This window comes from Osmerus eperlanus, chromosome 9 (assembly GCF_963692335.1).
Source record: "Osmerus eperlanus chromosome 9, fOsmEpe2.1, whole genome shotgun sequence".
NCBI lineage: Eukaryota > Metazoa > Chordata > Actinopteri > Osmeriformes > Osmeridae > Osmerus > Osmerus eperlanus.
The window spans coordinates 5,763,675-5,819,068 of record NC_085026.1 but is presented as its reverse complement, the minus strand read 5'-3'; the positions used below and the strand labels follow the sequence as shown (position 1 = coordinate 5,819,068).

General features: G+C 46.8%; 6 protein-coding genes across 55 annotated transcripts; 4 read left to right on the top strand and 2 right to left on the bottom strand.

Annotated features, from left to right (window-relative positions):
• The first annotated feature begins 383 nt into the window (after positions 1-383).
• Positions 384-15,291, top strand: larp1b (La ribonucleoprotein 1B). Of its 40 annotated transcripts, none has more exons than XM_062470455.1 (22): positions 384-1,192; positions 2,192-2,253; positions 2,887-2,943; positions 3,094-3,268; positions 4,150-4,257; positions 4,829-4,937; positions 5,720-5,864; positions 6,414-6,591; positions 6,823-6,983; positions 7,306-7,356; positions 7,588-7,944; positions 9,039-9,156; positions 9,341-9,531; positions 9,825-9,931; positions 10,052-10,206; positions 10,336-10,480; positions 10,990-11,099; positions 11,205-11,332; positions 13,323-13,503; positions 13,654-13,683; positions 13,744-13,813; positions 13,862-15,291. In XM_062470455.1, the coding sequence occupies exons 1-22, from the start codon at positions 823-825 to the stop codon at positions 14,205-14,207; spliced, it is 3,354 nt and encodes a 1,117-aa protein (XP_062326439.1). In that variant the 5' UTR covers positions 384-822; the 3' UTR covers positions 14,208-15,291. The 40 variants fall into 40 exon arrangements, with proteins under 40 accessions (XP_062326439.1, XP_062326418.1, XP_062326441.1 ...); XM_062470457.1 differs by lacking the exon at positions 13,744-13,813 and having other exon boundaries at positions 385-1,192; positions 13,323-13,453; positions 13,484-13,503; positions 13,654-13,730; positions 13,839-15,291; XM_062470439.1 differs by adding an exon at positions 13,574-13,610 and having other exon boundaries at positions 385-1,192; positions 13,323-13,453; positions 13,484-13,543; positions 13,641-15,291.
• Positions 15,292-15,863: 572 nt separating this feature from the next.
• Positions 15,864-19,524, top strand: pgrmc2 (progesterone receptor membrane component 2). The gene is made up of 3 exons (XM_062469352.1): positions 15,864-16,230; positions 17,325-17,480; positions 17,576-19,524. The coding sequence occupies exons 1-3, from the start codon at positions 15,888-15,890 to the stop codon at positions 17,671-17,673; spliced, it is 597 nt and encodes a 198-aa protein (XP_062325336.1). The 5' UTR covers positions 15,864-15,887; the 3' UTR covers positions 17,674-19,524.
• A 301-nt stretch (positions 19,525-19,825) lies between these two features.
• Positions 19,826-25,467, top strand: asmt2 (acetylserotonin O-methyltransferase 2). Of its 2 annotated transcripts, none has more exons than XM_062470346.1 (9): positions 19,826-20,070; positions 20,427-20,557; positions 20,656-20,830; positions 21,190-21,319; positions 21,418-21,486; positions 23,345-23,463; positions 23,724-23,861; positions 23,998-24,120; positions 24,856-25,467. In XM_062470346.1, exons 2-9 carry the CDS (start codon positions 20,477-20,479, stop codon positions 25,065-25,067), a joined length of 1,047 nt encoding a protein of 348 aa, XP_062326330.1. In that variant the 5' UTR covers positions 19,826-20,070; positions 20,427-20,476; the 3' UTR covers positions 25,068-25,467. The 2 variants fall into 2 exon arrangements, with proteins under 2 accessions (XP_062326330.1, XP_062326329.1); XM_062470345.1 differs by having other exon boundaries at positions 20,466-20,557; positions 24,856-25,466.
• Positions 25,468-25,521: 54 nt separating this feature from the next.
• On the bottom strand, positions 25,522-29,866 carry LOC134027155 (zinc finger MYM-type protein 1-like). 3 transcript variants are annotated; one of them, XM_062470343.1, is made up of 3 exons: positions 28,709-29,866; positions 28,138-28,422; positions 25,522-27,891 (listed from the first exon to the last, which is right to left on the bottom strand). In XM_062470343.1, exon 3 carries the CDS (start codon positions 27,871-27,873, stop codon positions 26,617-26,619), a length of 1,257 nt encoding a protein of 418 aa, XP_062326327.1. In that variant the 5' UTR covers positions 27,874-27,891; positions 28,138-28,422; positions 28,709-29,866; the 3' UTR covers positions 25,522-26,616. The 3 variants fall into 3 exon arrangements, with proteins under 3 accessions (XP_062326327.1, XP_062326326.1, XP_062326328.1); XM_062470342.1 differs by having other exon boundaries at positions 25,522-27,911; positions 28,138-29,866; XM_062470344.1 differs by having other exon boundaries at positions 25,522-27,876; positions 28,138-29,866.
• jade1 (jade family PHD finger 1) lies at positions 29,290-40,986 on the top strand. Of its 7 annotated transcripts, none has more exons than XM_062470338.1 (12): positions 29,290-29,435; positions 30,396-30,485; positions 30,657-30,749; positions 30,946-31,016; positions 35,550-35,707; positions 36,041-36,225; positions 36,364-36,575; positions 36,708-36,875; positions 36,999-37,115; positions 37,281-37,847; positions 39,284-39,401; positions 39,513-40,986. In XM_062470338.1, the coding sequence occupies exons 2-12, from the start codon at positions 30,437-30,439 to the stop codon at positions 40,361-40,363; spliced, it is 2,589 nt and encodes an 862-aa protein (XP_062326322.1). In that variant the 5' UTR covers positions 29,290-29,435; positions 30,396-30,436; the 3' UTR covers positions 40,364-40,986. The 7 variants fall into 7 exon arrangements, with proteins under 7 accessions (XP_062326322.1, XP_062326324.1, XP_062326321.1 ...); XM_062470337.1 differs by having other exon boundaries at positions 29,296-29,439; XM_062470334.1 differs by lacking the exon at positions 29,290-29,435 and adding an exon at positions 30,163-30,234.
• Positions 40,987-42,427: 1,441 nt separating this feature from the next.
• On the bottom strand, positions 42,428-54,921 carry nsd2 (nuclear receptor binding SET domain protein 2). 2 transcript variants are annotated; one of them, XM_062470332.1, is made up of 22 exons: positions 54,737-54,921; positions 52,811-53,427; positions 52,482-52,626; positions 52,011-52,171; positions 50,723-51,112; positions 50,308-50,509; positions 50,086-50,186; positions 49,796-49,889; positions 49,578-49,684; positions 49,227-49,319; positions 48,700-48,910; positions 47,368-47,568; positions 46,554-46,733; positions 46,286-46,442; positions 45,964-46,166; positions 45,521-45,624; positions 45,144-45,413; positions 44,934-45,050; positions 44,205-44,346; positions 43,994-44,100; positions 43,706-43,904; positions 42,428-43,584 (listed from the first exon to the last, which is right to left on the bottom strand). In XM_062470332.1, the coding sequence occupies exons 1-22, from the start codon at positions 54,807-54,809 to the stop codon at positions 43,397-43,399; spliced, it is 4,062 nt and encodes a 1,353-aa protein (XP_062326316.1). In that variant the 5' UTR covers positions 54,810-54,921; the 3' UTR covers positions 42,428-43,396. The 2 variants fall into 2 exon arrangements, with proteins under 2 accessions (XP_062326316.1, XP_062326317.1); XM_062470333.1 differs by having other exon boundaries at positions 50,723-51,109.
• Positions 54,922-55,394: the final 473 nt, after the last annotated feature.

Sequence of the window (55,394 nt, the reverse complement as noted above, 5' to 3'; positions counted from 1 at the left end):
AGCAGTGAACTGCCTGAGTTTAAGGAAGAAATTTAAAGTAAAGTAGCCTTTTAATTTCCTACATCATCAAAAGGGTGTGTGACAGGCAGCACATGACAGCTTCAAAAAACATTTGACTGGTAGTGTACAGGTGAACCTCTAAAGAATTGGGTTTATTATGTCACAAACATGAATGATGCATGGGCTAATCATTGCGACTCCAGACACGATGACATCACACGACACATTATTTCATAACAGTGTCTTTTAGGGTTATTCGTCATAAAATCATAGGTCACAACGCGTAAAGTAATAAACAATGTCATAGTGGCACTTTGGCCACGTCAGTTATGCATTTGCTACGTTTCAGTCCAGTAATAGCACTGTTTGCCCGCATGGGGCAGCCTTAAGTTGTTGTTCGCTGAGACTGTACTAGTTGACCCAGCCTGCGAGTTGCTACTTTCTTTCTGTCAAGTAGCTAGCGTGGAAAGTTGAAATCAGAGGTTGTCAAGAGGTCGTCATATTTGTGTTGTTGTTTAAGTAGCTAGGAAGTAAACTATTTAATCTGATATGGTACATGATGGCTATAGAAAGTGAACTGTAAGTTGTATGTTGATATGAAACAACGGATAAGGGCAACAGAAGGTAACGTTAACGTTTATTGCTGGCTTGCTGACTACTGCATGGTAGCCATGCAGCTATGCTAGCTAGCTAGCCAGCAAGGGTTGTTTACAAGTTATCAGTCCCCAAATTAATTTCCGACCTTTGATTACATTTAAATGTGATAACCACATTGGCCTTTACGCCACACTGGATTGAAATAGTTGTTGATTAGAAACTGTCATGATGTCCGCCGAAGTTAAATGTGGTTCGAGTTTGACAGCGAACTGTTCAAGTAGGGGAGAGAACCAAAACAGCGAGCCGCAGCCACAGACATCAGATACAACGCTCCAGCACGAGGAGACCCATACCAGTCCAGGACTTGATCTTAATGCCAAACCAAACACCGAAGCCTCGAAGGTTCCGATGGATGTGCACGACACTTCTAAAGCTAATGATAAAGAAAACGAGAACGCCAACCACAACAATGTGGACTCAAGTGATACGGCGAAGAAGGTTGTTGAAGCACCACCGCCTAAAGTGAATCCATGGACTAAAAACAATACAGGTCGCGTATCAAACAACACAGTTGCCTCTAGTCCACAAGATAAAGGTACGTGTAAGTAGAGTATGGACACTGAACTCAAGCATGATGCAAGTTGTGCCAAACATATGGCGGCGAGAGTCGCTAGCTACGGTGCATGCTTTCTATTCACAGCAAGCAAAATTGCTTATCGAACGCGTAGCTATTGAGCTAGTTGCTAACTGAGTTAGCTGCAGAAGGGTGACGTCTAGTTGGAGTTCTCGCTCATTTGCAGGAACAGTCGTGTTTTCGCTGAGCCGATGGTGGCGCACCTTGCCCCTACCATCCCCCAGCCCAGCTCGAATTGCTCTGGAGCACGTGGAGTGCTGACAACTGCTACTTCTCTGTGCTTTAGTAACTGGAGTAATTAGCGCAAGCGTAAACCACACTTGTCGCTATTAAGCAGTTTCATTGAGGAACAATGCTAATACAAACATAATATTTAATAATATACCTAATCCAAATATAATAAATACAGGCAATATAAATATAATATAATACAGGTGTTTGCGTCAGTCATAACAAACAAAGTAGATGCTATAAACACATGAAGTGGTTTTTCTCTCCAGTTAAGCTTATTGTGTATTAGTTGGACATAGTATTTGGCATGTGGTGAAGTGTTGCTCTGGACGTTTTAGGTTACACCCTATGATAGGTTTGCGCTCTTATCCTGCAGATCGTCCTCTGGGCTGTGATAGGACGGGAGGCCCAGCCAATGGGCTGCTGCTTCACAGCTCTGCCACAGATTACTGACTCTTAAAGAACCACCTTAACAACGAGAAGGCTACATACACATGGCCAGCATTTCAGTCACATCATTTTATTTTATTTTAACGTCACCATGTGTAACTCAGTGACAGACCATTTGTCCGCTGATCAAGAGATTGGATTTAATATTATTACACCATAAATGTAGAGCACAATACTGCATATTTGGTTCAGATTGTAAAAGTTTATGGGGTTGGAAGCGATGCTTGACAGGGTACCTGTCCATTCACATTCTCAAACGTAATCACTTTATTTCCACAGAGCAACAAAACCCTATGAAAGTTATCCGTGCAAGCAAGCCTAGTACAAGGAAAACCAGCAAGGTAACACACTGGCCTGTTCACACACTGTTACTAACATTATTACACATTGGCCTGTTCACACACCGTTATTAACACTGTTACAATTCTGCAGACTTGGATAATTTATCTGACCATGGTAGTGGTGAAACCTTTACTTGCCCTTAAAGGTTTCATTAAAAGAGCCTTTTGTTTTACGTGTCCCCAACTTTGTCCAGATTTTAATTCACTAGTGCGTAGGTTGGTAGCATGGTGTGATACACAAGTGTTTCTGCATCTGTGTGTCAGACCTTGACCTGATATAGAAAATGTCAACATTTACACACGCAGTGCTGACTAGCCTGTGCAAATGTTTATCAGCAGAGTGGACGGCCATGTGGAGTTGGTGCATGCAGCGGTTGAGGTTACTTTTCGTTTTGAAAGACTGACCATAGTTTCTGTTCAGTAATTAAATGAATGCAGGTTATTTAGGATAGGGTTCTAGAAGTGTTGAATAGGATAGGATTCTAGAAGTGCTCAGTAGGAGAGGGTTCTATGTCTTAAGTAGGAGGGTTTTGAACAGCGGAACATGGAATGACATAGCTTCTAATAAACCCTAGTGTTTCTCAGCAGAGTGCATCTGTCATCATCACCTCCTCCTTTTCTCCTCTACTTCAGTCTAGTGATTTCAGTGACATTACCAACTGGCCCACTCCTGGAGAACTGGCTCAAGAGGTAGGACTCAAAGATGTATGAAAGACAATTAGCTAATGGCATCTAATTCAGCACATATTGTCCAGTTCCCAGGTGCTGTAGAGACGACTGTCGGTCAATATGTTGCCTCGTTTTAGTATCCATCAGCAACAGAATGTGGTTAATGCACAGGGGAGGAGAGAGGGTGGCTGGCGGAGGGAGAGGAGACGGGAGGAGCCAGAGAAGGTCCTGGATGGGAGCGAGAGCAAGGAGAACCATCAGGCTGAGCATGTGGCAGAGCCGGCCCGGGACAGGGGGGCAGAGCAGGGGGAAGACGCCCAGGCTGCTGCCCTGAAGAAGAGAGGAGGTGAGATGACAGGAATATGGAGCACCTTGTTTATCTTGACCAAAACATTAAGTTACCGATTCCTCACGGCCATGCTTAGAGGACGTGACCATGGAGCCGGTTCATCTCAACCATGAGTAGTGTCAACTTTAAAAAGCTCAGCTATGAGTATGTAATCTATCCCTTTCCAGAGTACAGACGTCCTAAGAGGTTTGAGCCCGTTGTTTTGCTCTGTTCATCGGTGTTCTATTAGGAGCCCCCCTCTCCATGCCCCACAGTGCCCCCATCCCAGCCGGGTGCTGTATCGGTTAGTATGTTTGTATCTGTGCATCGTTAGGTAACAAACATAAGTGGCTTCCCTTCCACTGGAAGAGCGTTTCCGGGGCGATGATGCAGAGGCAGCAAGCTCTGTGGAACATCCCTTGCCCCATGCGGCCCCAGCCACACCTTCAGCGGTAACCATAGTAACCCGGTACACGACGGCTACAGGAGGACGTCTCTTCTGTGTTCCTCTAGCTGGGTCACCTGCTTGGTGGCCTCCTTCCTGTGAGCGCGGGTGTGTGTGTGCTTCCTCCTTCCTCAGTGTGTGTTTGTTTGTGTGTGCGAGTGTGCTTCTGCCCTCCTAGGAGTGCGTGTGTGTGCTTCCTCCCTCCGAGGCGTGTGTGTGTTTCCTTCGTCCTTAGGGTGTGTGCTTTCTCTGCCCCATGTGACCGTCTCTTCCCTCCTATTCTAACCGAGTATATTCCCCCCTCATGCTGAATCAACGACGACCTTGAAAGCTTTGCTGAGAGCTCCAGGTGTAACTCTGCCCTAATGACGACTCCCCCTCTGACTGCCCCAAAGTGTCAGTACCTGCACAGGGCCACAGCCCTTTAATGTGTGTGTGCTGGTGCCTCCTCCAGGCTGGAGGAGAGAAGTGCGGGACAACGCCGACGACGGTGTCCGTGGCGACGGCGGCGGTCCGAGGGGCCGAGGCAGGGGGCGTGGCCGCGGGAGGGGGCGTGGCCGAGGTGCGTAGACGACAACCTTGTCAAGGTTAACCACAGCGACTGAAGGTTCTAGTTCATTTACATTTTATTCATTGAACAGACACTTGTGTTTTAAGTGACACAAATAGTGCATATAGAAAGCACAACAGATGATCAAAGACCAGAAGTGCATATGGTGGTCAAGTTGAAAAACAATTACCAGGCACAGTGCAGACTAATCACATCTCAGCTACCAGGCACAGTGTAAAGTAACCACATCTCAGCTACCAGGCACAGTGTAAAATAACCACATCTCAGCTACCAGGCACAGTGTAAAGTAACCACATCTCAGCTACCAGGCACAGTGTAAAATAACCACATCTCAGCTACCAGGCACAGTGTAAAGTAACCAAATCTCAGCTACCAGGCACAGTGTAAAATAACCACATCTCAGCTACCAGGCACAGTGTAAAGTAACCACATCTCAGCTACCAGGCACAGTGTAAAATAACTACATCTCAGCTACCAGGCACAGTGTAAAGTAACCACATCTCAGCTACCAGGTAAATAATATACTGTGTCACTACATTGCACATCCCTGCCCTCCCCGCAGGCCGCTACGAAGGCGGCTCCGGCGCTCCTGCCGGGTCCAACATGGTGTATTACTACGACCAGATGTGTGTGGATGAGAAGCTGCTCAAGGACTACATCAAACGGCAGATGTGAGAGCTTACCCAACACACCCAACACTGACCCTAGCCCAACACACCAACCGACCCTAACCCAACACACTGAACACGCCAAACACTGAACACACCTAGCCTACCTGAACTAGGGTTGCAAAGGGGCGTACAATTTCCGGTACATTTCCTGAAACTTTCCATGCGAAGTTAAGCTGGGGAATTTTGGAAATATTCAAAGTTGGAAACTTAATGGGAATTAATTGGAATTTTGGGGTCATTTATACAAACTATCATATACAATGTTTTGAACTACAATTTTTTTATTGAACAAAAAAATCACTAAAAGTGACACTGCCTTGTCAGTTGTGATGCAGTGCAGTTGTGCATAGGGCCAGCAGAGGGCAGAGTTCATGCCTCACTGTGAAGCCAGGCCGAGAATAGTGCTGATGAGGGCCGCGATTCTGACTAAATATAGCTCCAGTAGAGCGGGGGACAGGGAGGGGGGGGAGGAATCTGCAGTAGTATGTAAGAGAACAGGACTTAGTGGGTCTGTAGAAAGGGTTGTTCCTCCAGAGCTATTCAGCCTGTTCCCCCTGCTGAGACACAACCACTTACTTTATGCCCCAGGCTCACTTTCCCTACACCTCCCCTACACCTGCCTCACACCTACCCTACACCTGCCCCACTCACTTTCCCTACACCTACCCTACACCTATCCCACACCTCCCCTACACCTGCTTGTGGATGGGGTGGGTCTGATTCTGTATGGGGAAGTGGAGAGCATGTTCTATGTTACTGACAGTGGTCGTTTGTGGTTCCAGAGAGTATTACTTCAGCCTCCACAACCTGGAAAGAGACTTCTTCCTAAGGCGGAAGATGGACACCCAGGGCTTCCTGCCCATCTCCCTCATCGCTGGCTTCCACAGAGTCCAGGCGCTCACCACCGACCTCAGCCTCATCCTGCTGGTAACCATCTAGAACGTAGGATCTAGAACATATCAATAACCCACCATCTGGAACTGATCATCTTTAACCTGTCATTTAGAATGTAGAATTTAGAACCTATCATCTAGACCAGGGTTCTCCAATCCTGGTCCTCAAGTACCCCGTCCTGCATGTTTTAGATGTTTCCCTTTTCCAACACACCTGATTCAAATCAATGGGAATGAAGGCTGCTAACGACCATTCATTTGAATCAGGTGTGTTGGAATAGGGAAACATCTAAAACATGCAGGACAGAGGGTACTTGAGGACCAGGGTTGAGAACCACTGCCATATAGAACCGCCTTTCGCAACTGTGGTCCTCAGGGCCTGGACTTTCATGGCTGATAACGAACCATCCAGATACAGATATATCTGTGATGGGCTCATTTCGGCCTATGAAATTGGCCGGGCTTTACTGATCCCCCAGAGCCATCAGTGACAGGTGCACAGTCTGTGTTCATCTGCCTGGTGTTGTCCAGTAAGAGTGGGTCTTGCTAAGGACTGTGTGTGAGCATGGCTTTGTGTCCCCAGGCCCTGGAAAACAGCATGGAGGTGGAGGTCATCGATGAGAAGGTTCGCTGTAAGGTGGATCCAGAGCACTGGCCCATCCCCACGCCGGCCACGGTGGGATCTCCACGGACTGACTTCTCCCAGCTCATCCACTGTCCTGAGTTTGTCCCCGGAAAAGTCTTCATCCCTCTCAATACTGGTCAGTCCTGCTCATCCCTGCCCACACTCCATAACCCTGGGGAGGTTTGGGGGAGTACATATTCTAATACAGGAACAATAACAACAACAACGATACATTTAGCAGACTGTTCTATCCTCAGCGACATACAGTGGGATTCTCACCTGGAACCTCTTGATCTGCAGTGATATGGTCTACCACTGAGCTATACACCTCCCTCGTGTTCTGACTGTGGGATGGTTCTGCCTCTAGGTCCTTCCCCAGGAACCTCCCCCGTCGCAGAGGGCATCAGCCAGCCTGCCAGCCACCCAGCCAGCCAAGGTGCAGGGCTCTCTCCCAAAGCCAGCCAGCCAGACCCAGAGGCCTGGATCCAGGTGGAGAAGCGGCACCGCAACAGCTCAGGCAGGATCAAGGTAACCTTCCCCCGCAGGAGAGCCTTTTACAGCTCAGCTAGAACATGTTCATGGGGGGCCAGATGTGGTTGTGGGGGTGGCACATTTGTCAACATTGTTTTCATTGTGGAAAGTGTGTTCGACTGCTGGATGGGGGGATATTTGGAAAAACTCAATGTTCAGTGTGTGCTATGCCAGTGCTTTCTTACTGGAAAATCCACTCGTCACCTCCCCTCTTGTAGTCCTCAACACCTACCTCACCACCGCCTCTGATTTTCTGTTCTTCGTTTGGCCTCCTATCTGTTCTTTCCTTTCACTTCTCCTCCCCCCTGGTCATCGGCAACACGTTCAGGATGTGGAGTCTGCTAGCTCCTGCTCCACTGCTCCAGTCTCAGTTGAGTACCCTCCCCCTCCTGCCTCCCCCCCGTCATCCCCCCCTCCCCCTCACATCCTCTCGTTTACCTTGTCTCTCCTAAAACTACCACACACACGTGCTCCAGTTTTCATGTTCAAACTGTTGGTTCCAGCTGTAGTACTCCTCAGTCTTGCCTGAGGTAGGGAAATCTGTCTGTGTCACGATAGCTCTGTGTGGGTCCAGACGTGTGACGGTGGTTCTGTCCTGCAGAAGCGTAGCGGGTCTCCCCCAGACAGCAGCAGGGGCCCCCAGCAGGCCGACCAGGAGGAGCTCGACTTCCTGTTCGACGAGGAGATGGAGCAGCTGGCGCCGAGGAAGAACACCTTCACCGACTGGTCGGACGAGGACTCGGACTACGAGCTGGACGACAACGATGTCAACAAGATCCTCATCGTGACGCAGACGCCTCCCCACCTGCGCAAGCACCCCGGCGGGGACCGCACGGGCAGCCACGAGTCCCGGGCCAGGATCACGGCCGACCTGGCCAAGGCCATCAACGATGGGCTGTACTACTACGAGCAGGATCTGTGGACGGGGGAGGAGCCTGCGGAGAGTTCCGCCTCCAAGGTAAGTTCTCCTGTTGCCTTGCTGCAGCGCATGTTAACTGACCGTGGTGGGCTGAATTTGACTGCATTTAACATTTTCAAAATGGCAGAGGTTGTTTTTTTCCGTCCATGACTCCGTCCAGACTCTGAATTTGAGCAGCAGGTAGCCAATAGGATGCCAGCTCCTCCTCAGCTGGGTCCAAACTCGTAGACTGTCCTTCTCAGACACGTACACAGTCAGGCAGTGGCACACACTTCTTGAAATGGACGTCTTCCCAAAATAGACCACAATTTATCACCAACTATATCCAAGCGGAACATGGGACGTGCAAGCACACGCTCGCTACACATGCAAACACTCACGCACTACACATTCGTGCACAGAGAGCATTCCGTTTAGTCTGCATACAAAATTTGCTTGGTTTTCAGGCTTCCTTGTGTGTGTTTATGAAACAGGGGGAGAGCCAGTAGAAGAAAGGAGAGAAGGACAGGTTCAGAGAGAGAGAGAGAGAGAGAGAGAGAGAGAGAAAAGAGGGCCACCTGTTGAACAGCATCAGACACCTCCGCTGTCTTTTCTCAGCTCATAAACCAAGACATTAAAACAGAGAAACGCATGGTCAGATATGTGTGGTTTTCTTGAATGAAAGTAGGCTTTGTGATAGTATGGAACGCTACATCACTGTACGTAGGATGTAATCAGCAGAGCCGCAGCAAGGCTAGCTCTTCAGGTTACTGCCTATCCTAACCCTACCAGGTAGGTGAGAATGCACCAGCTGACACCAAGGTCACCTGTTCTTTTCTTCTTTTTCCGACGTTGGTAAAAGTTCAAAGTTCTGTCCGGATAACGCATGCAGAACTTCCCATCTGCTCAGCACATGTCTGCATCTCACCACTCCCTCTCATGACGCCCCTGGTTCCAGAGACCAGATCTTAACTATCTACAACCCAACTGACAATACATGTAAACCTTTATTTGATTTTCCCTTTGGATGAAAGTGTCTGCTAAATGAGTCAAATGTAGTGTCACAGTCTGGCAAGCTGTTGGGATACTTTGTGATGGACAGCGTGATATTGCTCCTCAGGGTTCATGCTCTGGACTTGATGTGCTTCTCTCAGCAGGAAGTGGAGACCTTCAAGAAGTTGAACGTTATTAGTAAAGATGAGTTTGACACTCTCACCCCAAAACTTCCTGTTGACCCGAACCAGGAAGTCCCGCCTCCTCCTCCGCCTGCAGGTGAGTAGAGTTGCACACTGCGTTGTCATGGTGGTCCACCAAAGCCCTTCTCATACCCAGTCCAGTCATACCTAGTAGAGGTACAGATGAACCTTAAAAAATATTCCTGTCTGGACTTGACTGGCACTGCACAGGGGCGTGTTTGCATGCAGTCCTGTTGACCTCTATCTCCTATCGCTTCCAGAGGAGATACTGGAGGAGTCCGAGAGCGTTGCCCCCTCTCTGCCCACCACGGTGCCAGCAGGCTCCCCCAGCGCCCACCAGCCCAGCACTCCCCGGACCCCCCGTACCCCCCGCACCCCCGGGCGCCAAGACCCCAACAAGACCCCCCGCTTCTACCCGGTCATCAAGGAGAGCGGCGAGGTCGATGTTCAGGTGAGGGTCCTCGAGAGGCCGGGGTTCTTCTGCTCCTCTGAAGGATGTCGGTTGGTTTTCTTGTTTGTTGCATGTCCAAAAATACAGACCGTTCCTAGACCCTAACCTTCAAAAACTGTTAGAACTACGCTGTTCTGATCCTTGATGATCTGCTCGACTTTCTATACGCACCGTTTGTGAAGTATGTTGCTTTGAATGAAAGTGTTAATTACATGGTATTAGCTGGTTTGAATATTTGCTTGAGTGAGTTGTGGTGATGTGTTGGGTTTCTCATACGAGTGTTGCTGTCTCAGACCCCCAGGAAGAAGAAGACCAGGCACAGCTCCAACCCCCCCCAGGAGAGCCACGTTGGCTGGGTGATGGACTCCCGGGAGCACAGGCCTCGTACATCCTCCATCAGGTCCTTGTCACCATACTGACACCACCACTACTAACACCACCTCCTACAGTGGGAACAGTCAGACGTGGCTCTCCGCGGTCGTTGTTGTAGTTATTCACCATTCCATGTTTTTTCCCGCAGCAGCTCCTCCCCCTCCGAGGGTGCCCCCCTGGCTGGGAACTATGGCTGCACCCCCCAGTCTCTGCCCAAGTTCTGGCACCCCTCCCATGAGCTGCTCAAGTCCAGCGGCTTCACCCAGCAGGGCTACCACAAGTACCGCCGGCGCTGCCTGAACGGTACCCCACTGACACGGCCCTCTCTCCTACTGGACACACATCCCTCTCTCTATGAAGCAGGCTGCTCAGAGGAGGAGGGCTGCCAGTAGTGTGCTTGTATCAAGTGTTCTGTCTCTGTGTTTTTCCTAGAGAGAAAGCGGTTGGGAGTAGGCCAGTCCCAGGAGATGAACACCTTGTTCCGCTTCTGGTCCTTCTTCCTGCGAGATAACTTCAACAGGAAGATGTATGAAGACTTCAAACTGTATGCTGTTGAAGACGCAAAGGAAAATTACAGGTAGTGTGAGAATCTGAAGCGGCCGGTGGTGTTTCAGTGGTTTAGTTGAGTGTTTCGTACGGAAGCTTGTTCATGGTGAAGTTTCTGGCAGTTGGAAGGTTCCGGGAGAGTGACTCTCAGTCCCAGAACATAGTTTTTGCCAGAGGCATGCAGAAGCACCTGCCAAGCAAACATTCTTGTCTAAATACAGTATGTAGGTTGAACAGCAGCACACCAGTTTGGGGGGGAAGATGTGCTAAGCCCGAGGGTGTGCCTGTGGAGCACAACCACTCTACGCCCTGCCCCAGAGCTGAATAACCGGTCTTCATAGTTCTGGATCAGTCAGATTAAAAGCACTGATGATGAGGATAAATGTCATTTCCATGCATACAAGCATACATACATCTTTCTTTCCCCATTTTTGTTAACTGAAAAACTGCTATAGCTAAGATGAACACATCAAGCAATATAGACAAACATGATATTCGAGGGAATTGCCCCTTTACCACTAGCTGTGCTTGTGTTCCCAGGTATGGGCTGGAGTGTTTGTTCAGGTACTACAGCTATGGGCTGGAGAGGAGGTTCAAGCAGGACTTGTTCAAAGACTTTCAGGAAGAGACCCTCAGGGACTGTGAGAAGGGTAAACGCTCTCTTTACTGATTTATCTCGTCCCCTCAGTCATTTATCACATTGCGTGCTACAATTACGTTCCTTTACAAACTATGTTGTTTGTTTTAATATGTAGGCCAACTGTATGGCTTGGAGAAGTTTTGGGCCTTCCTGAAGTACTCCAAGATAAAGAACCAGCCCATCGACCGAAAGCTTCAGGAATATCTAGGGAAATTCAAAAATCTGGAGGATTTCAGAGTTGATGTGAGTTTGATGATTAGTCTTTATGTTTATTTCCATTAGGAATGTCCTACAGTTAGGTCCATAAATATTTGGACATTGACACAATTGACACAATTTTCATCATTTTGGCTCTGTATACCACCACAATGGATTTGAAATGAAACAATCAAGATGTGCTTTAAGTGCAGACTTTCAGCTTTAATTTCAGGGTATTTACATCCAAATCAGGTGAACGGTGTAGGAATTACAATACATTTTATATGTGGCCCCCCCCTTTTTAAGGGACCAAAAGTAATTGGACAATTGGCTGCTCAGCTGTTCCATGGCCAGGTGTATGTTATTCCCTCATGGGAGTTCGTTATTTCATTGACAAGGAGCAGATAAAAGGTCTAGAGTTCATTTCAAGTATGGTATTTGTGTTTGGAATCTGTTGCTGTCAACTCTCAATATGAAGTCCAAAGAGCTGTCACCATCAGTGAAGCAAGCCATCGTTAGGCTGAAAAATCTAAACAAACCTATCAGAGAGATAGCAAAAACATTAGGTGTGGCCAAATCAACTGTTTGGTACATTCTTAAAAAGAAAGAACGCACTGGTGAGCTCAGCAACACCAAAAGACCCGGAAGACCACGGAAAACAACTGTGGTGGATGACAGAAGAATTCTTTCCCTGGTGAAGAAAAACCCCTTCACAACAGTTGGCCAGATCAAGAACACTCTTCAGGAGGTAGGCGTATCTGTGTCAAAGTCAAAAATTAAGAGAAGACTTCACCAGAGTAAATACAGAGGGTTCACCACAAGATGTAAACCATTGGTGAGTCTCAAAAACAGGAAGACCAGATTAGAGTTTGCCAAAAAAACATCTAAAAGACCCTGTACAGTTCTGGAACAACATCCTATGGACAGATGAGACCAAGATCAACTTGTACCAGAATGATGGGAAGAGAAGAGTATGGAGAAGGGAAGGAACTGCTCATGATCCAAAGCATACCACCTCATCAGTGAAGCATGGTGGAGGTAGTGTTATGGCATGGGCATGTATGGCTGCCAATGGCTGCCAATGGAACTGGTTCCCTTTATTTTATTTATCGATGATGTGACTGCTGACAAAAGCAGTAGGATGAATTCTGAAGTGTTTCTGGCAATATTATCTGCTCAGATTCAGCCAAATGCTTCAGAACTCATAGGACGGCGCTTCACAGTGCAGATGGACAATGACCCGAAGCATACTGCAAAAGCAACCAAAGAGTTTTTTAAGGCAAAGAAGTGGAATGTTCTGCAATGGCCAAGTCAATCACCTGACCTAAATACAATTGAGCATGCATTTCACTTGCTAAAGACAAAACTGAAGGGAAAATGCCCCAAGAACAAGCAGGAACTGAAGACAGTTGCAGTAGAGGCCTGGCAGAGCATCACCAGGGACGAAACCCAGCGTCTGGTGATGTCTATGGGTTCCAGACTTCAGGCTGTCATTGACTGCAAAGGATTTGCAACCAAGTAAATGCGTGCAGATGGAGTCAGATGGCTGAGTGGTTAGGGAATTGGGCTAGTAATCAGAAGGTTGCTAGTTCGATTCCCGGCTATGCCAACCAAATGACGTTGTGTCCTTGGGCAAGGCACTTCACCCTACTTGCCTCGGGGAGAATGTCCCTGTACTTACTGTAAGTTGCTCTGGATAAGAGCGTCTGCTAAATGACTAAATGTAAATGTAAGTATTAAAAGTGACAATTAGATTTATGATTATGTTAGTTTGTCCAATTATTTTTGGTCCCTTAAAAAGGGGGGGGCCACATATAAAATGTGTTGTAATTCCTACACCGTTCACCTGATTTGGATGTAAATACCCTGAAATTAAAGCTGAAAGTCTGCACTTAAAGCATATCTTGATTGTTTCATTTCAAATCCATTGTGGTGGTATACAGAGCCAAAATGATAAATTGTGTCAATGTCCAAATATTTATGGACCTAACTGTATATGTGCTCATTCTCAGGCTTTGTGTGTGTGTGTTTTTAGCCTCCCATGGGGGAGGAGGTAGGCAGAAGAAGAAGGGAGGCAGCAGAAGAAGGGAGGCGCAGAAGACATCTTCTGAACCTTCAATCCAAACCCTCCCAAACCTCCAACCCATCATCCAAACCCTCCCAGACCTCCAACCCTCCATCCAAACCTTCCCAAACCTCTAACCCATCATCCAAACCTTCCCAGGCCTCCAACCCTCAATCCAAACCCACCCAGGCCTCCAACCCTTCATCCAAACCCAACCAGGCCTCCAACCCTTCATCCAAACCCACCCAGACCTCCAACCTTCCATCCAAACCCACCCAGGCCTCCAACCCTTCATCCAAACCTTCCCAGACCTCCAACCCTCCATCCAAACCTTCCCAGGCCTCCAACCCTTCATCCAAACCCACCCAGACCTCCAACCTTCCATCCAAACCCACCCAGGCCTCCAACCCTTCATCCAAACCTTCCCAGACCTCCAACCCTCCATCCAAACCTTCCCAGACCTCCAAGCCTTCCCAGACCTCCAACCCTCCATCCAAACCTTCCCAGACCTCCAACCCTCCATCCAAACCCTCCCAGACCTCCAACCCTCCATCCAAACCCACCCAGACCTCCAACCCTCCATCCAAACCTTCCCAAACCTCCAACCCTCCATCCAAACCTTCCCAAACCTCCAACCCTCCATCCAAACCCACCCAGACCTCCAACCCTCCATCCAAACCCTCCCAGGCCTCCAACAAGTCATCATGTGCCAGTGATGTGGGATCACCACCACCAGGCAGTGGCCCCCGCATACCGAGAGCTCCCAGGGAGAAAACCAATACCCTCACTCCAGCTGAGGGGCGCAAGGGAGAAGCTGGCAGTACCAAAAAGGAAACTCTCGCTCCACACAAATGAATGTGTATGTATGCAGTCAGGCGGAATGAGAGAGCAGGGCCTGGGGGGAGAAAGCTGAGCAGGCCCCAAGAAGCTTTGACGCTGCATAGAAGGAATTTGATTTGATTATTGGAAGATCTGCATTTGATTGTTGAACACGCATAGATGGTTGGCTAAAAGTTATCATGGTTCTTGACAGCTCCAATGTTTACACAAATAATGCATTCCTGCATTGTATTTGCAGTGTTCATTTTCTAGGATGCCTTACATTTCAATACATGTATTTCACCATCTGAAGAGTAACAGTAACATCTGATAAAACTGTAAGGTTAAAGTTGAGTTAGCCATGATAGTGCTTTGGTGCGTGGTCTTGATTTGAAGACATTAGAATGCAACTATGTTCCTATTGCGAGTTTGAAGAAAAGTCTTCAACTTGTCAGTTTTGGAAATAGGTGCCACTTGCATACGTTGGATATAATGCAAGTTGGATTAATAAACCAAAATGCCTTTACAGACTTAATATCCAAATTATTTAGATACAAATTTAGTATTTAAGATGTACGAATTTTAATTTGTTGTGACTCTTAGCCTGCTCAATTTAAACAGATGAATATTTTGGATGAATTGCTTTTATTATGGCTTATTGAGCATACAAAACTCATATCTTGAAATATATTAGAAATAGGATAATTTATTGTTTTAACTGGTTAATTTGAACACGCCTAGTTAATCATTATAGATGTTTCATGCTTTTAATGCTTGATTATTAAACAGGAGGAAATGGGACAACCAAGTCTGTGTGTAAGCCAACAAATATGATTTCAATGCTCTTAACTTTATATCAACGTGTGTGCTGCGCTCATGTAACTTGATATTTACCCTCTCCCACCAGGAGGATGAAGCTGAAACTGTCACCTATTGATGAATGTACATACTATGCAATTCAGTGGAAATTCTTTGTTTTTGATTTGGATTTTATTAATTCATTTTTGTGTGCGAATGAGGCAGTGCTGGTTTGAGTCTTTTTGAGCAAATATGCATGTAAACGCCAGACATTCTTGTAATGAACTGTAAAAAGACATAAAGAAGTAATTGATTGTCGAAATGTGTTTGTGTGGTTTGTTGCCATAATGCATGTTTACCTTTTTGTTCCAGTAATATGAAGTGGTATTTCTGTTCTAAAACAGTTGCAAATGTTTAAGTTAAATTAAAGGATCAAAATGAACTCAAATGCTACTTTTATGAGCAAACTCTTATGAATGACTTTTGTTTGTTTAATGTAGTACGATCTTACGTAACGCACAAGACCAGTTAGCGTGGACTGACACTTCCAGTCAGACCGTGACTGGTAGAATGGCAAGGAAATAACATAAAACAGCCTATTGTTATTGCACATAATTGACAGTAATTTACCTATCAACTGAATTTCCATTTTTGATCAAACAAAATAAAAAATAAAAAAGTTTATACATGATTGCCATCATATAGCATCATATATATATAACACCAACAGATGTGTACACATCAAATGGCCTATTGTTTGGCAATCGTCGGATCCTGTTTTTGTCAGCAGGGCAGAGCCTATATAAAAACCACTGCTCCCAAGATGGAATGACAAATATATTGACGCAGGCCAATCATATTTGATAAGAAGCCCAGAGTAGGCGGGCTTATTCTTGTGGGTAGGTGCTTTCGTGCAGTATGGCGGACGATGGGGACAGTTCGAGTGGACCAGTTGACGCAAGTGGCGGGCAAGGGACAACAGATGAGTCGGAAGGACTCAGTCTTGGAGCGATGTTGTTGAATTTCAGTATTTTAGTTATAATAGTTGGGGTCTGTTATGTAGTTTATCGGCGATGGGGTAGACGAATCGGTGCTGACGCGGCCCAGGCAAGCGAGGCCTCTTCTCTTCCCAAGATGAGAAGACGTGATTTCACTTTAGAACAACTAAGTGAATACGATGGACTTCAGAACCCCCGAATCTTGATGGCAGTGAATATGAAAGTCTTTGATGTTACCACCGGCAAAAAGTTTTATGGACGAGGTAAGGGCGCGGTCGTAGGAGAGTGGATATATTTAAATTGTAGATGCAGCTGTCAACTACACGGAGACAATCGGGTATTTGGGCGCTATAAAAGCTTGCTAGCTGGCTGTAGCTAGAAGCTAAAGCGCGAGCTAAATGAGGCTATTCATGATGACATCCATTTCGAATTTATGGGCATGTCGCATCATGGTAGTACTAGTGGGTTTGTTGGTTGGATTAGCTACTTTGCTAGCACCACAGCTAGCTAGCTAGCACTAGCTACCAGCCTAACTTACCCATGTGAAATAAAACTGCTACTCTACGTGGCTTGCTGGAAACGGTGCTAGCTATGTGTCATCCGTATGACGAGATCCGCTGCTTGCTGCTTAATAGCTAGCTAACATTAGCTATTTCCGAAGTTCTCGTCTAAGGTTTAATCTTAAAATGAGGGAACCAGTTACAATATAATGCGATGTCTAGATCATTTTATCTCTTGGAAGAAACCTTGTCATCTAGGTGTACCGCCTACGTTATATAATTGTTCATACTACTAGCTAGCTAATTGTTGGCTAGCTACTTGACGTTTTGCGAATGTTAGTGCTAGGCTGCCGGAAGAACCGATGTTGACATGTAAACGACGTACAACGTATATGATCAGTTTAGCGAAACTAGCGTTCAGCAGAAATGTTAAGGTAAGTTGTAGACTCCTTTGTGTTGTACACTGTCAGCACTACAGGGGACTTGTTGTAGTAAAGTATTAGTGTTTTTACTACAGTGCCTTGAAGTGCGAACCATATGCCAGCATAGTGGCTAGCGTCACGTATGCCAACCAACCAGTCAAACTGGAAAATAAGGAAGCTATATTCAAACCATTTAAAACGTAGAGGCTAAACATGTAATTGATCCTAAAACAATAATGCCTGGCTGTGGCCTTCATACTTTCCTTGTCAGGCTGCCAGACCCAAGGCTACGTATTCTCACATGCACATCAGATGATGCATTAGCGTGCACTTGTGAAGTTCAAAACACCGATAATACTGTCAACAGACCTCAGTTTGAGAGGCTGTGTGCTGAGGAAGCTCAAAAAAGTTTTTTGTTGTTGACTGTTTCTGCAGACGGCCCTTATGGGATCTTCGCTGGCCGGGACTCATCCAGAGGGCTGGCGACTTTCTGCCTTGAGAAAGATGCTCTTAGGGACGAGTATGATGATCTGTCTGACCTAAACGCAGTACAGATGGAGAGTGTCAGAGAGTGGGAGATGCAGTTCATGGGTGAGTGCTTCATTTCATTCGTGTATATTGTCAGTTTATTGCCCAGTATTCAACCATGATATTGACTTATTCTTCATTTGAATGTATTCCTGCAGAGAAGTATGATTACGTGGGCCGGCTGCTGAAGCCGGGGGACGAGCCGTCTGAGTACACCGATGAGGAGGACATCAAGGACCACCTGAAACATGACTGAGCTGAGCGCCTGCCTACCAGAGCCAGGACCCAAACAGCTGCAACAGCCTCCCCAGGCCTCCCCGGGCCTCCCCTCCTGCCTCACCCTATCCCTGTCAGGATCAGCAGCTGTTCTGGACAGACTGTCTCTCCAGGCCCTGGTGCCTACCGTAGACCTCCATCTTTCAGATTACCACCAACAGAAAAAGATCATGACAAACTGTTAATGGGGGATTTTAATGACAATAACACGTCTGGGATTTGAGCTTAACGTATATTGAAAAAGGAAAACAAAGACAAAACCATTTTACCGTTTTTTTTTCTGGGGATGTCACAGTTGTATTAATGTGAAGCAACCATTATGGTTGTCACAGTGATGGGTGGAGCTTGTGGGTCTTGACAGTCATAATACATTGGTCGAGGAGTGAGATCGGGAACTTGTTTCGTTCTGACACACCCTTCACCTCAAATGCTTTAGCATTCGATTTGGGAGCTTATCAATCAATCAATTAATCGTTTGCCTATTGGAATTCTTTTTCTTTTCTTTTTTGTGAAAGAATAAAATCTAAATGTTTCCCACTTGGAAAGGCAGTGCAGTGGCCTAACCAGAGGTCCTGGGAGGGAAGTCACCTTTTCCTGTTGTGTCTGTAGTGTGTGCACTACTAGTTATCTCTGGTTGTAGTGTATGCACTACTAGTTATCTCTGGTTGTAGTGTATGCACTACTAGTTATCTCTGTTTGTCACCATGTGATTGTATGTGTGGGCTAGCACAGTGGGGAGGATGGGAGGGTTAAAGGTCATTGCCATAAAAATATATTTTGAATAACTTCAGACCAGTTGATTGGGCAAACAAAGGGAAGGTCAAATGACAGTTTTAATCAATCAGCTGTTTACATGCCTCTCAAGTCAGCTACAAGTCTGTAGAACCCCCCAACATGGTCAAAGTATTAATTGTGCCTTATTTTGTTTGTTTTATACAACTTAAATCCTGACCAGTCAAAATGAGGCAGGACGTTGGATAACCATCTCTTCATGATTTTGTTTCATGGAAGTGTTTGTGAAGAGGCTTCCCATACTAGGTCTGCAGACTAGAAGAGGGTTTCCAGACTAGATCTGCAGACTAGAAGAGGGTTTCCAGACTAGGTCTGCAGACTAGAAGAGGGTTTCCAGACTAGATCTGCAGACTAGAAGAGGGTTTCCAGACTAGGTCTGCAGATAAGAAGAGGGTTTCCAGACTAGGTCTGCAGACTAGAAGAGGGTTTCCAGACTAGATCTGCAGACTAGAAGAGGGTTTCCAGACTAGGTCTGCAGACTAGAAGAGGGTTTCCAGACTAGGTCTGCAGACTAGAAGAGGGTTTCCAGACTAGGTCTGCAGACTAGAAGCGGCTTTGCAGACTAGAAGAGGCTTTCCAGACTAGGTATGCAGACTAGAAGGCATGCTTTCATCAGTCCAATCACAAGCAGGCATATTCCCCATGACAACCCTGTATATAGAGCGTACAAAGTACTCAGTGTTACTGCCATATTTATGTAGTTGGTGAACTCCATGCTGTGTTGTATTGGCCAGAAGCCCCAGTGGTTTATGCTTTTCCTTTCCATGGTTTCTTTACTGAAGTTCTTTTTAAATGTGGGTGAATTTCGGAAAAGAACGTTAAAAGTGCTGCGGGTGGGATGGGGTTTGGATAGGTTCCTATTTGGTAAGAACAATTGCTTATCTTGTAAATATATCATTTTATTAAAGCATGTGCAACAATTGTGAGCTATGCTGCATTCCCGCCATGTCATGTATTTACGGTAAATGTTGGGTGTGTGTTCACGCGCCAGAGACAGGAAGGGATTTGTTCATGCATAATAAACTGATTTGGTTAATAATCTGTTATCCTGTCATATCTGGAAAAATAATTGTGCAATGCTATGAATGATGATGATAAAGCAAACATTTGTGAAAATGGTGATGGCCTTTTTGAGGTGACACCAAGTGCTCTATATAAACCTACATACAAAATATCAAAACAAAATGGATAGTTCCTGGATAAAATGTTTCACGAAAATGTCCATTCAAGGACATTTCATAAACTCTCAGCCGACAGTGTCCAACCCCCCCCCCCCCCCCCCCCCCCCCGTAGATGATCATGCTCAGTAGCGCCCCCAGTATTGTTTGCAGGCCCGTAGCAGAACTGCCTTTTGTCAGTTGCGAGGTCGTGTACTCTGGCCAAAAATATTCTAAGATTAATAATTATTTAAGGAATCAAATACAATTAAAAAAAAAGTTTAATCTCCAGTGAGATGGTTTGATAACAGATTGCGAGCCCGCAGGCCATAGCGTTTGTGAATCAACAACTTGGGATCAGCGATTTACGTAACAGCTCGGCATTTCTTGTTTTCAGGACCGCTTTGTCGGTGACTGCATCATTAAAGGTGAGGCTTTATGTGATCCAGCTCGAAAACGGCTGGCTTCATCCAACGCCACTAATTATTTTTTGTATGTTAGTGAATCGTAGTGTAATTAATTAGTAGCCTGTATGTATTACATACTGACATAGGCGTTCAACATTCGTTACACAGGGAACACGTAAATGTTTATCAAGTTTTTTTCTAAGTTCGAGAGGACCGGACCTATCAGCATGTCAGAATAGCTCGACTCGCGTGAAATCTTTCCTTGTTTAGCGCGCTATCCCCTTCCCATTTGAAGATTGACGGTGCAGAGAGATGCACCGTCATCCATACTGGCATGGATGAAATAATTTCCAACTACAACCGTATTTGCCTTGCAGCTGAGTGTGTGATACACGGTCACAATTTTATCCTGGTAGGAGGGAAGACCATGGCTGAGCATCTGTCCCAGAGTGAACTGGACTATCCTTTTAAACTTTTGGAGTTTTTCAACGGCTTCAGAATCTCTAAGGTATTTGGCCCGCCTTTCCTTTAACTATATGGTGTGAAATCTGTCTCAAGTTTTTCGAGTGTTCCTGAGCAATTACACCCAGATTCACCTGTATTTAGGTGATATTCTCAGCATGTGAGCTGGGGGTGTTCGACCTGCTGTTGCAGTCCCAGAGGGCTCTGAGTGCAGAGATGGTGGCGCGGGAGCTGGGCACCAGCGTGGACGGAGTGGAGAGGCTCCTGGATGTGCTGGTGGGAATTGAGATCCTGGAGGTGGAGACAGTAGAGGGAACAGGTGCAGTCCATATAACTGGAGTGACATGGGGATGGGTATAGCTCGTGGGGATGGGTCAATGTTAGAGCATGGGGATGGTAATAACTCATGGGAATGGGTATAGCTCAGTGTTGGAGCATGGGGATGGGTACAGCTCAGTGGTAGTGCATAAGGATGGGTGTAGCTTACTGGTAGAGCATTTGACGGCAAATCAAGAGGTAGTAGGTTCAAGCACCTGTACATTGTTTGTGTCTGATAAATGATTACATTACATCAGCCCTAATCTTGTTCTATATATCTGGACATTCTCAGCCCTAGTCCTGTTGCCAGTTTGAAAGGCTCTTGAATAATTGTTTAGGAGTCATGTTTTTTGTTGTTAGTTTTCTACAGTAGCACTGATGTAGCAAACCTCTACCTCGCCAAGAGCAGTGCCAAATCTCTTCACGACATGATCCTGTATCAGTCTCAAACTATCTACCCACTCTGGAACCACCTAGCAGACGCCGTGAGGTAGGGTGAAGGCTGCAGCAGTGAGCATTCCCAACATTCGCTATAGCTTCAAATATGCAACGTCAGTCAATGGTTGATTGTTCAGTTTGATCATACAGGGAAGGGAAGAACCAAAACCAAAAGACGTTTGGCCTTTCAGCGGAGGACATCTTCCAAACTATTTACAGGTGAATATGCATATATCCAATGCAACAGTCACACATACTCTTAATAGGCCGTAAGGTGAACCCTATCGTTTCAACCCGCTCCACAGTCTGGCATCTACACAATCTTTAGCTTATAAAAAAGAGAGTCGTGCTTAGCTACCAAAAAAAAGTTTGTTGCTAACATTCCAGTCGATTGTCAATGCGTCTATGTTTTATGCAGAACTAGTTTCTTCAGAGCGTAATAGGATTTTGGTGGCAAGGTTCGACACGTGATCGTTCTACACCAATAAGGTAGCTGATTTTTGTCAACATGGATGGATATGGTTGGCAACTAGAGGATGGGACCTTGCACGTCACCTGGATGACCAGAAATTGGGCCCCTGACAGTGTTTTGCATGTGATACACTACGGCTGCAAAAGTGCCTGTGAGACAGGCAGATGTTCCCTTTTTTCGCTAGGACTGTGTTGCACAGACTTATGTCGTTGTTGTAACATTCAATTCACTTGGGAGTACAACGGCACTTAGGAATGATTGGCTGGACCTGATGTTAGTTTCCTCCAGGATCACAATGACTTATTGAGAGACTTGTTGCTCTGTTTGGTTTGTTGTAACTGTCTTAAAATGAATGTACTCGCTCTGAAATATATTATTGTTGCTTGCTTTTTCCACAGGTACACTCTTGCACTTTTGAGGTTCTTGCTGCTCAGTTAACTTGTCTAACTACATGCTCTTATTGTTCTTCCCTTTGGGACTTATTTGGTTTCACAATGTATGCTTCATGTTTGGCTACCCGCAATGTTTGGGGCTATCTCGTTGTTATGATCAGTGACCTATATGCACTTTTGTAAAACTCTCTGTTGGAAGTCGCTTTGGATAAAAGCGTCTGCTAAATGCATAAATGTAAATGTAATTCATTCATTCATTCTTCCACAAATGAAAACAACACTGATCAACCATAAAAACAATCTTTATGAAAAGTATGAAATATGATATATAAAACTGTACAAAACAGAATAAGGAATAACAGATTAAGGACACACAGTCCTCACTGTCAGTGTCAGGACAGTTATCTTCCAGTTCCTCAGTTTATTTTGTGTTGGCACAATTACAACAACGACATAAGTCTGTGCAACACAGTCCTATCGAAAAACAGGAACATCTGCCTGTCTCACAGGCACTTTTGCAGCCGCAGTGTATCACATGCAAAACACTGTCAGGGGCCGAATTTCTGGTCATCCAGGTGACGTGCAAGGCATCCATGTTGACAAAAAGCAGCTACCTTATTGGTGTAGAACGATCACGTATCGAACCTTGCCACCAAAATTCTATTACGCTCTGAAGAAACTAGTTCTGCATAAAACATAGACGCATCGACAATTGACTGGAATGTTAGCAACAAACTTTTTTTTGGTAGCTTAGCACAACCCTTTTTTATGAGCTAAAGATTGTGTAGATGCCAGACTGTGGAGCGGGAATCATTTTCTCAAAGATTTTTCGGGGTTCACCTCGCGGCCTATATAAGTAGATGTGCCAGGATCGTATGTTGGGTTTGAGTGTCCTTGTATGGAGTGTTCCCTTCCTACTCAGGAAGGACACTAATACCTCTCCTAAAACACTCGATGCCATCCTTTCTCTTGATCCTGTGACCAAGTCAGCGAATGCCCCATTTCACAACATGCCTCAAGCGCTTTCTTTGTTTCCTCTTCTCCTCTTACATAGGATTGCTTTGTGCTCCAGAAAATAGAGCTGTGGCTGAGCACCACACACCAGTGCTTCCTATCTGTCCCTTCTGTGGTTCTGCTGCTGGGTTCTGCTGCAGGTCAGACCTGTGGTTCTGCTGTGGTTCTATTGGTGGTCAGACCTGTGGTTTTGTTGAAGGTCAGACGAAGAGATGCTGAAATTCATGGGTCTGATGAACTCAACGTGGTCCCTGGATGGACACGACGTTGTGACGGCGTTCAACCTTTCCAGTTTTCCCACAATAGTCGACCTCGGAGGTGAACAATTAAAAACACTATTATTTATTTAAATATTGCCCGGCTCCAAATGTAAAATGTCCCAGAGCTCTGACGTACGTCTGTGTTTGGACCTAGCTAGAACTCTGACGTTGGTGAATCTCAGTTTCCAAATTGGATATTTAGAGGCTTGTTACTTTTTAAGTGCAATTTACTGCAGTGGTGTCCATGCTAATGGACATGAATAAATACGATTATAAATAACAAAACAAAAAAAACAGTTTGAGATGTTGTGTGTTCAGGTTGTTCGGGGGCGTTAGCTCGTGAGCTGGCCCGGGCCTACCCCTCCTCCTCGGTCACAGTGCTGGACCTGCCCAAGGTCATCCACATGGCCAGGGAACACTTCTCTGAAGAAGGGGACACCATCCTCTTCCAGGAGGGTGAGCATCAATTGATTGAATCCTATCACAACGTCGCCTCTCCAGTCGTGCAAGTGCTGTTCTAGCATGTTTATGACGTGTGCTGCTGCGACGTGCTCTGTTCGGTATGGTGACGTGTTCTCTGTTCCGTGTGCAGGAGATTTCTTTGACGGGGAGATCCCAGAGGCTGATTTGTACATCCTGGCGAGAATCCTCCACGACTGGAAGGAGGAGAGGTGTGAGCAGCTGCTAAGGAAGATCCACGCCTGCTGCCACACAGGTGTGTGCTGTTAGCCCAGCCTGGTCCTTCTGCCACACAGGTGTGTGCTGTTAGCCCAGCCTGGTCCTTCTGCCACACAGGTGTGTGCTGTTAGCCCAGCCTGGTCCTTCTGCCACACAGGTGTGTGCTGTTAGCCCAGCCTAGTCCTGCTGCCACACAGGTGTGTGCTGTAGCCTAGCCTGCTGCCACACAGGTGTGTGCTGTAGCCTAGTCTGCTGCCACACAGGTGTGTGCTGTAGCCTAGCCTGCTGCCACACAGGTGTGTGCTGTAGCCTAGTCTGCTGCCACACAGGTGTGTGCTGTAGCCTAGCCTGCTGCCACACAGGTGTGTGCTGTAGCCTAGTCTGCTGCCACACAGGTGTGTGCTGTAGCCTAGTCTGCTGCCACACAGGTGTGTGCTGTAGCCTAGCCTGCTGCCACACAGGTGTGTGCTGTAGCCTAGCCTGGTCCTCGGGGCCAAATGGAGCCAGAAGTTACTCTGGGGTGGCACCTTTATCAACATTGTGTATTCAACTACTGAATGGGGGCATTTAGAAAAACTCAGTGTTTGCCAATCAATGTGAGGGGGCCAGTGGGGTAAATACAGACCGTTCTTAGACTCTGACCATCGAAATACTGTTAGAACTCTGCACTTCAGATTTTCTGCTGTAGTTTCTATAGGCGCTATTTGTATGTTATGCTTTGAATAGAAGTATCTGCTGAGTGGATAAAATGTAAATGTTTTTCCCCGTGTAGGCGGGGGAGTTCTCCTGGTGGAGGCTCTGCTGCTTGAGAACAGACGTGGTCCTGTCATGGCCCAGATCTTCTCCCTCAACATGCTGGTGCAGACCGAGGGAAAGGAACACCCTCCCTCCCAGTACTCACGCATGCTGACCGCCGCCGGCTTCCAAAGTGTCCAGGTCTGCCGGACCGGGAAGTCCTACGACGCTATACTGGCCATCAAGTGAGCCTCTCCAAGTTCTTAGACAGAAGTCTTGGAGGAGTGTGGTAAAGCTACCTGGGTCAGATAACTTGTTTGTGAAAAGCAGTTTAGTGTCTGCATGACCTTGCCTCTCTGTGCTGGTTACAATGGTAACAGCTCCTTCCACAGACCTCTTCTGCCCCTCTGTGATCCAGCGCGTCCCTTTCAGATGTCCGGGAGACAAATGTTTGGTGTCCACCTCGTAATGACACTGGTGATCTTAGACATTTAGATACATTTCTTATTTGTGTTTCACAGTAACCATATCACTGTTTCTGATATCTACCTGAGATTCAGTATTGTTTTAATCATAATTGTGAATAACATAAGATCATATCCATTAACTCACAAATAATTACAGTATCATATCTGTATCCTTAATGAATACTATTAATATTAATGTAGGTCTAATCAAGTAGTTTCTATTAAAATCTTTGTCTCACAAAATTATTTCCGTTGTGTTCATCTGTAAACCTACCCTCTAGTGTCCAATGTGTGGCGCTGACCTCTAGTTTGAACATTTACATTGAGAAGGCGTCCCTTGTTTTATTTTACTTTTGGCTTACAGCACATTTAAGCGTTACGTCTTTTAACAAGTATCCTTTAAACTTGTAATAGTACCAGCTGTCAGCCATTTTCAGAAACAATGACTGTACTTGATTTGTCTTCCCAATGATTCTATGAAAACTACCCTCACTGAGACCGGAAGTAAAATTGTCTGCCCAGCAGTGGGGGTTCTAGGCCATTTCAATTGGGGGGGGGGCCAAGCTGGGGCCAGTTGTACTGTTAGAGGGGCCAGTTACATTAGACGTCATTGCTGTCATATAGTTTTATTCACTGCATTGCAGGCATTAACAGGCAAAATACCATGTTTACAATCATTAAACAATTTATTTGCATTTCCATTATATTTTTACATTTGCATTACATATTCAATATCAGTCACAGCAACTGTATTCTACGGTTTTTGTGTTTTTTTGCAAAAAGATCAGCAAATTCATCTAGATTCAAGGCCTTTGCCTTCCTTGACTCGATACTTAATACACCTAAATTTCTTAATCTGTCATCTGACATTGTGGACCTGAGATACGTTTTCACCAGCTTTAGTGCAGAAAAACTCTGTTCACAAGAAGCAGTACTAACAGGGATTGAAACAGCTATCTTGCACAGTTTAAAGAGCTCAAAGAAAACTTCTTTATAAGGCTCAATGACTAATGTCAGCTCTACTACACTGGAGGGTCTCTGCATGCCACTCTGTATTTTCCTTTCTAAAATTCTTTTGAAATGATGTAGTTCATGCCCCAAGTCCTCAATATTTGATTCATACATTCTCGCAAATGGAAACAGGGATTTCTCTTTGAGAAACACATCACTTGTAGGGTTTAGAGTTTGGATGCCATTCATTATGTCACAGTTTTTGCTAGAGAACCTTCTGTTAAGCTCACTGAGCATATGATCTAAAACTGGGTAGAAAAGAGTTGTACGAAAACTGCCTTTTTCTCGTTCTGAATCTGACCTCTGACCCATTGTACTGACTACACAGTCTCCATTAAATTGATCTTTTTTGGTCGTTTTGCAGGGGGGTGTATTGCAGTATCACATTGCTCAGCTGTGTTCAACACTTCATTCCATAGATCATCAAAAAAAGACTCATCCCTGTAATCATTCAAAGTTTGAACTAAGGCTTCAACTAAATCAACAACCTTGGACAGGTCAAGTGATGAAGACTTTAGCATATCAGATAGAAATGTTGCTTCTCCAAACACTTTATGAAGTGTAACAAGGCACACAATGAATTGTAAATCTATCTGTGCAAGCAGACCTCGTGCCTCAACAGATCTGTCACTATTGTGTTCTTGGACTATGTCTTGCAGGACTCGCTTAATGGCAGGCAATCTATCAATAATAGTATGTAGAGCCATATATCGACATGCCCAGCGAGTGTCACTTAGTCTCTGAAGCTCTCTAGGTGTACCTGGGTACATCTCTTTTTGTATGCTAAGCCATTTTTGATGCACATATGACCCAGATGTGAAGACATATAGTCTTTCTAGTAAGGAGAAGAACTGTCTTACCTCAGGAACATCTTTGACTGTATCCACTAAAACTAAGTTTAGACAGTGTGCACTGCTGTGGATGTAAAAGGCATGCTTTGCTTGTTCTTTAATGCGTGCCTGGACACCTGAATGCTTGCCACTCATAACTGAAGCACTGTCATATGCTTGGCCTACTAGGTTGTTTTTGTATTCAAGACCATGACTTTCTAATATGTGTATGATTCTGTCAGTAAGCCCTGCTGCATCTAGTCGATCAGCCGATTCAAAGTGGAGAAAGCTCTCATGGACAGCTCCACTGAAATAGTACCTGAGTACTAGAGATATCTGCTCCTTTTTTTTTACGTCTTTCGTTTCGTCTGCCATTATGCTAAAGACCTCACTGTCTTTCACTTCTTCTATAATTTGTGTTCGAACCATGTCTGCCAAACAACTCAGAACCTCATTCTGAATCCCTTTGCTTTTATATTTTGCATTATGAATGGAAGTCAACCTCTTTTTCACAGTTGTGTCATGCTTAGCTATTGTTTCTAGGATTGCCATGAAGTTCCCTTTATTATCTGACTCAGCAGACTCATCGAGTCCTCTTTGTGCAATGTTTTGTGTGGCTGTAACTAGTAGTACTTCTCCTATTGTTTTAATATAGTCCTGATTTTCTTGAACCTGTTTGCTGTGTTTCTTGTTTAGGGCATGTACATCAGAGTCCTCCATCAGAGTTCTTGGGTACATGTTCATCATTGGCTGCACCGGTGGTTCCTCCCGCGATTTGCCGATATCTGCCAAGGAAAAAATATATAATTAAAAGTATGTATTTGGGTAATTTTAGATATACCATTGCCATCGGGCAACTTCTGAAATCCATCTGATATCTATATCACAAGCCCAGTAGCATGTTAAATACGAATTCAGTTCAATCACAAACCGACTCATTTCTATACACCATGTAAACGGACTAATTGGACTGCTTTACAAGTAACCACAGAGTTATTCAACATCACAAACCTGATGGTCCACTGCTTGTGGACGCACGTGGCTCCTCAGTTGGTGTCTCACTCTCAGCCTTTACATCCCCCTCAGCCTCAGTCTCTCCATCTGTCTCACTTTCCTGCTCTACTATACCTTCACTCTCAGTCTCTCCGTCAGACAAGTCTTCCTGCTCTCTCTCTCTCTGCAGGCTCTCTGCTCTCTTGCTCTCTCCACACCTGAAGCATCTGGCTCTGTGTCACTGTCTGCCTCTTTTCTTTGGAAGAAGGACATGATGTCCTTCTTTCTCCATTTTGGTGAGATCTATAGAACAAAAGAAATGGGGACCAAGCTTATTAATTCATTTACTGAAAATACTGACTTGCTAGGTAACTACCCTTTATATCTGACTGTTTAACGTTACAAAAAATGCGTTTACTGAGTGTGGTTTAAGTAAAAACACTCAACACCATGAGTTAGTTGATCATATATTTTATCCTTTTTCATACTGCCACAAAGTAACAAACGGCCAGGTTAAGATTAGCTGATCTAACGTTACACTTCTGTTATGCATTTAATACAAATACAACATATGAACAATTTTAGTCACCTCTATATGTCCTTCGTTGTGCTTTAACTATAATATTCGCGCAGAATTTCTTACAACTTCTGAATAGAAAAAACTTGCAGATGGTACGATAATGTTGTGTTCCGGCTAAAGCAGTCCGTCTAGAAAACGTGTGGGTTACATTAGTGTTCCGCGTTGCCACTGTCTAATAACGGATATAAAAAAAGAACGATAGAAAAAAAATGGTTATGTAAAAAAAAAAATCAGACTCCACATTTAGGGGGATCACAAGTGACAAGCTTGTTGTCACAGTGGCACTGGACCCCCCTGCCCCCCCATCCCCCCCGCGCATGGTGCCCATTGATCAACGTGACTATGTATGAGTGATTGCTATGGATTTGAGTTCAGTGGAGACCTGTTCGTTATCACCACCAGAACTAACACTAAGGACACGAGTTGCGAAGGTGCAGTTTGGATTGTTGTGATTAAGTGTTTCAAACTGACAATTTACAGTCACTCAACTACAGCTGATGTGATCCAGATAACAGGGTGTGCACTGATAAAGTTATGGATGACAACTTGTTTTTCGGTGTGAGTGCACTCTAGTGGCGTAAAACAGTAGTTTAATAACGACCAGCAGTAAATAGGGCAGAGTCGACTTCAGGCCGACAGCGTGTCAGTATATTTGGAATGCTCCTGGTCGGACTGAACTCACTGCTGCTTAAAACTACTCACAACATTTAGACCAGCCGCACTTGCCGGAAGTTCTGTAGGTACTGTGTATTTAAAAATAATTGTACATGGGTTTAAGATACTAGCATTCTGCCAGAAGTTGGCTGAGTTCATTGAAAACTAGTGTAACTATAGTGGAAAGCTAGCTAGCTAAATAAGCGGGTAACGTAAACCCGTCGCTAGAAACAGCATCAGCAACGTCATTTAAAATGGCGCTAAAGATTAAGTTCACTGGGCGGAATATGGTATACTGTATCCACTTAGCATAATTGTTATGATGCAAGTTGAAGTAATGCTAAAACATTAGAAAAGTAGCTATACAGGTTCAATAATATTGTTTTTGTACGCTTTAATGACAGCTAACTACTTAGCTAGCTAGCTGACCACGCACAGTTAGCTAGCACTATCTTGTTAGCCGGCGAGCTACACAACCTTGCAAAAAAAAAAATCGTAAATCATCAGATAGAACCATTTGGCCTGGTTGTTTCTCGCTAACCAGCCAGTTGCTGGTTGGCGAAGCTTGTGCTTGTGGGCGTTTTACCACAAGCGGTGCATCAATGTAGCAGATGTGTTTTACTTCAAAACTAGCTAGACTACAGTAGCAAATAAGTTCTAAGTTTTACTTGTGGGGGCTGGAGTGGTTGGATTTTGTTTTAGCGCTGCGTGTTTACCTTTTGACTGCTCATCTGATGTAGGCTATTATGACGCGTTTGTGTACACGTGTTACATTTACTGAAAGGAGGGTTGCATGTTTGTCAGACCTGGTTTAATTAGTCTAGTCTCTTGTGGGTTAGCGAGCGGGCTGGAAGGCACTTTCGTCTTAACACGCATGACAGGTCTCACACACTTTTCGTCTGACTCGTGTAAACAAACAACATATAGTAGCCATATTCCACAATGCGAGGATAATGTCAGCTATTGAACGTGTATTGAAAATGTACATCACGGCATCTGCTCTGTTGATTTAGTAAGTTACTGATGATCGCTCTCCTTTCAGACTTACCAGAGACCAGTACATCACATCATCATCCCAGGAACATGAAGAGAACCCGACACGACAGCAGCAGCGAGGACTCAGACCATGGAAGTAAGCAGCCTTCAGCACAGGGCAAGCTTCAAACAGGCCTCATTACTTGACAGAAAACTATTGAATACAAATTCAAACGTAGCAATTAAATTCGTTTTGAATATATATGTGTGTATATATAATATATAGTAGGATTTATTTCCTAAATATGAATGTATACTCCATGTTCAGGGAAGAAACAGAAGTATAAGGAGAGAGAGCAGGCCTACTGCCTGAGGAGCAGTGAGAGGCGTGGCCTGGGGACTCTTAGAGAGATGTCTGCAGGTTAGAGGAGCAGGGAGAGATGTCTGCAGGTTAGGGGCAGGGTTCAGACATTCAGTTTCCTGCGAACAACACTCTCCCCAATAAGACATGGTGATTTACACAGTAACAGTTTTAGCATTTATAGGGAAAGGAAGGGTTAATTACCCTTATTAGTTTCAATGCAACTAAATTAGTATGTTCTTTTTTGTCCTCTAAGGTAATTCCACGTCCTGGTCGCAGCAGTCTAAATTGCTCCACAGAAAAAGTCAGGGGACCAAACCCTCAGAGGTACAACCTCTTCCCTCTCTCTCCTTTCTTTCTTTGTCTCTCTGTTTCTCTCCCTCGCGCTGTCTCTCCTCTCTCTGTCTCCTCCTCTCTATCTCCTCCTCTCTATCTCCCTCTGTCTCCCTCTCTCTGTTTCTATGTCTTCCTCAGTTCAGTTATATCACTGATATATATATATCTCGTCTCTCTCCAGCAGCTACCCCCCCCCCCCTTTTCAACTGCAAGTGCTTTATTGGCATGTTAAGATATACAGTTAGGTCCATAAATATTTGGACATTGACACAATTTTCATCATTTTGGCTCTGTATACCACCACAATGGATTTGAAATGAAACAATCAAGATGTGCTTTAAGTGCAGACTTTCAGCTTTAATTTCAGGGTATTTACATCCAAATCAGGTGAACGGTGTAGGAATTACAACACATTTTATATGTGGCCCCCCCCTTTTTAAGGGACCAAAAATAATTGGACAAACTAACATAATCATAAATCTAATTGTCACTTTTAATACTTGGTTGCAAATCCTTTGCAGTCAATGACAGCCTGAAGTCTGGAACCCATAGACATCACCAGACGCTGGGTTTCGTCCCTGGTGATGCTCTGCCAGGCCTCTACTGCAACTGTCTTCAGTTCCTGCTTGTTCTTGGGGCATTTTCCCTTCAGTTTTGTCTTTAGCAAGTGAAATGCATGCTCAATTGGATTTAGGTCAGGTGATTGACTTGGCCATTGCAGAACATTCCACTTCTTTGCCTTAAAAAACTCTGGTTGCTTTTGCAGTATGCTTCGGGTCATTGTCCATCTGCACTGTGAAGCGCCGTCCTATGAGTTCTGAAGCATTTGGCTGAATCTGAGCAGATAATATTGCCAGAAACACTTCAGAATTCATCCTACTGCTTTTGTCAGCAGTCACATCATCGATAAATACAAGGGAACCAGTTCCATTGGCAGCCATACATGCCCATGCCATAACACTACCTCCACCATGCTTCACTGATGAGGTGGTATGCTTTGGATCATGAGCAGTTCCTTCCCTTCTCCATACTCTTCTCTTCCCATCATTCTGGTACAAGTTGATCTTGGTCTCATCTGTCCATAGGATGTTGTTCCAGAACTGTACAGGGTCTTTTAGATGTTTTTTGGCAAACTCTAATCTGGTCTTCCTGTTTTTGAGACTCACCAATGGTTTACAATGTAAACCATTGGTGAGTTCACCACAAGATGTAAACTTTACATCTTGTGGTGAACCCTCTGTATTTACTCTGGTGAAGTCTTCTCTTAATTTTTGACTTTGACACAGATACGCCTACCTCCTGGAGAGTGTTCTTGATCTGGCCAACTGTTGTGAAGGGGTTTTTCTTCACCAGGGAAAGAATTCTTCTGTCATCCACCACAGTTGTTTTCCGTGGTCTTCCGGGTCTTTTGGTGTTGCTGAGCTCACCAGTGCGTTCTTTCTTTTTAAGAATGTACCAAACTGTTGATTTGGCCACACCTAATGTTTTTGCTATCTCTCTGATAGGTTTGTTTAGATTTTTCAGCCTAACGATGGCTTGCTTCACTGATGGTGACAGCTCTTTGGACTTCATATTGAGAGTTGACAGCAACAGATTCCAAACACAAATACCATACTTGAAATGAACTCTAGACCTTTTATCTGCTCCTTGTCAATGAAATAACGAACTCCCATGAGGGAATAACATACACCTGGCCATGGAACAGCTGAGCAGCCAATTGTCCAATTACTTTTGGTCCCTTAAAAAGGGGGGGGCCACATATAAAATGTGTTGTAATTCCTACACCGTTCACCTGATTTGGATGTAAATACCCTGAAATTAAAGCTGAAAGTCTGCACTTAAAGCACATCTTGATTGTTTCATTTCAAATCCATTGTGGTGGTATACAGAGCCAAAATGATGAAAATTGTGTCAATGTCCAAATATTTATGGACCTAACTGTATTTCAAATATTGCCAAAACAAACAGACTGTACACAGTATACATATAGTAGATATGACACAAATACAAACATGCATGTACTTATACATACACATGGTCATTGCAGGTTCCTACATACTTTTCTTCCAAAACTATTAACAATGTAAATAATTGTATTTTTTTCTTTCTTTCTCCATTTGATCATCATTTTGGTGAAGTATGTTTAAATTTTTCTGTGAAGGTCACATTTGGTTAGGAAGCTAACCAAAGGCCTCTCCCTGTGATTAGACTGACCACAGCCTCTCCTCCCTGAGTGCTAGGTCTGCCTGTGATGGCCTCTACGGCCAGGCTGTGCTCACTGTGTCAGTACATAGTTAATGTCTTCTTTATGTTTTGATCAGACACAGTGGTCAGGTAGTCTTCCATTTGTTTACTGTCTGTACACAATGCAGTGTCGAAATAGCATTCTAGTTTGTTCTGTATTTTTCCTTTAGTTTTCTCGTCATTTGGTTTGGCCAAATTGACTGAGTGCTGTCCTGAGGTGTGGTGGAGTTGCTGTGTGAACTGACCCTCTGGACCAGCTGGCACTTTTATCTCTGTTCCTCTTGGCAGTTCAGGGCTTGGTGTTGGTAGAACTGGGGGTCACTTTAACAAATAATGACGTTAACATTTTATTGCTCTTTTTGAATGTTGATTAGAAGTGGGGATTGGCCTACTTCAGGCCAATTGAAGAGATGTTTTTAGTTTTCCTGTGGACTCTGAGGTGTTTAACCTGTTTACGCTCCTGTTTCGCTCGCGAGACAAAAATGCTGCCTCCCCCTTCCTCAGTTACGACGCACTAAATTCTAAAAAATATATTTTTTAGACGCTACACATGTTATACATCGTTGGAAAGCTACGATTCTTGTGCTTCCATTGAAATAAACCAATTCAAGATCAAGTCGCAATAGCAAGCAAAGTCAACGTCTTTTTCCGGTGAACATTCCTTCAACAATGCCAAAGAAAAAAGTTGTACTCACCCTAAGTTGTTCAAATAGGTCCAGGTGTGCAAATCATGCCATCAAAACTTGATCTGCGTAAGTCCCAAGGGTTCAAAGTATCTAACCATGTAAAGTAATTCGTCCAAATACAATGTTTTACGTTCATGAATAGCCATTATCCTTTGTTTCATTATGCAAGTTAGCCGACGGAAGAAACAACTTGTTCACATAAAAGTGTTATTTTCTCAGATTTATCAACGGAGTATTTACAAAATGAAGGTCTCAAAATGTCCGTTGAACCCTCCCCTTTTGATTGACACCTTGTTCGACCCAATAGGAGCTTCCATGCCCCGTTGACAGCCCTCTAAAGCCAACTAGGTCTGTGCGTCCTGCCCCCCCCCCGCCCCCCCCCCCCACACTCGTTCTAAACAAATTTCTCGAACTGGCTTCGACTGGCTCTGAAATTAGCTCGTTAGCCTTGTAGCTGACAGCTAGCTGAAAATGCCAATACCTCATTTGTATGCGTCTGTGGAGCCTTCAAAATAACAGTCGATTGCGCAATATGGTTGACAGAATCAGTGTTCTTTGTGCGCCAATCCTTGGAATCAGATAAAGCACTCCAATGTGTTCATGCTTCAGTTTTTGTGTTTCAGTATTACTAATTAGGGATTTAGCTATTATATATGATAGTTCTAAGTACCACCTTTCATTAGAGATAACAATTATGAAAAATAATACCTTTTTATTTGACCTTGACCTTGGTTACAAAGGGTCATTTTGGAGTCTCCAAAAGACCCTTTTAGAAAATTCCTGGATGTACTCTTATAAAAACATGTGTCAAATATGAATATATTGTGGTATTATGTTTGACTTTTGATTTGAATTGGGTAAGGCTTCAACCTGTGGTCCAATTTAGTCTTCCAGATAATACCTACCACCTCTAGGCCTATTCAGGCCTCTGTTTTCAAAACAAAATCTAGGCGGAAATAGAAATTTTCACTTTCCTTGTGTTCAAGCTTCTATTACTCAACACTAGAAGGACTGACAGGGGTCCTGACAACAGGGGACATAACTTCAGAGTGTCAGCTTTCAAAAGAGATCATTTACATGCATGTACTCCAAATGGTTCAAGAACAGCTTCCAATTTACTTTGGGTATGCTGTTTAGGCGTTTTCAGGCAAATTTAACAGGAACATGAAAAGGTTAAAGAGTTTTGATGGGGTGTGTCAAACTCTTGGTGTGTTACTGGAGCCCACACTTCTGCTATAGTGCAATTGGTTCTATTATTAATTCGATTATTTTCAACCGTGTTTTAATTCTTAAATTAAAGTCTTCTGACTTTGTCTTTAACCTAATTTACAGCCACGTAAATGGTAAATTTACATCCAAATAATGTGTTTGTCCTATGACAGTGGATCCCAGTGAGAAAGTAAATCTTCTTGACCTTTGGATCTTTTCATCAGAAAAGGGCTGACAGAATGACTGTAGTTGGTCCAGGAGTTTTTGTATTAGACAGAAGTCTCTCTCTGTCTCTCTCCTTTCCTCTCTCTCTCTGTGTCTCTCTCGTGTGACACAATGCTGGATGTTCCTCTTGGTGACTCTGTCCTCTGGCCCCATGGTGCAGGTGTTCAGGACAGACTTGATCACAGCCATGAAGCTGCATGACTCGTGCCAGCTGGCCCCAGAGGAGTTCTATGTGCTGGCGGACCCCTGGAGGCAGCAGTGGGAGAAGGGGGTGCAGGTGCCGGTCTCCCCCCAGTCCATCCCCCAGCCCGTCGCACGGTACGGCAGCACAGACCCGCTCCCTCCGCCTCTCATACTCCCCTTCTGGTTATTGTTAACAGGTCACCAGGCTAAACAATCCTAGTAAGATATCATTCTTATCATGCTTTAAACGCTGTACTATGCAGTTGCAATGATATTGTAGTTAAGATATGGTTATTTTGCACTGTGCCCGGTCAAATACAGACTGTCCCTTGACTGACCATTGAAATACTGTTAGGATGAGGAACTTTTTGATCCTTGATTTTTTGGGGGGCTGAACATCGCCAATGCACTGCTTAAAGCGCGTGCTCATCGTTCTGTAAATGATCCCTGAGGCCCGTGCTCCTCCAGGCTGGCAGCGGACCAGGGGACGGAGGCCAGGTTCACCCGGCCCAAGAGCCGTCTCCGCTCGCCAGGCTGCCCGGCGCTGGGCTACGTGGACGTCCTGGCGCTGGCGGAGGGGACGTGTCGCTACGACCTGAACGAGCAGGACGTGGCCTGGCTGCACATCGTCAACCAGGAGTTCTGTCGGATGGGTAAGAACCCCCCCCCCCCCCCCTCCATCTAGACCCTCCTCATGACACATCCAGCCCCCGCTGTTCCAGTGTAGGGACGCCAGCGCTAAACGTGTCGTTGCCGTAGGGATGACAGTGTGAACGTGTTTGCTGCTGTAGGGATGCCAGTGCTGGACGAGATCACCATGGAGAGGGTCATGGAGGAGTTTGAGCGCCGTTGCTATGACAACATGAGCCTCACCATGAAGACGGAGGAGGGCCTGGGCATCGAGTACGACGAGGACGTGGTGTGCGACGTGTGCCAGTCTCCTGACGGGGAGGACAACAACGAGATGGTCTTCTGTGACAAGTGCAACATCTGCGTGCACCAGGTAGGCAGTTTGTTAACCCTCACCATGACCAGGCGGGTTTGGATTTTTCGTGTGTTTGTGGGTTTGTTTATGTTTTGGTGTGGTTAAGGTGTGTGTGTGTGTGTGTGCTAACTGGCCCTGGTCCCCTGGCAGGCGTGCTATGGCATCCAGAAGGTTCCGGCTGGGAGCTGGCTGTGTCGGAGCTGTGCCCTCGGCCTCCAACCCCGGTGCCAGCTGTGCCCCCGGGAGGGCGGCGCCATGAAACCCACCCGGAGTGGAACCAAGTGGGTTCATGTCAGCTGTGCTTTGTGGATCCCAGAGGTGAGCCACCCCTGACCCCTGACGGTCCCTGAGGTGTGACCCCTGACCCGTCTGGTTCTCCCACAGTAGCGGAGGGATGACTCCAGACACCTTCCAAACGTTACCTAACGTCTGTTTCTGCAGGTGAGCATTGGGAACCCAGAGAAGATGGAGCCCATAACCAATATATCCCAGATCCCCAGTAGCCGCTGGGCGCTGCTGTGCTGCCTGTGTAAGAAGAGCACCGGCGCGTGCATACAGGTGCTCAGGAGCCCCACACACCGACACTAGAAACTCTAGGAATGTGTTCATTGTGCAGACATTGTCGTATATCACAATAAAATGTCACAACAACAAAAAAACACGACACATGATTCATGTCTTCCTATTGGATTCACACTGACTCTATTTTCACCTCCCCCTCAGTGCTCAGCCAAGAACTGCCGGACCGCATTCCACGTGACGTGTGGCCTTCACAACCGCCTGGAGATGAACACCATCTTGACCGAGGAGGACGAGGTGAAGTTCAAGTCCTACTGCCCCGAGCACTCTGGCCTGGAGGGCAAGTCCAGGGAGGACAACCGGGCGGAGGAGAGTGAGGGGGCCAGAGAGAAGCGGAGGAGGAGGAGGGGGAGAATGAAAGAGGAGCAGGAGGAGCAGCGGGCTCCCCCCGGCCCCCCCCCCGGAGGCCTCAACATCCAGCAGCAACAGGAGGAGGAGCAGCGGGTCAGCCTGCGCCGGTTGAAGCTGCAGCAGCTGGAGGAGGACTTCTACCAGTGCGTGGACGTGGGGGAGGTGGCCCAGTGCCTGGCCGTGGCCCAGCAGGCCGTGGACTTTGTGTTCCAGTACTGGAAGCTGAAGCGGCGGGCCGGCTTCAACCAGCCGCTGCTCCGGCCCCGGCAGGAGGAGGAGGAGAGCCTGGCGCGCTGCCAGCACGCCGTCCTGCTCAGGAGGCTGCAGCTCTTCACGCACCTGCGCCAGGACCTGGAGAGGGTAGGTCCCCCCGCCGCAGCCCCCTGCCTCGCCCCCCTGCCCCCCCCCGCCCCCTTAACCTGCCCCGCCCACCCAACCTGCCCCGCCCACCCAACCTGCCCCAACCCCTCACCCTGCCCCGCCCCCCCTTTTCGCCCCAAACTGCCCCCCTGCCCCACGCCGTCATCCTGCCCACGGCACGCCCCCCCTGGGAGCAGGTGCTTGGTGCTGTAGCATCAGGGAGGAGGAGGAGCTTAAACTCATGGAGAGCAGACAGACAGGAGAATGAACCTATGATGCAGATCTGTAAAGGAATGCTACCAATAAACCCGCAGTATAGTTCAACATTCCTGGCTGCTATCTTGTCTGATGCTGGTTAGGGAATACGTTGTGACGTTAATCTGCTTCCAGGAGCACGCTGCACGGCTACACTGGTGCATGTCAACTTCCAGTTCCTCATAAATAGGAAGTAAACGTCTGTGGTTGTATATGCATGCACACATGGAGAGGAGCAGTACAGACAGACTCGGAAGCAGAACTCAGCAAATACCCCTTTTTCACTTGTCAAATGAGCAGGTTTTGAGAATTGTGTATGCTAACCTTTTAAAGAGTAACCTAAAGGCAGGGTAGGCAATTTTGTTGAGAAGCACTTTTTGTCATATTTGCTGAAATAAACTGCACATCCTGATAGCAACCAATACAACTCAAGGATTGACAGTAAAATTAAATCAATCCGATATCTGTGGGACTGTAATAAACACGACTCATTAAGGTTGGACTGGCACTAATGATTGGATGGCATTCGGACCAAATGCAATGATGGGACGGGCTACTTATCTGTCTACCTATCTTCTGGCAGTAGTCAGGGGGCATTTTTGTGTTTTGGGGCAGTGGATTTGAAGGTAGGGGGTGGGATATTGTAGTTTGATTCATTTCAAGCTGAAGCAAAAATTGCCTATCCTGCCATAACTTTCAATTCTGAGTTAAAGGTAAAGCACAGCTGGACTCAGTGGCTCTCAAAGTGGTTAGGGTTAGCCGTGGAGTCTGCCACCCATAGCCAGGGAATCAAAGTGAAGTCCATGCCTAACAGTGTCTATGATTAAGGTTAGTAACCGTATTAAGGTTAGTAACTGTCTATGGTTAAGGTTAGTAACCGTATTAAGGTTAGTAACCGTATTAAGGTTAGTAACTGTCTATGGTTAAGGTTGGTAACCGTATGAAGGTTAGTAAGTGTCTATGGTTAAGGTTGGTAACCGTATTAAGGTTAGTAAGTGTCTATGATTAAGGTTGGTAACCGTATTAAGGTTAGTAAGTGTCTATGGTTAAGGTTAGTAACCGTATTAAGGTTAGTAACCGTGTATGTTTAAGGTTAGTAACGGTGTATGGTTAAGGTTAGTAACCGTATTAAGGTTAGTAACGGTGTATGTTTAAGGTTAGTAACGGTGTGTAACCTGCAGGTGCGTAACCTGACCTACATGGTGACGCGGAGGGAGAAGATGAAGCGAGCGCTGCTGCGTGTTCAGGAGCAGGTCCTCCAGCAGCAGCTCCGACAGCTGGACCAGCAGCAGCTGACTGGTGAGTGGCCTGACCCCCGCTCTCTCCTGCCTGCCCTGGAACCAAGAGGTCCTGGCCTTCATGAACACTTAACCAAACCTAACTGTTGGAATGATGTCTCGTTTTGGTCAGGTGATGCGTCCACCAAGGCCTCAGAGGAGAGGATGCCTCTTGAGTCAGGTGTTAGGTCTGCTCGCGGCACCGCGGCCACGCGCGGCTCAAGAAGGAAGGAGCGGGGGAAGGCGGGACACAGGAGGAGTCCAGTCCAGGTGCCAACCAATCAGAGAGGGAGGGAGGATCAGCACACGCCGGTCAAGGAAGAGGAAAGCCACACCAGACTGGAGCGTCCTGATGAGGTCCGCTCTCCCCGAGTGCAGCCTTCTGGGGCCCGAGGCAGCGTCTGGGTGGGAGGCCTGTACCCAGACTTGCAGCAGCGGAGGGTCAGCGTGGTGCTGACCAGACTGAGGCCAGATGCCGAGCAGCACATGGAGCAGAGGAGGAGGAGCGGACGCAGGGAAAGGTCCCTCCTCCAGACCAGAACCAGACTGGGGACCTGTGATAGAAACTCCTCTGCAGAGGACAGTCCTGGTGACTGCAGACCATCCACTCAGCCGATGTCAGCACCCAGCAAGCCCCCAGGGGGCCAGAGGAAGGAGCCCTGCGCTCGCGCCAACGGTCTGCTCTCTGCAGCCGTGGGCAGCCATCTGAAAAACTGGGGGAAGTTTCGAATCCCCAGGAGGAGTGAGAGAGCGTCGGAGGTGTTGGAGACGCCCCCCCAGCCCAGCAAAGTCCCCTCCAGGCCTGCTTGCAGCCCCAGGGAGCCCTCCTACCCCAGGACGAGGCTACGGACCGGGACTGAGGGCAGCCTCCCTGGGGCGGAGCCGTGCGTGAGGAGGTGTCACTCTCACCAGCTGCGGGGAGACTCCGCCCTTGCCCGGCGCTACTGCGCTGACATCATCCGCCAGGGCGTTCTGGCCTCTTGATAAAACATTTAAAAAAAGGGTAGAACACTTGAAAGTGAGGCTGGGTAAGGGGTAGTGGATAAAGCTTAACTAGCTGGTAGTGTCTTATTTTGTGTTAGTGAAGATCAATATATGTATATTTTTTGTAACATTTGTCATTGTGATTCTTTATATTTTCTTCATAAAAGTCTAGTTGAGAAGGCTTGATTATGCCACTCACAAGCTATTACAGAGTTAAGACTATCGCTTGGGTACATAAACTGAGTATATTTTTTTCAAAGCTAAATTATACAATTGCAGTCGTCAATTGTTTGCAGTATGTGTGTCCTGGAATCAAGTGTTAATGAGAATTATTTCAGCGGTATTCTGGGATGGATGAATACACAATCTAATTGTGTCCTATAGTTTGTATACAGGAAGTCCTAGTCACATCAACACCCTTCACCTCTACAGCCCAGAACCTCAACTGAAGGAGGTTGAAATAATGTGCCTAGCTTTTATTTGAAGCCCTTTGCACTAAGAGTATGGCACCGAATTGTCAGATACTTTTTTTTTTTTTTACACTGAATCAGTTTTCTTGCTGCTGTACAGTTATGCAAAGTAATTTAGTTTTGTCACAAATAAAAATGGAAACCTTTCAAGCAGTGCCATTTCTCCCTTTTGTAATGAATCATCGCTTACAGCCCATTGGTCAAGAGGAATGACATCATATAAATACTTCATGCAGATGTTTACTTTTATTGCATGATTCAACAGTTAGGAAGGCCTGCACAAAAGGGCATCAGCACTGCAAACATACAAGAGCTGTATGGTATTTACAATAGATGCTTAACTATTCCCACTTATACAGTATGTACATATTAGTCTCTGGTTACTATGACAGTAGTTACAATACCCCTAATCATACACTTCAGCTCTACTAATTACAGTGCTCACAAAAAAAACATTCACTCATCCCATAATCACTGCAAGGATCCACACACAGCATGTGCAGACCAGCACCGCAGGAAATCTGATCTCACGTTCATTACAGGTCCCAAAAAAATAAAAAGGTGCAATTTTAAACAGACTTCTCTGAACTCCTCATGGTTAAAGTCTTTAAACGTGACTCAACTGAAACGAGAACACAAGCCAAATGCTGGAACATCAAGCCTCATAACATCTCGTCCAGACTGGGTAAAACCAAACATCCCTCAAAATATAAAAAAATACAATAAAAGAAGGATCTAGTACTCAGTTCCTCACAGGAAGGGTGCTGTAGTAGTGGGCGTGCAGCCCCGCCCCATCAGGACCAGGGACCCAGGGTCCACGCCAGCAGGACCAGGGACCCAGGGTCCACACCAGCCCCTCCCCATCAGGACCAGGGACCCAGGGTCCACGCCCAGCCCCTCCCCATCAGGACCAGGGACCCAGGGTCCACGCCCAGCCCCTCCCCAGCAGGACCAGGGACCCAGGGTCCACGCCCAGCCCCTCCCCAGCAGGACCAGGGACCCAGGGTCCACGCCCAGCCCCTCCCCAGCAGGACCAGGGACCCAGGGTCCACGCCCAGCCCCTCCCCAGCAGGACCAGGGACCCAGGGTCCACGCCCAGCCCCTCCCCAGCAGGACCAGGGACCCAGGGTCCACGCCCAGCCCCTCCCCAGCAGGACCAGGGTCCACACCACAGCCGTGAGGGCTCATCTGGTTTACGTAAAGCTTTGCTTTGAATCACATTGGTTCACATCTACTAGGTAGTTTCACTGATCAAAAACATCAAATCACCTAAACAGAGCTACCCAATCCATCTACACTGAACAACAAACAAAACCTCAAATTCACACAGAAAGAAAGAATATCTTGGACTCATACAGGTAGCCGACACACCTGGGGCCTGCTGTAGCTAGCCTGCTGTAGCTAGCCTGCTGTAGCTAGCCTGCTGTAGCTAGCCTGCTGTAGCTAGCCTGCTGTAGCTAGCCTGCTGTAGCTAGCCTGCTGTAGCTAGCCTGCTGTAGCTAGCCTGCTGTAGCTAGCCTGCTGTAGCTAGCCTGCTGTAGCTAGCCTGCTGTAGCTAGCCTGCTGTAGCTAGCCTGCTGTAGCTAGCCTGCTGTAGCTAGCCTGCTGTAGCTAGCCTGCTGTAGCTAGCCTGCTGTAGCTAGCCTGCTGTAGCTAGCCTGTGTGATGCTGTGGCTGCAGGTATTGTGAGGGACAGCAGCAGAATGTAAACCGGGGAAAAGCTTTTCAACAGTCAACGGCAACTTTGAGCATTCAACTCTCCAGGTCACGCTCCAAATTACTCGTCATTACCTCCCTCTTTAACTTCATATTTATCTGGCTCCACATGCTCTTAAAGCAAACGGCAAAAAATGAAATAAAAACTTAAAGAAAAAGCCTTTATTTAAAAATAACTAGTAACAGAAAATGGTGTAGTTGTCTATACTTAAACGTACCCTACTACCCATAGTGTCGTTAAAAGATGTGACATATAGAAAATACAGAATCAGTTTAGCAACCTGTTACAGTACTAATAAGGTTCTAGTATTATTATAATTTTGGCCTTTCATATATATATACACACACACACACGCGCGCACACACACACACACACACACACACATATATATAGATATATAATCCTCTATTGTTTGAGATCGTTGATGTGGGTGGAACTGTGTAAGGGAGAGGAGGGGGGTGAGGAGGGGGGGCTGTAAGTCTGAGGTGAAGGGGGTGGGGGTGCTTTACCACAGCATGAAGTTGCCTCAGTGCAGACGAGTTAACTAAAATACAAAAACTACAAAAAAGACGAACAAATTTAAGACCCCAACATGAGGAGGTCCCTGGTGGTGAGGTGTCCCTGGAGGTGAGGGGTCCTTGGTGGTGAGGAGGTCCCTGGTGGTGAGGAGGTCCCTGGTGGTGAGGAGGTCCCTGGTGGTGAGGAGGTCCCTGGTGGTGAGGAGGTCCCTGGTGGTGAGGAGGTCCCTGGTGGTGAGGGAGCACTGAGGAGAAGAGATCTGCGGTGCTTTCTTGTTCTCATCTTGAGGACATGATTCTGGGGTGTGCTTCCTGCCCAGAGGTGCCCCTAGGCCTGCTGGTCTCTGGGGGGGGCGGAGTCTTCGTGCTCCAGGCAGCAGAGCTGCCCCGTGGGGGCCCAGGAGCGCAGAGCCCCCTCCTGATGAGCCCTGCAGAAGGAGTTGGGGCACAGCTGGCAGAACACCTCAGAGTTTTTCCCGCAGACGTCGCAGTGGTGCCAAGGGCAGTCCCAGCGGCCTGCAGGAACACACAACCACACAGGTCACATGGTAAACCAACCACAACAGTCACACCCAAGACACTGATCATACTCCCCCCTCCAAGACCCGATATCCCCAGTCCCCCCCCCCCTTCTTACCAAAGGGCCTCTTGGTGCGGTCCAGGCAGGACAAGTGGTAGGCCTTGGTGCAGCTTTTCTTGTCGCACAGAACCAGCTGACCTCCGTCTCCACAGCGGAAACACTCGTCCTCAGACGGTTTCTTCCCTTCATTCTTCGTCCGCCGCCTCTTCACCTTCTTCTTCCCCCTCTTCCCTCCTTTAGATTCCGCCTGCCCGCTCTACGGAGACACGCCCACATTAGCCACTGGGCAGAGCCTCCTCGCCTAAACAGGTTCTAACCCCACCCACCCCCCAGGGTTTTGCTTACCTTGGGCCGGTCGCCCAGGAAACCACTACAGTTGGGCGCCCCGCAGCGACACACTGTCTTCTCGTTGCCAAGGCAATCCAGGTTGTAGTTGAAGGTGAGCTCAGTCCCTGGACAGCAGCACCACATTTAAAATTGTATTAGAAACACATGAATATGTCACCTCAAAAGCCCTGTGGTGTTTGAGGAGCAGCTGTGGAGAGGCTCCACCCACCTGCCGGGATGTGGCACACGGCAAACAGCCCCACCCTGGTGTCTCCGTTCACCGTCCACTTCTGAGTGTCACAGTTGGGTTGGCAGCTGTGGTTCATGAAGCGCGAGTAGTTGCCTTTGGGCCCGGCGTCAATGATGCGGTCCTGACAACACAGGTGCAAGCTAGTAACCACTGGTGTTGTCACAATCCTAAAAGTTTGACTTTGATACAAAACCTTCCCTTAATATCTCAATACCAATACTGAACGGCACGCAGCAAAAACCTATAACATCAGAAAAAGTTTCAAAAGAACACAGAACATTAAACTTTGATTTTCAAACAAATTCTTAGTTAACTTTTTGTTCTACTAGCATGGCACACAAACTTAAATACTCAAATACATTATTATATTGTATACAACAGTTAGTTACAACCAAGTATTTTGATTGGACAAGAGGCCATGAGATTATCTTTAGCACTCTGCCCTTACATATGAACGCAGACCCTCTTGTGATATTCTACTTACGTAGTCACCACTCCTTCAACAGTAATAACTAGCTGCAGTAAACATAATAACATGTTGTGTTGTTTTCTATAATGTCACACAACTTGAGTGTAACACTCCCAAAGCAACACGGCTGTTCTAGCTCCTGGGTCAGGGCTCTGCCACGGGCAGACAGACCCACTCCCCCAGCGAAGCAGCACCCAGCCCAGACTGACTCCTCCCACACCGGGGCGGGCAGGTCTAACCTTGTAGATGGTAAGCATGTAAAAGTGCGTGATGTCATTCTCCTGGGCATTTCTGATCCTGGCTCGACACTCCTCCTCGTCGATCAGCTCGCCCACGTACTCGTTCACAAACTCCCCCTGATGGACATGAGCCAGGAATCTCACATTACAGCACCAGCTCTGACACTCGCGTCAGTCGATACAGACCCGATTCCTCAGAGGGAAACTCACCTTCCTGATGTCCCTGAGAGAGACAAGACCCCAGCCCTTGCCGGCAGTCTTGATGATCTTGGTCTCGGGGTAGAGGCGCTTGGTGAAGTCCTGGTTGCAGCAGCGCTCGGCGCTGGGGCACACCTGGGGGTGGCACTCGTACATCAGCATGCGGTTCAGGCACTCGGACTCGAAGCCGCAGGGCTTGTCGTCGCTCGGCTTGCAGTTGCACTTGGGGATCTCCGACACGTCGGCCGTGTACACCTGCACCTTGCCAAACGGCTTGTTGACCTGCAGGGACACATGGAGCACGTGAGGACGCCCGTCACCCAGACATCCAACCTGCGAGGCAGTGGGCGAAGGAGAGGAGGAGGGGTGGAGGAGGAGAGGAAGCCGACCTTGATGTACTTATATGGAGGTGGCTTCCTGTTGTTCTCTTGGGCCTCCTTGGCCTCACGCTCCACTTTCATCTCCTTGAAGCGAGTTTCAGCCTCCAGGAGAGCTGCACACACACACACACACATTTAGTCATTTTGCAGACGCTCTTATCCAGACACACACCAAACTTTAGCCTCACATGCATCCTCACCCCCTCCACCAAAGCTTTGAGCTATTAGCATCAGGAAGAAGGTTCAGAGTGCCTCCGGCTAAAATGTCATTATACAACAAATCCTTCATTCCCAATGCAATACATATACAAAACTCATGCTACTGACACATCACACACACTCTGCCTTCAATCAAAAGAACACTTTCTAACATGGCAACATATTAGACAATAAAGCTTTTTGAATCTTAAAGAGGGAGAGACTGAAGGACCACGGTGGGTGCCGGTTCTTACCGTTCTTGAAGACCTTGCCGATGCCGGTCTTCTGGTGCTTGTTGCTGCGGTCGCCCTCCATGTAGGGGAAGACGCGGCCCTGGTGGGTCCAGAAGTAGTCCCTGGAGCCAAAGAAGAACACGGGGAACTCTCCGATCTGGTGGCGCAGGTGCTGGATGTTGGTGGGGATGGAGCGAGGGTGCCTGATCTCTGCAGGCCACCACCTGTGGAGCACAGCACACTGCTGTAGGAGGTGTGAGGTCTAAGGTGACCGTGGTTACGGTCCGGTCTCTAAGGAGGCCATGGTTACGGGTACGGTCTCCAGGCGGCCATGGTAGCTGACCTGTAGTTGCCCAGCTTGACCCAGATGATGTCGCGGTACTTGGGCTTCTTCCCGGCCCGGCAGTCGTTGCAGAACCAGCTGCCGTCCGGCATGGCGATGTTCAGGCAGTCTGGGTGGAATGCTGCAGGACATGACTCGCAGCACAGCAAACGGCCGCCTGCAACACAGCACACGCTTCCACCGTTATAAGCCGCTAGGAAGTAGCTCGGCCATTTAAAAAAAACTGAGGACTCGTGCAGACGTACGAGGCACCTGATTGGCTAGCTACCTTTTGAGCAGACGAAGCACCAGCTGACGTTGACGTGGGAGTGGTGGCTGTAGCCCTTCTTGGCAGAGAAGTGGTTGGTGCAGACGATGGCGTTGGGGCTGAGCACCTGGCTGCCGGCTGCTATGCACAGGTCCCCCGTGTGATAGGCCACAGGGCAGCGCAGGCAGCGCGTCATCCTCCCTGCAGAAGCCAATCACAACACGCTTTAAAATATACACTTCCTGGAATGATCAGTACTTGCCGTGATATAGTATCGGTACCAAGTGTGGTGTAGTATTAATATTGGCACCAGGTGTGGTGTATTAGTAGTACAGGGATCCCACTGGTTACATTTTCCAAGACTTATGCTTGTCTTTCCAGGATATTTTCCATTACTTTTACTCCAGGAAAATAAAGCCTCAACTAAACATTTTCTATACTGCCATCTAGATATCAGAATCCATAGCTGAATCCATTGCGGTGTTAGTATGAGTACTGGTACGAGTACTGGTTGTAGTATAAGTACAGGTACTGTAGTATCAGTCTGAGTGTAGTATCAGTACAGGTACTGTAGTATCAGTACAGGTACTGTAGTATCAGTACAGGTACTGTAGTATCAGTCTGGGTGTAGTATCAGTCTGGGTGTAGTATCAGTCTGGGTGTAGTATCAGTCTGGGTGTAGTATCAGTCTGGGTGTAGTATCAGTCTGGGTGTAGTATCAGTACAGGTACTGTAGTATCAGTCTGGGTGTAGTATCAGTACAGGTACTGTAGTATCAGTCTGGGTGTAGTATCAGTACAGGTACTGTAGTATCAGTCTGGGTGTGTGTGTTTACCCTTGGAAGCGCGGGGCTTGGCACGGCAGGCGTAGTGGCAGCTCTTGCAGGTGTGCAGCGGGCAGCGGAAGCCCTTGTTGTCGAAGACTGTGAGGGCGTCCGGACGCACGCAGGCCTCGTGGTAGAACTTCCCACAATGCAACACGGTGCAGCGCCGCACCTCCCCCTCCCACTGCTTACAGGAGAAGCACACGTGCACCCCTGAGGGGGGAGGGGGGGAATAAGGAAAGACTCAGTTTTCAGACTGTGTTCTGTGTAGGGCTGAACGATTTTGGAAAATATGCTCATTGCGATTATTTTGACTAATATTGCAATTTAATATGTGATTATTATATGATTTATTTATCTCCAGTCAGCAACATAACACACAAAGTTCAGAAAAATTAAGGAAAACATACCGCCTGTACCTCAAAATATTTTGGTAAATCAAAGCTAAACGTAGGCTAATAACATGTGCGTTGCACTTTCTTAACTAAAGCTAGCTAGCTACCATTTTGGAAGAAAATCAAATTGCACTGTGGGGGCCGTCAGAAATATTTAGAACTCAGCATCTATAGGTTAAATCTTAAAAGAAAAAGAAACACGTCTTTTTTTGTAATGTCTGAACATTTCTGATCCAGTCAGTAGCCTAACAGAAACTGTATGGCACTGACAGCCATAGTGATCCTACTGTAATGCGTATCACCGAGGGGCATCATATATATTTAGTGATGAACGCTGTTAGTGCTTGAGTAATTTCATACATGAATATGGAGTTAGGCTTTGAAACATTTCGATCAGTGATCCTGTCGGGTGTTATTTGGCTTATTTGACACACTGGTGTTCAGCATTTTAGCTATGCATCGTACATGGCTTTGTGGTGTTTTTTTTTAGGGCCGAATTAGGTTGGTGGTGTTGCCCCATGAGGTAGCAACCTTAGCCAGGCAGGTTTTGCACAATACTTGACACTGTGCAGCATCTTTTTTTAATGCAAAATTGGCAAAGTGTCCGTAGTGTCAGGTTCTGTCGAGCCTGAGGCCATCGTACAGGTCAAGGTAAAGAGTAACGTGCAAAGTTGATCGTTCGTCTGCAAACTGCGTTACTCTCGCGCGTCACGTGACTAAAGTAAAATCGCAGCCTTTGCGATAATTTCTCTCTCAATATTGTCACATCGAGATATTATCGCAAATGCAATTAATCGTTCAGCCCTAGTTCTGTGTCATCTCTCTTCTCTATCCATCTTCTCCTTCCCCCTTCCTGTCTAGTCACTGTGTACTACTCACTACTGGCAGTGTCAGAGTGTGTACTAGTCAGTACTGGTAACCAATCCTGGATGATAAGTGGTGTTCTGACCTGAGGAGCACTGGGAACACAGTAGCTTGCCAGGGGCCATGGGGGCAGGGCTGGTGTTCTGGAGGGCCGTGCTTGCGGTGTGGAGGGCAGGGCTGGTGGTGTGGAGGGCAGGGCTGGTGGTGTGGAGGGCCAGGCCCAGGCAATGCAGGTGGAAGCTCCCACAACACAGACCCTCACAGGGGAACACATCTTCCCCGGACAGCTCGCACACCTGTAACAACACAGGCTAGCCTCAGTCCTTCTAGTTCTCACAGCACGCTCCCTCAGGACCCCGGGTTCCCCTCAGGACCCCGGGTTCCCCTCAGGACCCCGGGTTCCCCTCAGGACCCCGGGTTCCCCTCAGGACCCCGGGTTCACCTCAGGACCCCGGGTTCCCCTCAGGACCCCGGGTTCACCTCAGGACCCCGGGTTCCCCTCAGGACCCCGGGTTCACCTCAGGACCCCGGGTTCACCTCAGGACCCCGGGTTCACCTCAGGATCCCGGGTTCACCTCAGGACCCCGGGTTCACCTCAGGCGAGGGCCTCACCTGGCAGGTGCTCTCCTTCTTGGGCCCTGTGTGTTTCTTGGTGCCGTCGATGCTGTCGCTGGGAGAGTCAGGCCGCTCCTCACTGCCTGAGCCCTGCACAACAACACACACACCTCTGCTCTAAGACACACTACCTCATAGCTGCATATCTTGCACATACAGTATATATTTTTCTTCTTTCTCCTATTTTATTGTGCATTTATTTATTGTGTGATGAATTGTGTTTTGTACAAGTAAACAGTATTGTAAACTGTGGGGATAAAACGTACCAAGAATTTCACAACAGGTCGTACTGTATATGGTTATGTATGTCACCAATAAACTTCCATTTAATTGGTGAACCCTGCTCACCTCTGGGTCAGGAACGGTCCTCCTCTTGGGCTGGGTGGGAGCTGGCTGGAGGCCTGTATCCTGCCTCTTCTTCCTCACACGCCTGGGCTTGTCAGACAGGATGTCCTCTGCCGAGGTGAGGAGCAGAGCGGGGTTAGCACTCCCATACAGCTGATCTGAGACACCAGCACAGATCACTACATGATGGTTACCAGCACAGATCACTTCATGATAGTTACCAGACAGTGAAGACTTATTTGTTCCCTTCTTCCTGGTTTCCTTCTTAACCTTCTTAGTGTTTTTCTGCTTTGCTGTGGCAGAGCTGTCTGGGACCTGAGGGGGACATACACATCATTACAGAGATGCACACTAGCACTCTAGCCCTTCTACAGAGATACACACCAGCACACTAACTTTACTAGCACATACTAACTCTACTAGAAACACATTTGCACACTAGCCCTTCTAAAGAGATGCATACTAACCCTTCTACAGGGCACAAACAGGACGCCACAGACTGATAACAAACCTTGAGTTTTTCAGCCACTTTGACCCCTCTGTGTCTCTTCCTGGGTGGCTCGTCAGCCGATGCCTCCAGCGCTCTCTTAGAGGGCTTTCTCCCTGGCTTACCTACACACACACACACACACAGAGATGTAACATCTGGACAGGGATGATTAGCACGGCACTTTTGACAGAGAAACATGTGAGGTTCGGGTGGTAAAGCGCCGTGAGAACCTGACAGGCTCACCTCTGGGCTCAGCCTCCTGGTCCCCTGGAGCGGGCTGGGGCTTCTTCTTGGGGGAGGTGTTGGCTTCTGGGATGCTGGCAGCACAAGGCGTCGGCTGGGACCTCTTCTTGCCCCTCCTGACAGGCGGCTGGGATTCCGGTCGGGACTTTTTCGTTTTCTTCTGAGATTCAAGTAATTGTGCGTCGGTTGTTATGGGTGGGTCCTGCAGGAACACAGCACACCTCATGTAACTTCAAAACATGTTCTCGTAAAACTCACAGTCGGCAAAAACAGTTAAATCATTTGAGGATGATAATAATAATAATAATAGGGAGTCAGGTGGCTGAGCAGTACTTACTGTAAGTCGCTCTGGATAAGAGTGTCTGCTAAATGACTAAAATGTTAATGTAAAATGTAATAAAACTCTATAACCGACCTGTGAGAGGGACTGTGTTGGATGTTCTTCTTTGGAGGAGTTTAAGGCCTTGGCTTTTTTAGCCAGCGGGGAAGCAGTGAGCTTGCGTCGACCTCGCCTTGCTGTGGCCTCTGTGTTTTTAGGGCGGGGTGTCCTCTTCCCCACGGAAGTGCTGTGTTTGGGGTGGGCGGTGGGGGCGGCAGGGCCGGGGGGAGCAGGAGGAGCCACCTCGGGGCCGGCCGGGCTGGGTGGCAGATCTTCCAGCACGCAGGGGTTCAGCCGGGGGCCGTTGGCCTCGTAGATGAAGCTGAACAAGGCCAGCCGCTCCTCCGGAGGCAGGCTGGCCGCTCTCTGGGCCTGGCCCACCGCCAGGCTCCACTGGGCCCGCAACTTACGAGGCACCAGGGGCTGCTGGACACAACAGATCACTGCATCAGAAAAACTTACAGGATCAGGTGATGGGTTTGGGTTATTATGTATATATTAGAATATACGGGTAGGACTGCTGTCTTTTTGAGTTGGTATGTGGCTAATGCTGGGGTCCCTCTACACCCCGTTTACACAGGGTGAGACTGCTTCAAATTCTATTGCTCAGGCATTTTAAAACAACCTTGTTTGAAACAATATTTAAAAATGTATGGTTGTGAATATTTTTTTTTGTATGTAAAGTGTATAACACAGGTACATAAGAACTCCAATGAAACAGCACAGTTAGTACAACTATGGGGTAGTGTCGAAGAAATTGGGATTTCCTGTGTGCTTAAATTATTCACTAATCAATAGAACTAGTCATAGGATACTAGTTAGTATGTTCTCATGTGAGTTTGCTATTAATAAGAGTAGATTGTGTCTATGTGCCAAGGTTAATAGATGTTTGGGTTCAGGAGAAAGTACTGGGTAAACGTCCCTTGTCATGACTACAAGGACAACTCCAACTATAATCTCTCTAGTCTGAGAGTGGTCCTGGGCTGGGAGCTGTGAATGTCTTTCTCTGAGACTGTTGTAACATTATTACTGCCTGACTGTCACTATCTGTGTTTACATTCTTGAGTTAAGTTACATTCTTGTGCCCTATAAAGATTGTCCTCCGGCCTTCAGAGCTGAGAGAAACATGATTGAGACCTAAGCCTGGTGTTGCGTTGTCATTTATTGTCAGACACCTGGTTTTCGCTCCCAACATGCAGATTGATAATATTTATAAAAATCCAGAACTCAACTGAACTTAATCACTCCATTTATGAAGAGACAGACAAAACACTTTTTTCATCACTAGCGAGGAGGGTAGCTTGAGACGCCTATAGGAAGGTACCTTCGGGAAGGCTGCGGCGGTGGGCAGCTTGTTGCTCCGGCATAGCTGCTGGTACTGGTCCTCTCCCCTGAAGGACACCATGCTCCTCTCCAACATGTAGCCGCGCTCAGGATTATCTCCAAAGTACTGGACATGGTACAGCAGACCTGTCCTGCAGTTCACTGCACACACACACACACACACACACACACACACACACACACACACACACACACACACACACACACACACACACACACACACACACACACACACACACACACACACACACACACACACACACACACACACACACACACACACACACACACACACACACACACACACACACACACACACACACACACACACACACACACACACACACACACACACACACACAGTTAGATGAACCCCTAAAGTACCTTGTTTTTTAATGCATGAATGAATGTAGACTTCCTTGGACAGTCACCAGGACAACGTGTTCTGTACCTTTCTGTTTCTGTTTAAAATGTTTGTTGAGTTCCGGGTCAATGGTGACCATGCAGGGCCACCAGGGGGAGCCTGACACCTTGGTCCACACCACGTCCCCCACAGAGAACCCCGCCTGCACCTCGGCCTTCTGCTCTGGAGCCACCTGGAACACAGGGCAACATCACCCATTACACTCACATCACATGGTACACACTCCGGTTACACACTTCCATCAACTGTTACACACTCCCTCATCACGTTCAACTGTGGATCTAGAGGTTGCAGGTTCAAATCCCCCCGATACATCTGCTAAATGAGTATGTTATTCCATTCTAAAAGCCCCTGACCTTTGCTGCTGCTGCTTCCCCTGAATGAGGTCTGGGAGACACCACCGCGGGGACGAGACAGAGCCGGGGTTTGGTCTGGAGCTTGGCCTTCACAGTCCTCCTCTTCCTCCCAGCCTTGGACTCGTCGGCCGCCCCCAGGAGGCCTTCGGGGGCCAGGTTGGGCCCCTCGGCACAGCACGGCTCAAAGCGTGCCGCCTTGCCTTTGGCTACCATCTGGGTGATCTTCAGCTTGAGCTCGGGGGAGGGAGAGGCACCTTTCCTGGGGGGGCTGCTGTGCAGCGGGGGCGTGTCAGCCCCTTTCAGGATGGGGGGGTCGGGGGGGCACAGTTTGGGAAGTTTCTCCTGGTCCCCATTCAACACCCGAGAAGTAAGGTCTTTAAGCCTCTCGTGGCCGTGGCTGTGGGTGGCCATCTTCTGCAGGACGCTGTCCTGGAGCGTGGCAGCCAGCTGGGCCGCAGCTTTGTCCATGAGCAGGGTGGGGTCGCCCCCCAGGTCTCCCCGGGCCCTGCGCCCTGCCAGGGGCTCACCTGGCTGCTTCATGCTTACTGGGTTTAGGGGAGCAGGCATCAGAGGTAGGGATCCACCCTTGCTGTCCATCCCATCCAACACTAGGCTCACTGAATTAAAAGAGGTTATTGGTCAGATTCAAAATGTAAAATGTAAATTCCATTTGAAAGACAGGGTTTCGCAGTGGCAGGAAAGCATATAGTCAAAACTATATGCTTTAAGATATGCACCTGTCTTCACAAGCCAACCTCAGTTCATCTCAGCGGAATATCTGCATTATCGGTCGATAACATGCATGCGGTCGTGAATATGACCTCAGATAAATTAAGACCATTACTTATAACATAACGGAACTGAACTCATTCAAATGAAATATAGCAAAGCAGTAACGTCTCACGGACAAACGAAGGGCAACAGAGTTCTCAGTCTGAACCGTTTGCGACCACGAGCAAAGAGGGTTGCAGAATGGCCAGAGCGGTGCAACCACATGCATTGAATCACTAGTGGACAGCGTGCACTGACGCCAGCAGCATCCCTGGAAAGCCGCGGAAATTGTTTCATCTGACCGACCAGCAACGTCAGATGAATCAATTAAAAACTATTTTGGAAGTCAGTTAAATAACTACTTTCCAAAATTCATCATAGTTAGTTTGGCTTGGTCTACATCCATGGTGGTGGATGACTCGCCATTAGATATGTGCCCCCTATACCACTTTGCTTTCATGGATAGCGAGCTAGCTCCAAACTGTGTGGCTAACTTTGCTAGTAGTGGCTACCATCCGTCACAGCTCATTTCTTCAATCTAACTAGCTAGCTAACTTGCTAACTACCGGGTCGGTGACAACATTTGCACTGATATGTTCAGACACATGTAGTGCATACAGTAGGTTGGCTGGCTAGCGACATTTGGTAGACAAAACCAATTTCCTCTAGTAGCCGAGTGACAAGACAGGTCAAGTCCAACTGCTGGCTTGAGTAGAAATGAATGGACACCCAACTGTTACACCGAAGATTGTCGCTAGCTGTTATTAGCTAACGTGGGCTCGCTGACACAAAAAAGCAAGCGTTTATAGTCAACGAGTACAATAGTTAGTTATACTAATAGTTTTATACACTCAGTGAGCTATTTAAACGACATATTTGGGTGATGTCACTAACAATCTAACAAGTAGTAACCACCGCCAGTTCAAGTTGGCTGGTAAGCTAACACGTTCCCTTCCAGCAAACTAGCACTAGCTAACTCGTTCCACATTCTGTGTTAGCACAGTAGCAATAGCATTCATAAGAATACAGTAAGACCTGCTTCATGCTAGCTTGTTAGCCCATTGCTAATATGCTTAGTAATTCAGACATGCTCTTTGAAACATTATCATACTGTTACGTTTCGAATTACATGTACTGAACATTTTGTTTATTTACCTGTTGAATTTCCCGATAAATTATTCAACGGAGAAGTAGGCTTTTTCAAACATGTTGAAAACGACGATTTCATTCAACTCGAATCAAAGCTTGCGGGAAACTCTCCTCCCAATCAGCGCGAAAAATGGTCACTTGCGATTGGTTAGGAGCAGATGGAAGTTCAACCGGGATCTTTCAAAAACCAACCGTATCTAATGGCGTCTCCACTGTTAAAAACATATATTTTTTGCCATTGCGAGACAAGTTAGTGATAGACAGCTCTCTCATTTTAATATTTTAAAATCCAATAAAAAACCTATTACATGTTATTTTACTGTATCGTGAGAGAGCAAAGCTAAGCATCACTGACGTCACATAAAGTACTCGCATTTCTTACCGACATCGCCAGCGACAAAACTATGCCCATAGAATGTCTCTGCTATGGCTTATCAGGTCATATAATTATGCAGCTATTTGTTATTTAAGTGAAATTATGCTGTTTTTCTTTTAAGGTACACAAATATTTTATTATCATACAAAGGCGGTTTAATGGTGGTTGAAAACGTTGGTAACTTGTCGATTAGATCATGTGAAATATGATGAATGTGTTCTAACCTAGGCGTAATCATTTCTGTATAGCTGATATTATGCTTAAGAACATTTAAAATTAGGCTATATG

What these genes read in the sequence shown, in the direction of transcription:
- pgrmc2 (XM_062469352.1), top strand. Translation starts at nt 15,888, where the DNA reads ATGGCGGACGATGGGGACAGTTCGAGTGGACCAGTTGACGCAAGTGGC. An exon ending in CAAAAAGTTTTATGGACGAG is followed by an intron (nt 16,231 to 17,324) that starts GTAAGGGCGCGG and finishes CTGTTTCTGCAG; the next exon opens with ACGGCCCTTATGGGATCTTC. An exon ending in GTGGGAGATGCAGTTCATGG is followed by an intron (nt 17,481 to 17,575) that starts GTGAGTGCTTCA and finishes GTATTCCTGCAG; the next exon opens with AGAAGTATGATTACGTGGGC.
- LOC134027155 (XM_062470342.1), bottom strand. Translation starts at nt 27,873, where the DNA reads ATGATGAACATGTACCCAAGAACTCTGATGGAGGACTCTGATGTACAT.
- jade1 (XM_062470334.1), top strand. An exon ending in CCAGGAGTTCTGTCGGATGG is followed by an intron (nt 36,226 to 36,363) that starts GTAAGAACCCCC and finishes TTGCTGCTGTAG; the next exon opens with GGATGCCAGTGCTGGACGAG. An exon ending in GTGCTTTGTGGATCCCAGAG is followed by an intron (nt 36,876 to 36,998) that starts GTGAGCCACCCC and finishes CTGTTTCTGCAG; the next exon opens with GTGAGCATTGGGAACCCAGA.
- larp1b (XM_062470417.1), top strand. Translation starts at nt 823, where the DNA reads ATGATGTCCGCCGAAGTTAAATGTGGTTCGAGTTTGACAGCGAACTGT. An exon ending in CGGGAGGGGGCGTGGCCGAG is followed by an intron (nt 4,258 to 4,828) that starts GTGCGTAGACGA and finishes CCCTCCCCGCAG; the next exon opens with GCCGCTACGAAGGCGGCTCC. An exon ending in TGGAGGATTTCAGAGTTGAT is followed by an intron (nt 11,333 to 13,322) that starts GTGAGTTTGATG and finishes GTGTGTTTTTAG; the next exon opens with CCTCCCATGGGGGAGGAGGT.
- nsd2 (XM_062470332.1), bottom strand. Translation starts at nt 54,809, where the DNA reads ATGAAATCGTCGTTTTCAACATGTTTGAAAAAGCCTACTTCTCCGTTG. An exon ending in GGACCGTTCCTGACCCAGAG is followed by an intron (nt 49,320 to 49,577) that starts GTGAGCAGGGTT and finishes GTTGTTGTGCAG; the next exon opens with GGCTCAGGCAGTGAGGAGCG. An exon ending in ACATGCTTACCATCTACAAG is followed by an intron (nt 44,347 to 44,933) that starts GTTAGACCTGCC and finishes CTGTGTTGTCAG; the next exon opens with GACCGCATCATTGACGCCGG.
- asmt2 (XM_062470346.1), top strand. Translation starts at nt 20,477, where the DNA reads ATGGCTGAGCATCTGTCCCAGAGTGAACTGGACTATCCTTTTAAACTT. An exon ending in ATCTTCCAAACTATTTACAG is followed by an intron (nt 21,487 to 23,344) that starts GTGAATATGCAT and finishes GTTTTGTTGAAG; the next exon opens with GTCAGACGAAGAGATGCTGA. An exon ending in CACCATCCTCTTCCAGGAGG is followed by an intron (nt 23,862 to 23,997) that starts GTGAGCATCAAT and finishes TTCCGTGTGCAG; the next exon opens with GAGATTTCTTTGACGGGGAG.